We start from the raw sequence: 66450 nt of genomic DNA on the forward strand, positions 1-66450 counted from the left end.
GTTGCACATCTGTGGATGGCCCTTTTGTGTCCACAGCAGTGGCAGATTTATTTTCAATTTTGTTTATTTTTCCTCTATTCTGTAGATTGAACCAACAATCAACTTTCACATGTCCTCTTTTGTTACATAAGAAACAAGTGGACACTCTCCTCTGATTCCCTGTGTTAAAACCCTTTGAAAGATTAGGTATAGGCAAGATACCACGTCCTCCCTGCCCAAAACGTCCGCGGCCTCTGCCTCCTTGATGCCCGCCATTCCATCGTCCAAAACCTACAGAAGTGTCCATGGCCAAAACTGAATGAGGACGAGCTGATTCATTTCCTTCTGCCCTTTGCTTCATAATCATCTCATGCTGGAGAAGTTTCGCTTGGAGGTCATCAAAAGTGGGCAAGTGAGGAAGGCATGATAAAGCTGTAGTAAACATGTCAAAATCAGGACTCAATCCATTGAGGAGTTGTTGAACTTTATCTTTATCTGCAATAGCACTTCCAACGACAGCCAATTGATCAGTAATACTCTTCAAGCGGCCTATGTATTCCATGACTGTCATGGAGCCTTTCTTCAAACTTTGAAATTCATTTTTTAAGAACATAACTTCGGGATTCTGATATCTGAGAGTAAGTCTGTGACAACTTACTCCACAGATCCGCCGCAGTGCAATCATCTGAAATAGTAACCAACATTTCTTGAGAGAGTGTTGACGTAATATAAGCAACTAAAGACTGATCCCGCTTCCTCCAAACTGTATACTCTGGATTCTTAATGGAAATGGTAATTGTGTCACCTTTCTCATCCTTGGTTTCCTGCAAAATAAGCCGTGGTGGTATAGGAACTAAACCATCCAAATGTTCATCGAGATCCTGACTCCGTAGCCTTTATAAAACAAAAAGGATATACAATGATCCTTGTAATATCAGAGATATTACAAGGATGCCATTAATGAAGCAATATTTAGCATGTGTCATTTAACATGCCATGCGTATGGATCTGGATCCAGATCCATACGCAAAACTATATTTTAACACACGACTGGGTGTTAAAGGGCAACAATTGAGAATTTATCTCTAGATGTTTTAGGTTAATTGGTTGATATGTGGCATACTACGTGGCAGCTAGTTTCTGTGCTAAGCCATTTTAAATCCTGCATACTTTCACATTTAAATGCTAGCAGTGGCTAACCAATTAGAAGTCCATGCAATTTGACTGCACTGGGCAGAATAACAAGTATTGGACTCTACACTTGTTATAAAGTTCTCTTGAAGGATGCAACTTTTTTTGTTGAGACCTGATAACAAAGGGAAATTTTCTTGCACTTTGTTTATGGTTTGTGGCGTCATTGAATCATGACACATAAAGATGATAGGAAAGTTTGTTTTCTACTTTTGTCTTAAAAAAAATTTGAGTGTGTAGTGGACTTGATAGTTGTAAGGTTGAAAATTCCATCCTTTTTACCTATGTTGCATAGGTATAGGTACAGGTACAAAAGATATGACACGACAATTAGGGCTACGGTTATATATATTCAAAATTAGCATTAAAAAATACATTAGTAACAAAAGGAATTATGTCAAGTAATTCAAATAAAAAACATGCTTTTGAGTTAAAAAGGGTTATGAATATTGGGTCTGGTCTGGGTTTGACCTGATCTAGTCAGACCCACACCCTGGCATATGTGTGCCTGTACCTGTGTTGACATGAGTATGGGACCCTTCCAGGTGTACCCAGGTTGCATAGTTTTTTCCTGAATGTGGTTCTTTTCATGTCAGACTTGCATCAAACAGATTCTTGATTTTGATTCTATTGTAACCTCCTATTGGGCTTTTACTTGCAGTGCAAATGATGAGGAAGAAGTTGCTACATGTATCAAAGAATTAAACGCCCCAAATTTCTACCCCACAATGGTGTCGCTTTGGGTGACAGATTCTTTTGAAAGAAAGGACAAGGAGAGGGGTCGATTAGCAATGCTTCTTATTTTCCTTTACAGGTCAAGGAATAACTTGCTAAGTCAAGCGCAGATTATCAAAGGGTATGCAGTCTAATTTAAAACCATATGTCTAGATGAAATATTGGTTGAGCGAATATTTTGTGTCGAGTACTTTGAGATGCTTTCTTGAATCAAGACATGGTGGTTTTTGTGTGAGGTTTGGGTTATTTGATTAGTGCGGTTGTTGCTGAGTAACACTTATTCCTTCTGGAATCCAGCTTGAACTGAGTCTAATCCCTACTCTTGGTTGTCAAATTTACATATCTTTGTTGGGTAACTATTCAAGACACTGAATTGTGTTGCTCGGAAGCCCTATTCTGTCTAGGATCTCAGCAACCTGCATTATGCTGCATGCCAAGTATTGTTTACTGAAATTGTATCTTGTTTCTTTTCCAGGTTCGAGTCTGTTTTTGCTACCTTGTCCGATGCCATATATGATGCACCCAAAGCACCTGAATTCCTCGGTGGTATTCTTGCCAAAGTAATTTTGGGAAAGATCGTCACTTTAAACGATGTAGGAAGATTGATACGTGAAGGAGGTGAGGTGCCTGGTTGCCTTATGGAAACTGGAATCGCATCCGATGTTCTTGGTAGTATTTTTGAGGTAATAGAAAAAGAGAAAGGTGAGGCTGAATTGAATAAAATCCTAAAAGAATGTGATGTCCGATTGGAAGAATTTCTCCCGCCGGATCCGAGAAAGCAGACAAATCTCATTTTTGTTTAGAAGAATTTGCTGTGTACTCAGAAATCAATGCCTACTTGTTAGAGTACTACAATTTGCAGACAATCTTGTTCAGGGCTCTAATATATTAAAATCTTCGTCATGTCTTACTCATCCGTTGGCTGCTTTTTCATTTGCTTGAGAGATAATTCCGCTGATTTTGAGACCATCTAAACTCGAATTGCACTTTTTGAAGTTGGAATTACATGGATAACTAAATTGGTTACCATTTCATTAGTACATGTAAGATGGTAATTGTGTATATATACCTTTCATGCATCAATATGAAGCGACAGCATAGATGTATTGTTCATATCAAAACAAATGCAGTATTTCTGGTCGGGCTCTTACCTTTTTTTTGTTTTATTCTCGTTATTTTGGCCTTCATTTATTGCCATTTCAGTATGTTGGCGAAAATTTCCAGTTTGAGTATTGTGGGTGAATCTGATAATCTGGAGTATGCAGCTCTGAGAGACAATTCACTTGTAATAGACTTGTTATTGAGTGGCATTTTGGGTTCTCTAACGACATGTATTGGATCTAAGACCCAAATATAAGGGTATTGGACCATGGGTTTACTAGTTTGGTCATCAGGACCTACCTCAAGAAAGCAACACGGCATGCTCCTACCCAGCAGGACTCGATTCCGACCCCCTTCACGTGGTACCAGCATCTATTTACCCCAATGACTTAAATTCCATTATTAGTGTTTTATCTTAGACAAATTAAGTGTTCCGGCCCGAACACTGATCTGCTTTGTATCACAAAAGGTACTCAAATGATGTAAGACAATCCAAAATAGACCTGATGCTGGTACAAATACTTTTTTTTTTATAAAGGTTTTTGTCACCAATCAAATTTTTGCTTACTCGATCACAGACACCATAGATTTTCTCAAGCATGGGGGCGTAATACGTCTTAGAGAAACATGAGTGTGTGTTGGTTCGACACTCGTTCTTTTGATAGTCCAAAGTCTATATTCTGAAACTAACCTTCGCTTTCCCACTTCTCGACCGGACAAGGCCTTATAAATTTAAAATTTTATTCCTTCTTTTAATAACATGTAAAAGAAAAAGGTCATGCTCGAACCTGTGACGATTATTTCACGACATAAAAAAAAAAATTTATGCCTTTTTTGTAACAAGCTTGCATGTTGGTTTCATATTGTTTAATATTTATGTTCACCTGATTTTTTATGTGGCTTCAGCCATGCTTTACAGTGCTTTATATGTGTTTCCTTTTCATTTTTTCATTCACTTGTACAATCGCTTCGTAATCATATATCCCGCTTCTCGCTTCATACTACTTTTTAACACTTGCTTCCCCGATTCAGCTTCTCGTGTAACCATGGAAGAGAGTAGCATTGTGATTGAGCAATATTGTCATTCATAGAAATGCACAGTTGGTATCGTGTGCATATAGGTGTGTTACTTGGCGTGATGACAGCTAAAAGGGGGTTCAGCATAGGTGGAATGTATAGAACAGAGTGAGATTGTGATTCAGCAACCCTTGCTTGGTAAGTATTGGAATGAAGCAGTTGTATGAGTTGGTTAGTTTGCTGTGATTGGTTGTAAAAAATGGTATAAAAACAGCAATAGGTAAAACATTTACAATGATACGGACCGGGGGAGGGGGCGTGGGGGGCAACGAAGAACTCATGCTTATTTTGGCAACAGGTGATTTAGGTATTTGTATGTCCATTGATGCTTGCTTCAAACTGCCTAATAGTAGTATATAATGTATGTGATTGCTTGGTGGCAGTGACACTGGTCAAGAATATGTTTTATGATATTCTTTATTGCTCTTCTCAAATTGCAGCCAAATAAAAGATTGATTGAGAGTTCAAGGATTTCATGGGTGCAAAAAAAAAAAAAAAACAAGGTCCAAACAAAGGATTCAAAATTCACTCAATTTCAAGGTAGTACAACTGCTTCAGTATGTTGAAATCAAACGGGTTTCAAAAGAATGAAACAACTGGAGGAGGAGATTGATTCTTTCTTGATGTTTATGGTTGTTTGTGGTTCTTCTCTTGTGGGACATGCATGAGGAAGGTGCCATGCTTCTTTATGAATTATCTCCCCTTTTTTTTGTGTGTGGGGTTGTTGGTTGGCATCTCTAGACAAGATTGATGCCTTTTTTTATTTTTACATTTGTTTTCCTATGGGTTCCTGCACACCAAGAGAAGGCATTATTAGTTATCCCGGGGAAGTAAACAGGAGATGTAGTCAATATTATATCTAACTAATCAGATGTGAAACAGATTCAAATTCTGGTTCACATCTACACAATTAAAAGCTCATACCATCAACAGATTCAAATTCAGGTTCACATCTAGACAGTTAAAAGTTCATACCAAATCCGGCTTTTTACAAATAAAAGGATATTGACAACCGTCGAATTTGAATGTTCATTGGGTTCAGTAGCATAAAATGAAGACCATAACAGCATCCGATTATGGTCAGATATGGTTTTGGCTTATCAAATCTGACTAAACAGAGTCAGATTCAGTCGAATATCGGATAAAATCCAATCTATTAACATCCCTTTAAGTTATCACAAACTTGTTAGTTTTGAATACTAACAAAGATGTAGATAGGGATGCTGGAAGGGTCCAGAAACTCTGTAACTCATGTTTCAGATTTTCCTGTAGCTCATGTTCCAAATCCCAAACATGATACCAAATTCAGTTCATTGTTTGCACATGGCCTGTGTCATTGATATTGTGTGTTTGAACTGGATCTAACTTGTTTGCTTACAACTTGGTTTGAGCTTATCAGGGGCCAGAGCAGATGCATCCTAGGCTGGAACAGGTTAGCAATTCTTGAAATGAAAAATATTTGTTAAAGAATAAGTACATGAAAGTGCAATATTTTTTTCGAAAAGTTTAGAGGTTTTTCCTCCTAGCATTTTGAAGAAAACTGACATGGGCTCTGAAAGTAGTCAAGGAACCACTGATATTTCCTCTCTTGATGAATGGGATCAGTCTTAATCAATGGATCCAGCTTCCATGATAGCTTCAGAATTTAGTGAGCCTGAAACCCCAGTTGGATCCCCTCCATATTCAGATCCAGAAACCTCAAGGTTAGATGTGTTGTTCTCTGTTCTGTCTCTTCATGCAGGAAATTTTATTATAGCTCCAACAACCAGGATGATCATGGACCACTAGAAAATGAACTCGGTACTCGTACCAAAACCCTTATTTCATTGTAGAAAAGCAAAAAAGGGACTGCCTTTCTCTTAGTAAACCGATACTAGGAGTGATGGTATGTGTGTATATAGAGAAGTTGGATGGGTTGTCCAAGTCTCCGTATGCCTATGTATGCACCAGGGTCAACAACATCTATCTTATTCAATCTAACCCTATGGATGCAAAAATCATGCTCTCAAATCTTGTATATTGAAATAAAATCATATAAATCATTATATTTTAAGGTGAAATCTTAGTGCATTATGAGTCGTTGATGTTTGACACCCTTGTAAATCCTTCACATACATTGTAATGCTAAGATCCAAAACTAGATTTTTTATTAAACAAACTATTTAAATCACAAAAAAAAATAGAAAATGACTGAAGAAAATGACAGAACTATACCGGTAATTTGACCCAATTCTTTAAAAATCCTATAATTTTTTATATTCTCTCGATGTCCAAAATTGCAAATATCCGACATCGTTAGGACCTTTTTACTCTTCGCAACTACGACTTTAGGTCTTTTTGATATAAAATTGTATTAGCCGTCGGCTATGTCCAACACCCACTTAAATCCAAAATCATAGGTTTTTTATGCAAATTTAAACCCTACGAACTCGCATAAATTTATTTGTAAAATTTTGATGAAACTGAAACCACCAAAATCACAAATATCCTGCTCTTTCGCATATAATAAAATATTTTGCACAAATATATTTGTGAAACACCTCTCACAAATATCCTACAATTTCACATATACTTTTCAAAATCAGATAAATTTATGTGTGAAACACTTGCTACTAATTTTGCAAATAGCTTATTTTTTTGCATATATTACATGTTCTCGCATGAAGTTATTTGTGAATCTTCAGGTATCACAAATATCATACCTAAATATCTGCAAAACTATGATAAATATACAATATCTCTTATTTTTTGCAAATTTCTTGAATCATATATAAACCCACCGTGGTTCCCATCCTGATTATTTTCATATAATCTAGGTTTTTTTTTGTCTTTTGTCCCCCAAGCAGTGGTCCCCAACCAGCCCCACTTTCGGCAATTATTTTTGTCAAATATTTTTGGCAACTATTTCTAGCAACTACTCATCAGACATATTTCATCGTTGTTGAACCATCGATAATGTGTTTTTTTGGTAAGCATAATATTCCCTTTTGTTTAATGGTTGAATCAAACACTGTTACATTTTGTTTAACAACTGAATAAAACAATGTTCACTTTTATTTTTTTGGCTTGAATTGAAATGTTTTTATTTTTATTTTCGGTAAGCACAATGTTTCTTTTTTTTTTAATGTCTTTTGAAATGCAAATATGTTGTTTATTTTTTGAAATGCTTGTTCAATAATCCTTGTATTGCTATTGTAAAAAAAATTGAATTTGCTTATTAATACAATATGGCAAAAAAGAATAAGAAGATCACACCCACATCATCTAAAATTTCTCAAGCACAACAACAAAAGCCAACGAAGAACTATAAACTGACTGATAATTTGGAAAAACAACTTAGTGTGCATATATGGGTAGAGAGGGAGCCACATCCATTACCAAAAATGTGGGTGTCAGACATTTTCCACAAAAAATGCACTATCAATAATTACATATAGTTGCGTTCAAGCAATGAGTTGGATGCACAACATGAATTGCGTACAATGAATAATTGCAAGTTTCAATGTGTTCCATATCTAAGGCAGAATGTGCAGAAGAAGTTGAGCAGTTTGTAGATACAATCTTGTCTCTCGTTATGGAAACATCTAAGGAGGGAGAGGGTGACCAATTAGTTGGCTATGAGGTTGTTGCTAACTTCAATGCTCGGATAAATGAAACTGGAGATACGGTCACCTGTAGTGGAAGTGGTGAGAGGGCGGAGGAGGTACCTGACTAAGGGGTTGAGGTTAATGTGGATGCTTCTTAGGAAGTAGATATAAGTGAAGAACATGTAGCTAGGTTGGATGCTAACACCGCTTAGGAGTCCGATGTTACTCTCCATACACAAAAGAAAGTGCATGCTTCAACAAAGAGGACATAGCGAGAAAGAAGGTTTGGTACTCGTGGATAGGTAGAAGTTCATTTCAATTGATTGATTTCATTGATTAAATTGATATATATATATATATATATATATATATATATATATATATATATATATATATATACTACTACTACTATAAATGAATGTAATTGATTAGTTTATCATGTGTGTGCAACACGTAAAAATTTATTATAATTGATTGATTACATTAATGCAATGGATTAGTTTGTCATGTAGGTGTGCAACATGTAGAAATTCATTGCAATTGACTGATTTCATTGACTAAATATATATATATATATATATATATATATATATTACTACTATACCTAAATGAATTTGATTAGTTTATCATGTAGGTGTTTAACATGTATAAATTCATTATAATTAATTGATTTTATTGATTAAATTGATATATATATATATATATATATATATATATATATATATATATATATATATATATATATATATCGAGAGAGAGAGAACTGAACATATTAGGCCCCATTTCTCATTTTGCCCCATTCTACCCTATAGGTTTTAAGTGTTTTATTATAGATCTAAACTGCTAGATTGTTTACCATGATTGATTTAGTGAGAATTGACTCTTGGATCATTTTTTTTATAAAAATACATATTTTTATGAGCTAGAAAAAACTGGCACCTTCATAGCCATTGATTTTGTATCACTAGAAAAACATGTATACAGGCCAGATTCTGGCGATCCAAAAGCCAGTACCCACTGAACAAAACTTATAGATAACTTCTATGGTGTTAGACATGCAAAAAAATACTTAAAACTATGATTTTTGAAGGGCCCTAACAAGACCAAATGAAAAAGGGGGGCTAAGAAATGCATTACACACACACACACACACACACACACACACACACACACACACACATATATATATGCAATTGATTAATTTGTCATGTATGTATGCAACATGCAAAAATCCATTGCAACTGATAAATTTCATTGATTAAATTGATATATATATATATATGTGTGTGTGTGTGTGTGTGTGTGTGTGTGTGTGTGTGTGTGTGTGTGTGTGAATGCAATTGATTAATTTGTCATGTATGTATGCAACATGCAAAAATCCATTGCAACTGATAAATTTCATTGATTAAATTGATATATATATATATATATATATATATATATATATATTGCTACTATATATGAATTCCTTGAAATTGACTGATTTGAGTAAAATTAATTTGTATTGTAGGATTCTCAGCCAATCGATTAAGAAGAGCCAACATCTTGCATGCATCGGTTCTACTAGAACCAAGTACACCAATGGTTTTTAACACTAATGATGGAAGCGAAAGAGTTGGTGGATCGAACATATTTTTGAAAATTCTTCGAGATCGCACCATGGAACAATAGTCAATTTTTTAGTTCAACTTTTAAAAGCCATTGTGCAATTTTGGAATCTAATAACCAACACATTCCAGTTCAAAGATCTTGAGATAACCATCATGTTGGAGGACGTGACACGAATCACTAGATTAAAGTGTCATGGAGAGCTAGTTATTGGACAACTGTGGAAAAATTTTAAGCACTTATGTGACATATATTTGCAAGAAAATAATGATGCATTCGAAATAGATAAGATCAAGTTTTCATGGCTTATGAGCAATTATGACCCCAATAAGGCGAGAAGGATGAATACAAAACTACCGTGTGTTGGAGGGAAGAACAGTAATATGATAGACAAGACGATGAGAGCATTTTTGTTATACTTCTTTGGCTCAGGCTTATTCGTCGACACTGGTGAGAAGTTGATCCATGCATCGTATATCCGTAAGTGGATCGGAGGGAGAGTTGACTCTTGCACTTGAAAAAATTAGCGTGTTAAAGAATATGGTATGTACTCGAGAGGATATGATATGTACTCAAGCTTTGGCCTTCTGGAGAACACAAATAAGGTCATCGAGGAGCTACGATCACAATAATTATAATATCCTCAACTATAGAAATTCATTTGATTATTTTTTTATATATATTTGACAATCAACATTGTAACTCATTCATTTATATATAATGTCATTTGAATATTTCTATGAATGAATTATATAAAGTCCTTTGTTTGTCATTCATTTGTATATAATATCATTGATTGAACATTTAAATGATTTGAATGTAAAACTAAAATCACTATTGAATGTTTAAACAAAAACCACTTTTGAATGTTTAAATGATTTATATGTTCAAGTTGAAAGCACTGTTGAATGATTTATATACAACATCGTTGTTTATATGTTTATATGTTTATATGTTTTCAAATCATTTGAATGTTTGAATTATTTAAATATCTATTTGCCTACATTCATTGTCATTTAGATTGTTATATGCAAAAATCCACAATGGGTTTATATATGATTTAAGAAATTTGCAAAAAATAAGAGATATCACATATTTGTCATAATTTTGCAAATATTTAAGTGTGATATTTGTGATATCTAGAGATTCACAAATAACTTCATACGAGAGCATTCAATATATGTGAAAAAGTAAGCTATTTGCAAAATTAGTGATACGTGTTTCTTACATAAATTTAATCAATTTTGGGAAGTATATATAAAATAGTAGGATATTTGTGAGGTGTTTCACAAATATATTTATGTAAAATATTTTATTATATACAAAAAAGTAGGATATTTGCGATTTTGATGGTTTCAATTTCATCAAAACTTCACAAATAAATTTATGTGAGTTCATGAGGTCTAAATTCACAAAAATAAACCTGGGATTTTGGATTTAAGTGAGTTTTTTAGATAGTCGACGGGCGATACAATTTTATCACAAAAAGGCCTAAATTCTCAATCGCAAAGGGTAAACAGGTCTTAACGATGTCAACTATTTATGCTTTTGGATATCGGGATAATATAAAAAAATTATAGGGTTTTTAGAGAATCATGTCAAATTACTCATACAATACGGTCATTTTCTAAAAAAAATATTTAGATCACAATTATAAGGCTATTTTGATCATTTGATTATTTCAATGGACGATTTGGGATAGAAGCATATGGGGTTGGGCCGACCCCTACCAATTACTCAACCACTTATTTACAGTAGGTTTCAAACTTGCAATGTCTCATTACATGGTAACGTGCACAAACTGCTCCTACCATACTGAGTGAGAGCTCATATTCGAACTGATGGTATGTGTGAATATAGATAAGTTGGATGGGTTGTCCAAGTCTTTGTATGCCTATGTATGCACCAAGGTCAAGAACATCTATCTTATTCAATCCAACCCTATGGATGTAGAAATCATGCTCTCAAATAGTGTATATTGAAATAAAATAATATAAATCGTTATATTTTAAGGTGAGATCTTAGTGCATTATGAGTCATTGATGTTTGACACCCTTGTAAATCCTTCACATACATCGTAATGCTAAGATCCAAAACTAGTTTTTTTTATTAAACAAACTATTTAGATCACAAAAAAAATGCAAAATGATCGTACTGTCCGGGTAATTTGATTCAATTCTCTAAAAATCCTGTAATTTTTTATATTCTCTTGATTTCCAAAATTGTAAATGTCTAACACCGTTAGGACCTTTTTACTCTTTGCAACTACGAATTTAGGCCTTTTGAGATAAAATTGTACTGGCCGTTGGCTACGCCCAACACCCACTTAAATCCAAAATCGCAGGTTTTTTATGCAAATTTAAACCCCATGACCTCACATAAATTTATTTATAAAATTTTGATAAAACTAAAACCACCAAAATCACAAATATCTTATTCTTTCACATATAATAAAATATTTTGCATAACTATATTTGTGAAATACCTCTCACAAATATCCTACGGTTTCACATATACTTTTCAAAATCACATAAATTTATGTGTGAAACACTTGCTACTAATTTTGCAAATAGCTTACTTTTCGCATATATTGCATGCTCTCGCATAAAGTTATTTGTGAATCTCCGAGTATCATAAATATTGTACTTAAATATCTATGAAACCATGACAAATATGCAATATCTCTTAGTTTTTGTGAATTTCTTGAATCATATATAAACCCACCGTGCTCCCCAACCTGATTATTTTCATATAATCTAGGTTTTTTTTGTCCCCCAAGCAGTGGTCCCCAACCGACCCCACTTTCGGCAACTATTTTCATTAAATATTTTTGGCAACTATTTCTAGCAACTATTCATCAAAGATATTTCATCACTGTTGAACCATCGTTAACATATTTTTCGGTAAGCGTAATATTCCCTTTTGTTTAACAGCTAAATCAAACACTATTACATTTTGTTTAACAACTGAATAAAACAATGTTCACTTTTATTTTTTGGCTTGAAATGAAATGCTTTTTTATTATTTTCGATAAGTCTAATGTGTTTTTAAATGCTTTTTAAAATGAAAATATGTTGTTTGTTTTTTGAAATGCTTGTTCAATGAGCCTTGTATTGTTATTGTAGAAAAATTTGAATATGTTTATTAATACAATATGGCCAATAAGAAAAAAAGATCACACCCACATCATCTAAAATTTCTCAAACACAACAACAAAAGCCAATAAATAACTACAAACTGGGTCATTCTGGTAATTTGGAAGCACAACTTAGTGTTCATAAGTGAATAGAGAGGAAGCCACATCCATTACCAAAAATGTGGGTGTCGGACATTTTCTATAAAAAATGCACCATTAATAATTACGTGCAGTTGTGTTCAAGCAGTGAGTTGGATGCACAACATGAATTGTCGTACAATGAACAATTGCAAGTTTCAATGTGTTCCATATCTAAGGCAGAATGTTCAGGAAAAGTTAAGCAGTTTGTAGATACAATCTTGTCTCTCATTCTGGAAACATCTAAGGAGGGAGAGGGTGACCCATTAGCTGGATATGAGGTTTTTGCTAACTTCAATGCTCGGATAAATAAAGCTGAAGATACGACCACCTGTAGTGGCAATGGTGAGAGGGCGGAGGAGGTACCTGACTAAGGGGTTGAGGTTAGGGGTAGCAATCGGGTCGGGTCGGCGGGTCGGGTTGGCGGGTCAGCATACCTCAACACGAACCCGACCCGTTTATTAAATGGGTCGGCTATGGCAAACACGAACCCGACCCATTTATTAAACAGGTAACCCAGCACGACCCGCCTAGCCCATTTAATAAACGGGTCGGGTCGGGTAAACGGGTTGGGGAGAGCACTCTAAATACCTTGGGCGCGATGACGGTTCCTGTCCTCACGGAGAGTCTCCCGAAGGCCGACTTCTCCAGTGCTAGACCGTTGTGGATGAGGGATGAAACCCTAACCTGCGAGGGCCTGAGACCTTCGAATGGCGGCAGAGTGGCGGAAGAGAAGGCGAACAGAATGGTGGCCACGGCCTACGGAGAGAGGCGGTTGCTGCCCTCACAGAGAGTCTCCTGGAGGTCGGCTTTTCCAGCGCTAGACCGTCGTGGCTGAGGGACAAAACCCTAACCCATGAGGGCCTCAGGCCTTCGAACGACGCCAACGCGGCGTAAGAGGAGGCAAACGGGACGGAGGCCACTGGCCATGGCCTACAGAGAGAGGCAAGTCGTGCACACAAAGAAGAAGGAGTCAGGGGTAGAAGATTAAGGCGTGAATTAGGGCAAGAAGAAGAGCGAAGTGAAGGACTTGAATTAGGGTAAATAGGCGAACCCGACCCCGACCCGTTTATTAAACGGGCCAACCGGGTTGGAGGGTTGGCATACCCCTAACACGAACCCGACCCGTTTAATAAACGGGTTAGGCGGGTCGACCCGTTTATTAAACGGGTTAGTTTAAGCCAAACCCGAACCCGCCTAAGAGGCGGGTTGGCTGGTCGTGTCAGGTTTTGCCACCCCTAGTTGAGGTTAATGTGGACGCTCCTTAGGAAGTAGATATAAGTGAGGGTCATGTAGTTGGGTCGGATGCGAACACCGCTCAGGGGTCCGATGTTACTCTCCATACGCAAGAGAAAGTACATGCTTCAACAACGAGGTCATAGCGAGAAAGAAGGTTTGGTGCTCGTGGATAGGTAGAAATTCATTTCAATTGACTGATTTTATTGATTAAATTGATATATATATATATATATATATATATATATATATATATATATATATATATATTACTACTATACATGAATGCAATGGATTAGTTTGTCATGTAGGTGTGCAACATGTAGAAATTCATTGCAATTGACTGATTTCATTGATTGAATTGAGATATAAATTCATTGCAATTGACTGATTTAATCTCTTATTTTTTATAAATTTCTCGAATCATATATAAACTCATCGTGCTCCCCAACCTGATTATTTTCATATAATCTAGGGGTTTTTTTGTCCCCCAAGCAGTGGTCCCCAACTTGCCCCGCTTTCGGCAACTATTTTCGTTAAATATTTTTGGCAACTATTCATCAGAGATATTTCATCGCTGCTAAACCATCGTTAATATGTTTTTTCAGTAAGTGTATTATTCCCTTTTGTTTAACGGCTGAATCAAACATTGTTACATTTTGTTTAACAACTGAATAAAACAATGTTCACTTTTATTTTTTGGCTTGAAATGAAATGCTTTTTTATTATTTTCGATAAGCATAATGTTTTTTTTAAATGTTTTTTAAAGCACATATATTTAATTGACTGATTTCATTGATTAAATTGAGATATAAATTCATTGCAATTGACTGATTTAATCTCTTTTTTTTATGAATTTCTTGAATCATATATAAACTCATCGTGCTCCCCATCCTGATTATTTTCATATAATCTAGGTTTTTTTTTTGTCCCCCAAGCAGTGGTCCCCAACTTGCTCCGCTTTCGACAACTATTTTCGTTAAATATTTTTGGCAACTATTCATCAGAGATATTTCATCGCTGCTAAACCATCGTTAATATGTTTTTTCAGTAAGTGTATTATTCCCTTTTGTTCAACGGCTGAATCAAACACTGTTACATTTTGTTTAACAACTGAATAAAACAATGTTCACTTTTATTTTTTGGCTTGAAATGAAATGCTTGTTTAATAAGCCTTGTATTGTTATTGTAGAAAAATTTGAATTTGTTTATTAATACAATATGGCCAATAAGAAAAAAAGATCACATCCACATCATCTAAAATTTCTCAAATACAACAACAAAAGCCAATGAAGAACTATGAACTGGGTCATCCTGGTAATTTGGAAGCACAACTTAGTGTGCATAAGTAAATAGAGAGGGAGCCACATCCATTACCAAAAATGTGGGTGTCTGACATTTTCCATAAAAAAATGCACCATTAATAATTACATGCAGCTGTGTTCAAGCAGTTAGTTGGACGCACAACATGAATTGTCGTACAATGAACAATTGCAAGTTTCATTGTAGCCCATATCTAAGGCAGAATGTGCAAAAAAATTTGAGCAGTTTGTTGGTACAATCTTGTCGCTCATTCTAGAAACATTTAAGGAGGTAGAGGGTGACCCATTAGCTGGCTATGAGGTTGTTGCTAACCTCAATGCTCAGATAAATGAACCTGGAGATACGATCACCTATAGTGGCAGTGATGAGAGGGCAGAGGAGGTACCTGACTAAGAAACTGAGGTTAATGTGGACGCTTCTTAGGAAGCATATATAAGTGAGGGTCATGTAGCTGTTATTGTCCATACGTAGGAGAAAGTGCATGCTTCGACAAAGAGCTCGAAGCGAGAATGAAGGTTTGGTGCTCGTGGACAGGTAGAAATTCATTTTAATTGACTGGTTTCATTGATTAAATTGATATATATATATATATATATATATATATATATATATATATATATATATATATATATATATATATATATATATATATTGCTACTATAAATGAATGCAATTGATTAGTTTGTCATGTGTGTGCAATATGTAATATTCGTTGCAATTAATTGATTTTATTGATTAAATTGCTATATATATATATATATATATTGCTATTGTACTTAAATGCAATGGATTAGTTTGTCATGTAGATGTGCAACCTATAGAAATTCATTGTGATTGACTGATTACATTGATTATATTAATTAAATTGATATATATATATATATATATATATATATATATTGCTACTATACATGAATGAAATTGATTAGTTTATCATGTATGTGTGCAACATGTATAAATTCATTATAATTGATTGATTTCACAAATTCTTCGAGATCACACCATGGAACATTAGTCACACCCTCTTAAAAGCCGTTGTGCAATTTTGGAATCTAATAACCAACACATTCCAGTTCAGAGATCTTGAGATGACAATCATGTTAAAGGACGTGACGCGAATTACTAGATTGAAGTGTCATGGGGATCTAGTTGGTGGACAAATTTTAAGCACTTATGTGACATTTATTTGTAAGCAGATAATAATGTGTTCAAAATCAATAAGAACAAGTTTTCTTGACTTGTGAGCATGTATGACCCGAGTAAGGCGAGGAGGATGAAGGCAAAACTACCATATGTAGGCAGAAAAGGCAGTAGTAGGATGGGCAAGACGGTGATAGCATTCTTGTTATACTTTTTTGGCTCATGCTCATTCGTCAACACTAGTAGGAAGTCGGTTCATGCATCATACATGCATAAATGGATCAGAGGGAGAGTTGACTCTTGCACTTGTAAAAAACAGCATGTTAAAGAATTTGTCATATTGTAAGGCCCTCAAAATCCCAGACTTGTAACTTTTTACAAAAAGTTTAAAAGCTTTGTAATCGAATATTTTTCAAAGTTTAAAATAGCAGTTAAGCGGAAAATGGTGTTTGAAATAGCAAGTCAACGATCTTTGGGCGCATTATATCCCAAACTTTCCTTTACACAATGGATTTGTAACTATGTACATTCTTTGAAACCAAATAGATTCAAAACAAGATTTTAAATAATTTAAAGTTTATACGAAAAGTAGAATTTTAAAGAAACTCTTATACCAAATTACAAGAATGTCCTCAAGTGCGAGTCGTTAGAAAAAGAGTCTCATCTTGATACCATCACGTCATCGTGTCATCGCTTGTCATACTGACTTAATCATCACTTGTACCCATAAGACAAGTCGGTTTAATGAAAAACTGGTAGGTGCACAAGTATAATAATTTAGAACAAAACTAACACATGCGTAGTTGCATTCATGATATGCAGTTTAACATTGAGCATGCTAATCTTATTTCTATATCATTCCAATTTTATCAGATGTCTCTAAAGAGTGTGCAAAATGAGCATGCTAACAAAATTCAAAACTAAACTAACATATATGTTGTTCCTTTCACGGTGTGCAAGTCAAAATAAGTAAAATGAACATGATAACTTTATTTTGATATTAGTTGTCCTGAGGGTATGCGCTGGAGCGAAACGTAGAAACAACTGAGACTATCTGGGAGTTTGTTATGCTATGTATTTTTGCTACCTCAAACAACTAGCTAAGTTTGTTCCTAAGGGGACAACTAGTGACTGAAAGAGAATTCCCCAAAGGCATTTATGGCAAGGGATGCATCCAACTTCTGCAAAAGTGCATGAGAACTACCACCTAGGATAATTTTTGGTAGTCCTGTCCACTAACTCTGATGACATCGAGTCATTTGTCTGAGGGGTTATTGTTAACAACCTGTCCATTAGAGTTTTTGTATCATCCCATCCTCTCTCTTGACGGAACCAAAGTGACTAATGGGTATGTCAGGTTTTATTTAACTGAGGACCCATTCTACATGCTCTTGTCTTTCAAACCAGCATGGTCAGCTTTTTTGTAAAGGCGATCATCACCATTTATGTTATTTATATTTTATCATTGTGCATTTATACATTACGAGGTTACCATAAACCTCTCATTCAATCATCATAGTACTAATATGTCATGCATGTTTGATAGTACCGTTACGATAAGAAAGGTATCGATTTCTAAAAAAGAAACCCCAACTTTAATGTATTGTGAAAGAAATGATGTAATCATTTTAGTTTAATTTGATATGCTCTGGTCTTTCAAACCAACTCGAGCATCTTGCCTGTGAAGGCGATCATCACCATTTGTGTGATTACCACTTTTATATAAATATGCAGTTTGCACTTAATAAGATTGCCACGAATCTCTCATCCAATTATCATAGTGTCAACATGTCGTGCATGTCTCACGATACTACTTATGATAAAAAGGGTATGGGTTTTTTAGAAGAAACCTCGTCCAATCACATTTCTATGCTCCCAAATGAGGATATCTGGGTTATATCGGACATTAAACCAAAGTTTGTAAACACTTCTTCCTATTATGTCGGTTTGGAAAAAACTTAGTTGCAATTAGGCAACCCTCAAGTGTTCGAATTTGCTTTTCAAAAGTATACATATTTGAATGTTGGATTCACGCAAAGAATTCCTTTTCTTTCAAGTTTTAGCGCACATACGTAAATTTGTGTCTTTTGTAAAGAGCAAGCATGATACAAGGTAGGGAAGAATATGTGATTGCGTACCTTACGAAGTTGTATATATGTACGAATAACACATATATTACATAATGCATGCATGTGCATATTACAGCGCGACGACAATGTATAAAGCAAGACTCGATGTGTAAAACCATACATCGAGCTAAATAAATGTGTAAGAAGTGCGTGAGGTACAAAACCATACCTTGGCTAAATAAATGCGCAAGCAGTGCATGAGGTACAAAATCGTACCTCGGCTAAATAAATATGTAAGCAATGCATGAGATATGAAATTGTACCTCGACCAAATAAATACATAAGCAATGCATGAGATATGAAACCGTACCTTGGCCAAATAAATGCATAAGCAGTAGCCTGTGCACATGATAGCGCGACGGCAAAGTAAATGATATAAAGCAATGCTCGATATGTGAAACCACATATCGAACTAAATAAATGCGTAAACAGAAGCTTGTGCACATAAAAGCATTGTAGCAAAGTAAATGACATAAAAGAAAAAATGACAAGGATTACAAAACTGTGTTCTTGAGTCAAAAGTGTGTATATATATATATATATATATATATATATATATATATATATATATATATATATATATATATATATATACATAAAATTATGTTTATTTACAAGTTTTAACATTGTCCTTTCTTTGTTCATCATGCAACTTTTCCCTACCTTAGAGAATGTCAGTTTTGCTGATAGTTTTGGGTGTAGGTGATAAGTGGCTCGTGCTTCGATGCATGCATGGAGTTTGTTGCACCGATGAGGTGCGCTAAATGGTTCGTTGTACTGCAAAAAAATAGAAAAGAGGAAATCATGCTTTAGCGTTGCGTTTGGGTTGCAAAGCACAATACTCGACCCTCGCTTGGGTCGACTGACTATGTCGGGTTCCGAAATGGGGTGAGCCAAGCTAGGATTAGTGAAGATCAAGCTCACTCAGGCAAGTGAGCTGGTTAGGCCTCAATCAAGCTGAACTCGATTGGACCCCAATTGAACCAGGCTCGGTTTGGCAAAAAGGAAAGCAGGAGAAACAGTGCGGTGGGCTCAGTTTCCAAGCCGAGCCTTGCCCCAAGCTTGGATCCGACCAAGGACTCAGGCTGGGCTCGGTCTGGCTGTTGAGTTTGACCCAAACCATGGCAAGGGACTGAGACTAGGTTCAGTCCTTCCCCAATGTTGGGATGGACTCGGTTCAGACCGAGCCCAGGAACAAGAGGGCATGGGGCAGCTGGTGGGGTGGGCTCAGCTACTAGGCCGAGCCTGGCCCCAATAGGGGGGGGTGCGAGCAACACCACTCCTGTGCTGGAAAGAGGAACCAGGGAAGGGCGACACCCCACCTCTGTTAAAAAGGGGAAAATGGAGGGGGTGGCATGCCTCCCTTACAAAAAAAGGGAAAACAGAAGGAGGAGGCAGGGGCGTCGCCCCTGCCTGCCGAAAAACAAAAGGATGTAGGGGTGAAGCCCTTGCCTATCGGGAAAAAAATTAGGATGAGCCCCTGCCTGTCAGAAAACAAGAGGCAGGGAGAGAGAGTAGGGAGGGCAGGGGCTACGCCCCTACCTGCCGGCCTGACAGAGAAGGGAGGGCAGGGGTCGCGCCCCTGCCCGCCAACCGAAAAAGAGAGGGAGGACAGGGGCACACAACCCCTGCCTCCCAGTCTGATAGAGAAAAGGAGGGCAGGGGTTGTGCCCCTACCCATCTACCAAAAAGAGGAGGCGGCAGGGACGTCGCCCCTGCCTGTCGGTCGAAAAGCCCAGGTGATGGCAGGAGGGCACGCCCTCCTACCGTCTGACCTAAGAGAGAGAGCAAGAGAGGGAGAGAAAGAGAGAGGGGGGTGTATCTTCAGGGCATGTGTCTCCAGTTTGGGGAAGCCTATATGAGAGGGGATCCCGGCGGGGATCTGGTTCCAACAGAAAGGGAGAGATAAGAGAAGGGACAAAGAAGGAGGGAGCATGAGGTCGACGGGGCAGGGAGGGCTCTGACTCTAGCGGTGGTCAGAGGTCACGCAGAGGAGAGGGTATTGGGGAGAGAGAAGGAGCGCATGTGGGGTTTTGTTTTTCTGTAAAAGGAAAACCCTCGTCTACAGGGGTTTAAATAAGAACGAGGGGGGGGGGGGGGGGTCCGGATCTGGGTTGGATCCGATCGGATCCAACCTAGGTTCAAAATCATTTTTTTTCTTGAAAAAGAAAGTGTTATATATGTACTCAAGAGGATATGATACATACTCACACTCTAGTCTTCTAGAGCACACAAATAAGGTCATCGAGGAACTATGATCACGACAATTACAGTATCCTCAATTGTAGAAATTCATTTGATTATTTTTTTATATATATTCAACGATCAATATTGTAACTCATTGATTTGTATATAATGTCATTTGAATGTTTTTATGAATGAATTATTATATAAAATCCTTTGTCATTCATTTGTATATAATATCATTGATTGGACATTTAAATGATTTGAATGTAAAACTAAAACCATTGTTGAATGTTTAAATGATTTGAATGTTTAGCTATTTGCCCTTAAAAGAAAAAAAAACTAAGACCCCATTGTGGGTTTTGATCAACGTTAGTATAGGTGCATGTGGCCTGTATTGGCAAAAAATGGATAAACTTCACCTTTGAATCAGTTAGTTTTTAATAAATATAAAAATACTTAAAATTAATTTTGTAATATTATTTTAATAGCTTTAACATGTATCACGTTTTGATTGACATGTATTACTTTTTAATTATTTTTTGGCTGATTCAAAACAATTCACTTGAGTATCGGTTGATTCACCTAAATAGTTGGCCAATTGGAAATTTGTTTTGAATCATGTGATTATGACAAGTAATTAGGCTTTTAAAAGGGTAAAAAATCAAGGGCCTATAATATGCCAAAATTTCATATCCAAGGCTTGATCCTTATCAAGCAAGCCATGCAAAATACATCTATATCTTTAAATTGAGTTTATACAACTTGCACCTATGATTTCTAACTCATTAGTTCCTTACCTTCTTTACTAGCAAATATTTTCCTATATATATATATAGAGAGAGAGAGAGTAGGGTGTATCATCTTTGTGTATGATGATAATCGGATGAAAGCACACCGTTGATCGCAACGATGCATTTTTTTTTGCGCTTTCAAACTCTTTAGAGGTGGTTCTGGACCGCAGCTAAAGGAGTAAAACGCAGCAAAAAAACATGTGGATGCACTAGGCACGCTCGATTGCGATCGACGCCCAACTGTTTTCTATATATATATATATATATATATATATATATATATATATATATATATATATATATATATGAGTAGGTACATCATCAAACACCCAAAATGTCTGACACATTGTTTTTGCATGAAACACGTTTTTTAGTGGTGGTCTTGACCACCCTAAAGTATTTTTACAAAATACTTGTGTGCATCTGATTTAATTTCGACGAATTCATGTGTGATATATATATATATATATATATATATATATATATATATAACATTAAACTAGTTGTATTTAACATTATATTGATTGAACCTTATAAAAATAATTAAAACACTATTAAAGTAATGGCATTTTTTAAAATACAAGGTAACTTTGATAACTTGGCAAAGTTATTTTTTTGGAAAAAGGCATTTGATCCCTCCAAGTTCAAAAGGCTTATAATGTCTAAAAAGTAACCATATATTTTAAAAAATATCATTCTTTCAAGAGTATTTTAGGAATTCATGATTAACCCATATATATATATATATATATATATATATATATATATATATATATATATATATATATATATAATGCACTCCTACCCTGTTTTCTAGTTCTTTCCCATTAGGGCCATTCAAAAATCAAAGTTTTTGGTATTTTTTCTCACATCTAACACCATATATGATCTATAGGTTTTGTTTTTAGATCACCGAAATCTGACTTGTATACATGTTTTTTTGGTGATTCAAAATCAATGGCTACGAAGGCATCAATTTTTCCATCTCATAAAAATACATTTATTGTTGAAAAAACATGATCCAAGAGCCCATTCCCACTAAATCGATAATGCTAAACACATCTAACGGTTCAGATCTATCGTAAAAATACTTCAAACTACTTATAATTTTACTATTATATTTCTTAGTTTTATTTTTGCTATAAACAATTTTGAAAATCTATTGCGAATTTCATGGTAATTGAATTATTATTTTAGACTTATAGCCTACCCAAAAGAATTTGATAATGACTGCATTTGTACCAGAATAGTTGCAGAAAAGTTGGGACTACCGGGAAAAATTGGCAACAAAAAACAGCAGCAGCAGCAGTGAGTAGGAAAAACATGAGTTGAATCAACACTATTAATCTTCTTGAGAAAAGCTTGGTACACATACAACATAATTACTGGGTCATAGTTAACCTGGCGCCAGTATAACAGCTTCTGCTCTTTACAAGGGAGAGAAAAGGATGGAAAAGGACAAAAAGTCCCAACCTTGCACATTAATCCCGCTGTGGGTTCAGTCACTCAATTGCTTCGATTCATTCATTCTATGTACACAACAAAAGAAACTAGCGTGCCCAACACCAGAAATTGGGCTTGTTTACCAGTAGAGACTCTTGTTAGCATACTCATGAGAAGCCCGTGACGGCCCAGGCCAAACCTTGATGGCCATTTTTCCTCCACCAAGCATAGCCTCCATGAAATACCCAATTGTTTGAATGAACTGGCGATGGTGTAACCGAAAAATTCACACCATTTGCGCTGCTATATCATCAGTGTTGTGCAATCTTTTCTGGACAGCTTTGACTGCAGCCACCCTAGCAGCATTCGATGCCCTGTTGGCCATTTCAACTGCCTTGTTCACCCTTTCCTCTACTCTTGGCACCTCATATGCCTTTTCTGCTGCTCGCCGTGCTTCCTGATGAACAGAAGTCACTTAAATTCAAGTTCAGCAGTAAAAAGACGATTCTTAATTGTTCACTCGTTTCTCTTTTTCCTTTTTTTTTTTTTTGCAATTGCATATAAATCTTCTTTTCCGATTATAATAAGAGCATTGCTTCTTTACCTGGACTGCATTCAGCACTTTTGAATGATTAACAGCAATGGGGGACCCAGGATGAGTGTTCTGTGTACTTTGTGTTTCAAGGCTGCCATTCTGCCAATGCCCTGATTGTGTCTCTCCATTCCTGAATGTGTACATCCCAAGCCCCTGTTTTCTACCCTCATGCCAGGCTCCCTCATATCGGTGACCATTTGCAAAACGATATACTCCAAAACCATGCATTTTATCAGCAAAATATTCTCCTGCATATGTGTCCCCATTTCTGCATAAATGAGATAAGTTAGTGTTCAAACTTACATTCGCAATAAATGCAAGCAGGTAGGTGCAAGCACAAGCGTACAAGAACACAATCATTATTCTGTCATCTGTTACAAATAAAATCGAAGAGACAGAACAAGAAATTGCAACAGGACAAAACTGGGTAACTTCTACATCATTGCCATGTTAACTAATGAACAACAAGATAGCAAGTATGCAAGTATGACCCGAGGGAATCAAATAACATTCATAATGAATTTTCCATACTGCTGGACAATCATGTACACGAGTAAACATCTCATTTGCATTTCACAGAGTTTCTTTCAGTTAATTCATCTCAATATAGAAATGTAAGCTTTTACTAAGTCCCATCCTGGTAGGATAACAAATGCTGCATTATAAACCAACCTTGAAAGCCCTCTTAGAATTTCCATAAGCCTCAACCAAGTCTGGAGAGAGATTTTACCTCCAACAAGCTATTAATTACCAACAAAATACCATCACAGTCCGTCATTAATTATCAAAACCAAGCCATTAATTATCAATCCTAAGCTCTACATGCCCCAAAAGCATATTGTTAAAGTATAAATAGATAATTTAGACTCAAAACCTTCAGAAAGAGATCCTCTTGAAGATCCTTTTAAAATCTAGCATTATATCGAAGTGCACCCACATAGTAGCCTCAACATGTGTATTCTATACCAGAATTCCATCTCTCCCTCCACCCCACAGCTCGAATCCTTAATCAGAATCTCATTAAGAAAATCATCATCTTAGAAGCGCATTATCAGGCTTTAGGTCATAACAAATACCATCTTGCAAATAACTTTTAGACAACACCCAAATAACTCCACTTACAATCACCAGTTTTTCTTTGCCTACATGAATCTGGCAATGCCATAGGTGTTTTAAACTGCATGATGCAGCACTAGTTCAATAAAAAAGAATATCCTACAGAATCATCATTTACATAAATATTTTTATAACCTGAAGACATCTCTCTTAATTGTAGTCATGGGATGCATGCATTTCATGCTTGCCGAGAGAACTTTTGCACAATAGGCAATTCTTGCCTCTGTTAAGTTGTATATATATATATATATATATATATATATATATATATATATATATATATATATATATATAGAGAGAGAGAGAGAGAGAGAGAGAGAGATATGGGTCCGTGCTAAATGAAACATCCAAAATGGGTTTTTCTGCTCTTCCGGTGTTTTTTCACAGTTCCAACCCCATAAATGTGTTGGGCATGGTTGATTTACGAGGAATCCACACCTCGACCATGTGTTTTCGATGAAAAAGTGATATTTGGAGCCTAAAAAAATTACAAATATTTTGGACCATTGATTTTCGAACATTATAAAAACCCACCCATGTGTCGGAATCAAACACTTCAAGAGCTGATCCCTATAAATTCAAGTACATAGATCACATCTGTACGGTCAGAATTTAAAAATAAAATGAAAAAAGCCTGAAAAACGCATTTAGCACAGACCCATTACTCTCTCTCTCTCTCTATATATATATATATATACCTATTACATCATTATAAATATATATATATATATACATGCATATATATTTTTATTTATAATGATGTAATAGGTAAATACCTATTAGAGGTATTTTGATTATTTCAGTCCTTGTAATAGGTTGTGCCTATTAGGGTCACATTAGTATTTTTACTTTATTATTTTCTTTTTGTCATTTTCTGTTTTTATAAGAACTATTTGGTCAAATACCAAATAGAGCTGTTGGGTTTTTTTGACTAGTCAACATAGAGATGACTAGTCAATAGAGCTGTTGAAACATTCCAACAACTATATTTATAGCTATTGAAACAGTCCAACAGCTCTATTGAGACTATCTCTTATGTATAAATAGGGGTGAAACCCATCTTGTTCTTTTATGCTTATTCTCAAGCACTCTCTCAATAGATTTTTTATGTTGTCTCTCTTGCCCATAAATGGCATTGTGTATGTGATTGTATCTTGACCCATGAGTGGCCTCCATTTATATATGTTGTACTTGCCCATAAGAGGCATTTGTTTGTATTTGTCATATTTCATTACATGTTATTAGAGTTTTGGTGCTCTTGGGTTGTAACTTGTCCTCTTCTTTTATCTCATTGTCTCTCTATCTTTTTTTCTTCTCCGCTATGGCTGATAAAGAAATTGTAACGATTGTCCCGTCAAATTTGATGTGAAAAACTATAATACGTACGTCGCGACAGTGAAAAGAATCTTCATGGGTAAAGATATGTGGCAAATCATTGATGGTTCCGCATTGAATCCACAACCAATTCTCACAAGAATGGTTGTTGGAGCCGATGAATCTAAGGAAGAGAGCCTTAAGGGAGTTGAAAGAGAAAAAACTATGCTTAATATAAAAAAACATATAAAGAGTGGTTAGTGGGTCATGCCAAAGTTCTTTCTCTTTTTATAGGTAGTTTGCATGAGGAGCCATGCCCAAATATTTTTGAATTTGAAAGAGCGGATAGAGCTTGGGAATACGTTAGACAAACATGTACCTAAAAAGATGTTGCTCACAAGTGGGATCTTAAAGACAAAATCCATAGTTGCAAAAAAAATATGATAAAACGGTAAGAAAAAAATATAGTACCCTCAAAAGACTTTGGGATCAATTAGCTAATCTTGAGCCTATATGTGAGACACCTAGTGATGCTCAAGAATGGAGGAAATACAAGCATGTAGAACAATTGTTCTAATTTTTTAGAGATTTCTACATCTTCACCTCCTGGTAAGGTTTCTTGGCTTTTAGATTTCGGAGCCTCATTTCATATAACTCCACATATGTCTTTGCTTTCCGAATGTTGCATTAATTTAATGCAAATAATGTTTTTACTATTGATGGGTCCTCTCTTAATATAAAAGGTATTGAGAATTTTAAAAGTATTTCAAAATTTTATGTTCCAAAAATTAGATTTGTCCCAAAATTAAATTTAAACCTTCTCTATTTCTCTAATTACCAACCACGGGTGCAGTGTCTCCTCACCTAAACAATGTTTGGTACAGGATCTCAAGTCAGAGAAACTGATTGAGGAAGGACATAGAGAAGGAGACCTCTACTCAAGAGCGGCTCAAGAGAAGTTGAGGCCCTAGGCAAAGCCTCCAAATGAGGCCCTAATTTTGTTTTTCCATTATACATAAAAAGAGAAAGCTGGGGTTAGGCAGACCCCTACTAGTTATACAATCATATCATTTGGGGTTCAAACTTGCAATGTCCCAACACAAGGTGACATGCACTAAATGCTCCTGCCAGATAAGCGGAGCCCCCCGTTGGTACATTTCTTGCTTAATATTATTCAAGAAGCCATGTATCATATTTGATACATCTCCCGGTAAGCAGTCGTTTTGTCTTAACGTTCTGATTTTGTTTCATCTTTGAACTAATGCAAGCTACTAAATACATAAATAATGTTGCTATCACCTTAATGTAAAACAAAAAACCTGCTTGACAAGTTTTGCGAGAAAGCCCCACCTTCATGGGATGAGCTTTGTCAAAGGGACTTGGACAATTTACCAGTCTCTAATCATATGGTAGACAAGTCTGGTGGAAATATTGACTCCGACAGCATGGATATGAATCCATCAATCCACTTGGTCGAGCTAATCCAGAATGCAGTAAATGTGGTTATTCGTGGTGGAAGACGAACTGAAGTTGAACATTTTCCTGATCCCATAAGTATGGCATATCATGATGCTGATGACAATAAGTCTTTTATTGATGTGTTTGCTGATCTTAACCATAATCCATTTTGGGGCAATACTTCTGACAATACAATGGAGCCAAGACATTTATGGGAGGGAGATCAAAATTTTTTTATTTCACATTGAGAAGAAGGTACTGCAGTTGGTTGGGATGCAGATTTGGCTTTGTTAAGAGATTATGTGCAGTCAGTGTCACGATGGATTTCTGATATCCATCAAGCTGGTGGTTATGGTTCTGAAGCAAACGGAGATGCCACATCAAAATTTGGTGGATTTGGTCATTTAGGTTGTGATGGGATTCATGTTTCTTCATGTGAGCATGCTATTCATCAGGAGTGTCGGAACCGTTGTGTCGGAACCGTTATTTGCTTTCTCTAAAGAAGAGGTATATTCTTAGCTGATATTAATACATGATATTAAAAGATTCGAGGCCCCTCCAACATAGGAGGTCCTAGGCGGTGGCCTCAAATCTCAAAGAGGTCCGCCATCCCTCTGCCTCTACTACATAGATAGTCTTTTGCTTCTAAAAAATAATTTTTGTTATAATATTCAAAATACAGACATAGTTTTGTGGCATCAAAGACTAAGAGATCCTAGTTTATCAAAGTTATCTCATGTACCACATTTGAACAAATTTTGTAATGAAAAGTTTCATTGTGAGGATTGTCTTCTTGGCAAAATGAAAGCCCTTTCTTTCCTAAAGAGACCTTTTCTTTTAAACCGTTTGAATTAGTGCACTCGACGTATGGGGACCTTCCCCTATCCTATCTAAAGGTGGTTACTTGTATTATGTGATTTTTGTTGATGATTATATTAAATTTTCTTGGATATACTTTCTTAGGTACAAGAGTAAAGTTTTTAAAAAGTTTAAAAAATATCATAATCTTGTCAAAAATCAATTTAAAACTGAAATTTTTATCTTCTGCTCTGACTTTGATGAAGAGTTTATGTCAAGTGATTTCAAAACTTAATTTGAAAATAATGGGATATTATACCAAAGATCATGTGCTTATACACCTCAACAAAATGAATTACCTGAAAGAAAACATAGGCACATAATTGAGACTACTAGAACCCTTTTAATTTCAAAAAATGTTTTAAACCATTTTTGGGTTGAAGCTTGTTTGACTGTTGTGAATCTTATTAACAAATCTTTCATAATTATCTTTAGATTAAGACCTTTTGGATGCAAGTGCTTTGTTCTCACAAACAAAAATGATAAACTCTCTCCTAAAGCTATAACATGTGCATTCTTTGGATATGGGGAAACCCAAAAAATATTTAGATTTTTAATTCAAAAAATGACAAACTTTATATCGCAAGGAATGCTTATTTTTTTGGAGAATGAAAGTTTATTTCAAAATGTGCCTAAGAAGAACTCTAAGTATTCCTTTTTATTTGAGATATTACCTCAAAATATTAATGAGATTTTATTTAAGAATGTTAGTAATGAAGAGCCTTAATTCAAACTCCAGGATGGTGAGAATATTGAATCAAAAGAACCTAATGTAATTCAATATAAAAGCTGTGCAAATGATAGACAACCAAGTGCTCTAGAAAATTATTCCACCTTATAAACCCAACAACCAGAATAAGTTAGAATATCATATCGGACCTCTATACTCCCGATAGATTTTTTCATATGAATCTTTTTTCCCATAATACAAAGCTTGTCTAGCTAAGATTTTGTCCTACTTTGAACCTGCCACATATAATCAAGCAAAGGAATGCCCCGAATGGATAAAAGCTATGAATGAAGAATTAGGAGCACTTGAAAAATCTAAGACTTGAAAAATATCTGATTTGCCTAAAAGTAAGAAAACCATACATTGCAGACCAGTTTATAAAGTTAAAAGTGATGGGACCCTGGAAAGAAACAAGGTCAGGTTAGTTGTCAAGAGTTACACACAAGAATACAGAATAGAATATGATAAAACATTTGCACTTATAGCTAGGATGACTTCAATTAGAACCCCCATAGTTGTTGTTGCTGATAAAGGTTGGGTTATCTACCAAATGGATGTAAAAAAAAATTAAATGGAGATCTAAAAGAAGAAGTTTGTATGAATACACCTTTTGGATATGAAGCTCCTCCTTGTAAGGTACTTCGATTGAGAAAAGGATCTTTATGGTTTAAAACAAGCACTCAAAGCTTGGTATGATCGTTTTAGCTCTGTTATGCTCAAACTTGGGTTTAAATCTTGCTATACTGATATTGTCATGTTTACTAAGAAATCTGATGCAGGGATTATTGTTCTCTTTCTTTATATTGATGACATGATCATCATAGGTGAAGACAAACAAGGCGTAAAATATATTAAGTGTATTCTTAAAAAATATTTTGAAATGACTGATCTTGGATTTCTTAGATATTTTCTAGGAATTGAAGTTACTTATTCTCTTTGGGGATATTTACTTTCTCAAACCAAGTTTGCTAATGATATTATTAACAGGTCAGGAATTACTGACGAAAAAATGTGAATACCCCTGAAGTTATTAATGCCAAAATGAAGATTGATGATGAAACACCTCTAAATGATCCTACTCTGTATCGCCAAATGATTGGTGCCTTAACTTATTTAACTATTACTATGCATGATATTGCGCATACAGTTCATATTGCTAGCCAATTCTAACATTCTTCCACAGCAGTTCACATGAATGTTGTGATGAGGATTATTAGATATTTACAAACCTCTACCTCTAGAGGTCTTTTATTTTCTTCCTCCTATTTTCTTGAGCTAGTTGCTTATTTTGTCTCATATTGGGGAGAAAATTCAGATGATCACCGCTCAACAAATGATTTTTGTGTGTTTTTAGGTGATTCTTTGGTTTCATGAAAATGCAAAAAACAATAGACATATCATTATCATTCACTGAAGCTAAGTATCGTGCAATGACTACTACAACATTAAAGATTGTTTGGTTGCAAAGATTACTTGAAGATATGAGCATGCATATTCAATCACCCACAAGGTTATAATACGACAATAAAAGTGACATCTACATAGCCGGCAATCACACGTTTCATGAGCGCACCAAACATATTGAAATGGATTGTCACTATATTCGTGAAGAGTACCTAAAGAAGACCATCATCCAGACCTATGTAGCATCGAAATTTCAGTTGGCCAACTTCTTTACGAAAGCTCTCCTTTCTCCTCAGTTTCATTTTTTTCTTGACAAATTTTTGGTAATTATATCGTACGTTTGAGGAGTGTTAAGTTGTACATATATATTTATAATGATGTAATAGGTAAATACCTATTAGGGGTATTTCAGTTATTTTAGTTATTGTAATAGGTTGTGTCCATTAAGGGCACATTAGTACTTTTATTTTATTCTTTTTTTTTGTCATTTTATGTTTTTATAGGGACTATTTGGTCAAATTCTAAATAGAGTTGTTTGGTTCTTTTTTTATTAGTCAACATAGAGTTGACTAGTCAATAGAATTGTTAGAACAGTCCAACAACTATATTTATAGTTGTTGGAACAGTCCACCAGCTCTATTGAAACTGTCTTTGTCTCTTGTGTATAAATATGGGTAAACCCCCTCTTGTTCTTTTATGCATGTTCTCAAGCATTCTCAGTAGATTCTTTATATTTTTTATATTGTCTTTCTTGCCCATAAGTGGCATTGTGTACGTGATTGTATCTTGACCCATAAGTGGTTTCCATTTGTGTATGCTGTACTTGCCCATAAGAGGTATTTGTTTGTATTTGTCATATTTCATTACAGCCTCTTGATACTGATTGCATCATCGAAATTTAAAGCAATAAGCAGACAGGAGAACAAAAGCTCAAGCTTTCACTTGTGCAAGCAATGACCATTATGGTTATCGCTTCCACGAGCTATCAATATGACCAAATTACACCACAACAAAAGCACTTCCATCAACCACTAACTTTTCAACCTTTTTACCAAATTTGAGTTGAACAATTTCCAAAGCCTTCTGAAATGATCAGCGTAAAATCAACAAACTAGCCCATACTCATGTAAACTTACCTATATCTACAAATCAGAATACATTATACAAGCTCACAATCTTTTGCATATTTTGATGGGACTGCGTTTCTTTTTTTCTTTTGTTTCATTGAGGCTGCACATTTTGGAACACATCCAAGTCCTGATCAACCATGGAGTGGCTTAAATACTATCTAAAATTCAAACTAAAGTTCAACCTATGTACACCAAATATTCACTCCAAAATCTGCCATAAATGTTCAACGGTTTACAATGGCCAAAGTACAAACCCCACCCCATTTCTCCTTGTGTTTGTGAGTTTTTTTTTTCTCAAGGAATTTGGCGTAGTTCAAGAAAAAAAATCCATGATATATCAGTTTTAGATGCACATAACCTATAACAAGGTATATGACTTATTACTTGAAAGTAACATTTTCATTAATGAACATTATAATCATGTATAAATTCCAATGAAAGCATCAAATCACTACCGTCTAAATCAAGGTTGCTAGTTGAGGAAGCGAGAGCGGGAAGCGGAAGCGAAAAGCAAGATACTTTTAAAAATTTAGGAAGCGGGAAGGGCGGAACGACTTAGAAGTGAACCAGGAATCGTCTCGAAAGCGACAAGAGAATCGGACCGAAAGCGAAAAAGGATTCGAAGGGGAAACAAAGAGAATTGAGTTAGAAGCAAATAGAAATCGAACAAGAATTAAAATGTAATTATATTTTTCCTAATTTACCAAAATATAAAATTTATGTTATCATGGACAAAATAAAACATTAGTAGATAGCATTAAAGTTGATCTATTAATCTCAAAACAGAATCGTATATGCAAGTGCAACCCAAGGGTAACAGACTAAGAAGAAAAAGCGAGAAACAAAACGAGAAGCGAAAGTGAGATATTTTAAAATTTATAAGTGAGAAGTGAGGAATTAATTTAAAAGCGAGATAGGAATAAAATAGAAAGTGATACGGGATCAAATGGGAAGCAAAATACAAATCAAAGGAGAAAAAATAAAAACTAAGATAAATGATTATTCTTAAAATTTGTGATTTAGTAGTGTAAAAATTCAATTCTTCCAAAAATTTAAAAATGATGGTTGCCAGTTTAAAGAAAGTACATGAGAAGTGAGCCGGAAGCATGAAAGCACATGAAAAACATAAAAAGAAACGTGAGAGAAGCATATAGGAATCATGTAGGGAAGCAAGGAAGAAACATGTGGTAAACACAAGAGAAATGTGAGAAAAGAGAGATTGCTAGTTTTGTGCTTCTGAAACGAGTTTCGAGAAAGCACGCTTCCCAACTATTTATAAGCTTCCAATAACTGTGGTCTAAATTAAGTCACAACCCTAAATGTAACACTCGTAATTTTCAAAAAAAAATATAAATATAGTTTTGGATCCAGCCGGATCTGGGTCCAGCCCCCCCCCCCCCCGTGTTTCTATTTAAACCCCCGAGGGGGGGGGGGGCTTCTCTTTACAAAAAGAGGAAACCCCTCCCTTCACCCTCCCGACGTCTCATGCACCTTTGAGACCCCCGACCTCCTGCCCCTACATGCTCTCTCTCTCCTCCCTTCCCTTTTCTCTCTGATTGACGTCGGCAGGAGGGCGCCAGTCCTCCTGTCCCCTCTTTGCTTCCCCGCTCTCTCTCTCCCTTCCCTTTTCTCTCTATTTGACGCTGGCAAGATGGCACCAACCCTCCTGCCCCCTCTCTGTTTCCCTGTAAATCAAGGCAGAGGAGGGGCTCGCCCCTCCTGCCTTCTTTTCCCAACAGGAGGGCAACGCCCTACTGCCCTCTCTCTCTCTCTTTTGAGAGACAGCAGGAGGGTAGCGCCCTCTTGTGAAAATATCTCAAAAAGAGATAATGTGCATTACAAAAACCAACTCCACAAAAGGATATGTGCACAAAGGCACAAGAACACTTGAATGAAAGTACACAAAGGTACAATAAGAATAGCCAAATGCAAAATATATTGAACAATTGGAGAAAACAAGCTCCCAGCTTGAATACATAATAAGGGGGGTTCCACCCCTATTTATAATACAAGGTAGAAGCCTTGGAGGGGCTCCTACTACGTTGGAGCCCCTCCAACAGTTAGAAATCTAATCGTTTGAGAGGCCCAACGTTTATTGTTGGCCCCCCTCCAAAGTTGACTTAGTCAACTAAAGGAAATAAAAAGAAAGAAAGAAAGAAAAAGGAAAAAGAAAAGAAAAAGAATTACAAGCATATTCATAATTATGAATATGCGTAAAAGCTGAAAAAGACAAAAAAAACCTTGGGGGTATATATATATATATATATATATATATATATATATATATATATATATATATATATATATATATATATATACACACACACACAAAAGTGATACAATTTAACACCCTCCCTCAAACTTAGAACGCAATGACCGAAAGTTTGCCAAGGAGAAAGTTGAATCTGGAAGAGCAGAGCGCCTTAGTGAAGAAATCTACCAACTAATATTCTGAAGTCATATAAGGAAGGTCTATGACTTTTGCAAGTATGTTTCTCAAACATAATGGCAGTCCATCTCAATATGCTTTGTGCACTCATGAAATAGTAATTTCAAGCAATATAGATTGCATTCTTATTATCACAACATAACTTTGTGGGTCCTTTAACCTAAATTCCCATGTCTTGTAGTAATTGATGAATCCAAACAATTTTCATGGTTGTTGAGGTCATGGCTCGATATTCTACTTTTGTAGATGATAGAGACACCCTCTGTTGTTTCTTGCATCTCCATGTGACCAGGGATTCTCATAAAAAGATACAAAAAGCCTACGGTGGAATGACAGTTATTTGGGTCACCTCCCCAATCAGAGTCAGTATAATCAATCAGATTTAATTCAGAAGATGAGGAAAGAAATACTCTCTTATTTATGGTCTCCTTCATGTATTTGACAACTCGGAGAACGGCGCCCATATGGACGGATGTAGGGGCATGCTAAAATTGGCTTGCAGTGTGCACAACATGCGAGATGTCTGGCCTTGTGATGCTAAGGTACATTAGTGACCCCACAAGTTGCCGGTAGGGAGTAGGATCTTCCAAAGGTATCCCATCATCAATCTTCAATTTTGATCCTACAGCTTCAGGAGTCTTACAGATTTTTTCGTTCGTAATGCATGATTTGTCAATAATCTCACATGCAAGTTTAGTTTGTGACAAGAAATAACCCTTGTGAGAGTAGGCAACCTCAATGCCTAGAAAATATGTCAGATACCCTAAGTCTGGCACTTCAAATCTTTCTTTTAGTGTGGTTTTGATACTTTTGATTCCCGTGATATCACTACCTGTGATCAACATATCGTCAACATAAAGCAACAAAATTACAATTCCTGCATTAGACCTTTTGACAAACAAAGCAGTGTCGGTATAGCATGAGATAAATTCATTTTGAACCATTACTTCGTTAAATCGATCGTACCAAGCCTTGAGAGCTTGTTTCAAACCGTAGAGTGCTTTTTATAAACGAAAGACTTTTCCCTTCGGAATATCCATGCCCGGAGGAGCATCCATGTATACTTCATTTAGATCTCCATTTAAGAATGCATTTTTAACATCCATTTGGTATATGTTCAATTTTTTAATAGATGCAATAGTGATCAAACCCCTGAGAGTGACCATTCTCGCAACATGAGCAAAAGTTTCTTCGTAATTTATACCGTATTCTTGACTATATCCTTTTGTGACAAGACAGACTTTGTATCTTTCAAGAGTCCCATCACTCTTGGTTTTAACCTCAAAAACCCATTTACACCCTATTGTTTTCTTTCCTTTTGGTAGATATTGAAAATCCCAAGTCTTGACTTTGTTAAGTGCTCTAAGTTCGTTATCCATTGCATCCCTCCATTCTATCATTTTCTTAGTTTCTTCAAAATTTCTAGGTTCTTCATACGAATGAATGACACTAAGACAAACCCTATGTTTTGGTGAAAAAGACTCATAGGATATGAATCTAGAAGGATTTCTTCTAGATCTTTCGGTTCTACGTGAGTGGTTGATTTGAGAAGGTTCATTAAGTTCACTATATTTTTCTATTGCACTTCTAAAGGTATTTCTATCTCTATGTGTATATGTAATTAGTTCATTAGTTATCTCTTCTTCATGTTGGATGGGTGGTGAAATACTTTCACTTATCTGCCCATCATTATCCATTTCATCATCACTAGAAAGATCCTCATTTCTAGATAATAATTCAAATGAGGAGTAATCAGCATTATCTTTATAAGATCTATGTTCGTCAAAACCACTTGTATTTTCCAAAAAAGTCACATGAAACATATAATTTATCATTTTGAATATCATAGCACCTAAATCCCTTTTGTGTTTACGAATATCCAAGAAAAGCACAAAGAATGGCTTTGAAAGACAGTTTATCATTTTTGTCGGTGACAACAAAACATTTACAACAAAAAACTCTTAGTCTATTGTAATCAAGTTCATTTTTATGTAAAGTTTCAAAAGAAGATATTTGATTCAAAGTTTTAGATGAAAGACGATTTATGAGATAAACTGATGCAAGGGTCGCTTCAGCCCAAAATCTTTTTGAAATTTTTTGAGAAATAGGTAAGGTCCTAGTAGTTTCAATTATATGCCTATGTTTTCGTTTGGCTAAACCATTTTGTTGTTGTGTTTTAGGACACGATCTTTGATGAATAATCTCATTGTTCTCAATATAACTTTTAAATTCATTTGAAAGGTATTCTCCTCCGGAATCGGTTCTAAGAATTTGTAGTTTACATTGAATTGATTTTGTATCATCATATGATAATTCTTAAAGGTAGAAAAAACTTCATGTTTATGTTTGAGGAAATATATTCAACAATATCTTAAATAATCATCAACATAAATAACATAATAGGAGAAACCTCCCTTAGATACTACAGGTGTTGGTAATCATACATCCGAGTGCACAATTTCAAAAGGTTTGGTTGAAAACATGGTTCTTTGTCCAAAAGGTAAGCTTCTCATTTTTTCAAGAATACAATCATTACAATTGAAGTTGTCTTTACATAGATTTTTAGCAAAGTGTAAATACGAGAGCTTGAAAATATTTAGATGCCCAAGACGTTTATGCCAAACATTTATATCTTTATATTGGGCAACATTAAAAAAGAGTGTTTTGGAATTTGAAGAAACTCCATAAAATATAGATCTTTTTTCCTAGAGCCTTCCCCAATCAACTTCCCGGACCGACGATCCTGTATCCAACATTTATTTGATGAGAATTTGATATCATACCCATGATCCGATAGTTGAGAGACTAAAAGCAAGTTTAGATTTAATTTTGGAATAAATCTAACTTTGGGAATAATAAAACCTTGTTTTTCAAAATCTCCAATTTCTTTTAATTTAAGAGATACACCATCCGCGGTAGAGACAAAAGAAGATAAGTTTTTTGTGTATTTAGAAAGTGCAAAAACATTTGGAGTCATATGAAGGATACACAGAGTCTAAAAGCCCAAAAAGTCTTATCGGGAAGAGAGAAAGTTGACATGGCGGCTCCCGAAACGGATCCCTTGAGGAGAGGTTGAAGGGCTTCCATGATTTTATTTAGGGACAATGTAGCATTGTTGGATGTTGATGGTCCTTCTTCTTTGGTCAATTGGAAAGTTGTAGACATAGCCAGCCTTTTTTCCCATTTGGGACATACCGGTTTAATGTGTCCCGGTTCTTTGCAAAAGTCACATGATTTTGCTATAGTATTTTCTTCCATATTGCCCACCATTTTCTTTTCCTCCTTGATTCTTGTTAAAATGAGGGGGTTTATATGTTTTTACATTATTCTCCGGTCTAGAGACGACATAAGCTACCTCATCCTCATCTTTAGAGGGAACGACCAACACACTTTGATTGGCTTTATTCATTCCCAATCTAGTTTCCTCTCTACTTAATTTAGTAAGCACATATTCTAGAGGAGGAGATGAAAAAAAAGACAATAGAGAGGATCTAGTTTGTTCAAGCTCGGGTCTAAGCTCATTTAAAAAGTTAAAGAAGTGATCCTCTTCTAATTGCTTTTGTCTCATCTCAATTGCCTCTCCGATCCATTTGAGTTCTTGGAGAGCAAGTTTATCCCAAATGGTGGACAATTCGGCAAAATATTCTCTAACGGACATTTCCCCTTGTTGAAGAGTTAATGCCTTCTTTTAGAGATAATATTTATGAAACAAGTCTCTTGAAGTGTACATTCTTTCAAGATATTCTCATACTTGAAAAGCTTTCTTGAACTTCAATATATTTGCATTTATTCTCGTTTCAACGGAAGAAAAAACCCATGAAAGAATTTTATAGTTTTTCATCTCTCGTTCTTCATGTTTTTTGTTGTATTCTTCAAAGGCTTTTTCTCTCTCTTTACCATCAAGAACCTTAAATTCACCTTCCTCAAAAATGGTGATTTTAGGTTCGGGTTCGGGAATAGTTCCTTTGACATATCCCCAAAGGCCTTTTCCTTTTGATGTGAGCCTCCGTATTACCAGCCTAAACATGGTAGTTGGATCCATTTAATTTAAAACCAAGGGAGAAATGATAGTCATTTTCCCCCTAGAAGCAACTTGAGAGAGGAAAATACTTCAAAAAGAGGAGAATCTTACCACCAAGAATCTTCTTTGAGCTTTTTCTCACAAATCGATCAAGGAATGGGCACGTTCTTCGAGGCAACCTTCAAGAATAGCGAGAAAACCGAGTTCTTCTATAAACCTTGCTCTGATACCATGTGAAAATATCTCAAAAAGAGATAATGTGCATTACAAACACCAACTCCACAAAGGGATATGTGCACAAAGGCACAAGAACACTTGAATGAAAGTACACAAAGGTACAATAAGAATAGCCAAATGCAAAATATATTGAATCTATATTGAACAATTGGAGAAAACAAGCTCCAAGCTTGAATACATAATGAGAGGGGTTCCACCCCTATTTATAATACAAGGTAGAAGCCTTGGAGGGGCTCCATGGAGGGGCCCAACGTCTAGTGTTGGGCCCCCTCCAAAGTTGACTTAGTCAACTAAAGGAAACAAAAAGAAAGAAAGAAAGAAAGAAAAAGAAAAAGGAAAAAGAAAAGAAAAAGAATTACAAGCATATTAATAATTATGAATATGCGTAAAAGCTGAAAAAAGACAAAAATACTCCTAGGGGTTTTACAATAGAGAAGTGAAAGAATATATATATATATATATATATATATATATATATATATATATATATATATATATATATATATATATATATATACAAAAGTGATACAATTTAACACCTCTTGCCCTCCATCTTCTCTTGACGGCAACAGGAGGGCAGTGCCCTATTGTCCTCTCTTTTTGACCAGCAAGAGGGCAGCGCCCTCCTGCCCTCTATCTCGGTTGTGGCATGCCCAGCCATGCCGGGTGGGCCCGACAGAGTTGAGCTCGATCGTTACCGAGCCTAGCTTGGTCCCCGCCTTCTGCTGGACGAACGCAGCCGAGCTAAGCCCGACTAGCACCGAGCCTAGCTCGGTTCACCCTTGGCATGAGCCTAGCTCAGTCGGTCAGCTTGAACTAGGTTTGGGTTTGGCCCCTGCGACACAAGCATTGCTTATTTCAATGATTTAAAAAGGGTTTCATCATTTCTTTTGCAGCACGATAAAATACCCTTTAGCGCACCCCATCGACGCAACAGACACAACACACACCAAGACACAAGCCCTTGAAAACCTACGCTCGGAATCGTCTGCAAGTCTGATAATCTCTGAGGTAGGGGAAAATGGAATACGAAGACAAATGATAGAATACTTCTAACTTATGTGTATAACATATATATATATATATATATATATGCTTTTAAACTCAATGACGCAGTTTTGCGTATTCTTGTACATTTAAAATTTATGTCATTTACTTTGCCGCCGCACTGTTACGTGCACAGGCTACTACTTACACAATTTACTTAGCCGATGTACGGTTTCGTATATCGTGCACTGCTTATACAATTTATTTAGCCAATGTATGGTTTCGTACATCATGCATCGCTTAAGTAGTTTATTTAGCTTGTGGTTTCGCACATCGAGTTTGTTTTATGTCATTTACTTGTCATTGTGTTGTTACGTGCATAGGCTATTGCTTACGAAATTTATTTGGCCAATGTACGATTTCGTACATTGTGTACTGCTTACACAATTTATTTAGCCAATGTATAGTTTTGTACATTGTGCATGGCTTACGCAGTTTATTTAGCTCGATGTGTGGTTTAACACATCGAGTCTGGCTTTATGTCATTTACATTATCGTCGCGTTGTATTGTGCACAGGCTTATGCTTTGATATATATATATAACTTGATAAGGTATGCAGTTTTGCATACTCCTACCTACTTTAACTTATGCTTGCATTTAAAGATGCAGATTTGCGCATACTCGCCAAGTCTTCAAAGAAAAAGAGGATTTCACATGCAAAATTCCAAAGCTCGTAATATTCGTTGTTTCGAAAAGCAAAAATGAATATTTGGCATTTGCATATTCGCAACCAAGTCTTTCTCTCAACCCTGGGTAATGAAAGAGTTTCGACTGTGTAGCCCTAAGTGGTACGTACAATCCTTTTTGATATTTGAAATGACTCAGATACTCTCGATCTAAAACACGAGACTTTGAGATTTCTAAATAGTGTTGGGGTTTCTTTCTGAGAAACTGATACCCTTCTCATCGTAATGGCACTATCAGGCATGCACGACATGTTAGTACTACGATGATTAGATGAGAGGTTTATAGTAACCTCGTAGCGTGCAAATACAAAATGATAAAAAAGAAAATCATATAAATAGTGATAATCGAAAACTTGAGATTTCTAAATAGTGTTGGGGTTTCTTTCTGAGAAACCGATACCCTTCTCATCGTAATGGTACTATCAGGCATGCACGACATGTTAGTACTACGATGATTAGATGAGAGGTTTATAGTAACCTCGTAGCGTGCAAATACAAAATGATAAAAAAGAAAATCATATAAATAGTGATAATCGAAACCTTGAGATTTCTAAATAATGTTGGGGTTTCTTTCTGAGAAACCGATATCCCTCTCATCATAACAGCACTATCAGACATACACGGCATGTTAGTACTACGGTGGTTGGATGAGAGGTTTATAGTAACCTCGTAGCGTGCAAATACAAAATGATAAAAAAGAAAATCATATAAATAGTGATAATCGAAACCTTGAGATTTCTAAATAATGTTGGGGTTTCTTTCTGAGAAACCGATACCCCTCTCATCATAAGAGCTCTCTCTCTCTCTCTCTCTCTCTCTCTCTCTCTCTCTATGACAGGCCTGTACAGAAGAACAAGGGCTCCTTTTTCACAGGCATGTTAGTACTACGGTGGTTGGATAAGAGGTTATTCTAATGCCCCCAAAATCCTGGACTTGTAACTTTTTAGGAAACTTTTGAAGGCTTTGTAATCATTCATTTTTTTTAGAGTTTAAGATAGCAATTCAGCGGAAAATGGTGTTTGAAATGGCAAGTCAACGAACCTTAGGCGCATTACAAGCGAACCTTCCTTTACACAATGGATTTATAACTTCGTATATTCATTAAAAAAAAGATTCAAAACGAGGTTTTAAAGTTTATACGAAAAAAGAAAATTTCAAAGAAACCCTTATACCAAATTACAAAGAAATGTTCTCAAGAGTGAAACGTCAGGGAAAAAGTCTCATCTTGATATCATTACGTCATCGCCTACCATTCTGACCTAATCATCACCTGTAGTCATGAAACAGGTCAGATTGATGAAAAACTGGTAGGTGCATAGATATAACACTTCAGAACAAGACTAACATATATGTGGTTTCTTTCGTGATGTGCAGTTCAAAATAAGTAAAAATTAGTATGATAATCTTGTTTCGATATTAACTGTCCTGAGGGTACACACAAGAAAAATGTAGAAACAACTGAGATTGCCTGGGGGTTTGTTATGCTATGTTTTTTTATACCTCAGACAACTAGCTGAGTTTGCTCCTAAGGGGACGGCCAATGACCGAGAGTGAATTCCCCAGAGGCCACTCGTTCAAGGGAATGCATCCATATTTCTGCAGAAGTCATTGGGACCTACTACCTAGGATAATTTTTGGTCGCTCAGTCCTCTAACTCTGATGATTGGGGACACCGAGTCATTTGTTCGAGGAATATAGTTGTTAACAACCTGAACATCAGAGTTTTTGTACCATCCCACATCCTCTCTTTTGACGGAATCATAACGACGAATGGGTATGTCAAGTTCTATTTTAACTGGCGACTCATTCTACATCTATGTCACATGGGTGCGGGTGCGGCACAATTTTAAAATTTTTGGACACGGGGACTCGGCAAAATATATATATATATATATATATATAATTTTATTTTATTTTTAAAATGCCACAGCACAGTCTGTGTGACTGTGCACAGTCACATGACTGTGCACAGACTATGCACAGTCACACAGTCACAGACTGTGCACTGTGCACACTGCACAGACTGTGCACAGTCTGTGACTGCAGCACAATCACAGTCTGTGACTGCAGCACTGTCACTCTTTTATATATATTTTTTTAAATAAAAAATATAAAAATTTGGTTTTTTAGGGACATTTTTGGACTCGGTCAAAGTTGACCGAGTCCAAAATGTGGACGAACTCGGCCTGGACTCGTTGATCGAGTCTGACTCGGCGTTGACCGAGTCCGGGCCGAGTCTGAAGCCGCACCCGAGTCCGCACCCGTGTCGGGGCGTGTCGACTCGGGTGCGGCACCTCCTTAGCCGAGTCCGTGTGACATAGTTCTACATGCTATAATCTTTCAAAACAACTCGAGCATCTTGCCTGTGAAGGCGATGATCATCATTTATGTGATTTCCTTTTCATCATTATGCATTTGGACGCTACGAGGTTACCATAAACCTCTCATCTAATCATTGTAGTACTAATATGTCGCGCATATGTGATAGTATCGTTACAATGATAGGGTATCAGTTTCTCATAAAGAAACACCAACATTATTTAAAAATCTCCAAGTCTAGCATTTTAGGCCGGGAGTATCCAAGTCATTTTTAGATATCAAAACAAAAGACCGTATATACCTCTTAGGGCTACGAGGGTTGAAGAAAAGACTTGGTTGCGAATAAGCAACCGCCAGATATTTGTTTTCACTTTTCGAAACAACGAATATTACAAACATTGGAATCTCGTATGAAATTCCATTTTTCTTTAAAGACTTGACAAGCATGCACAAATCTACATCTTTAAAAGCAAGTGTAATGCAAGGTAGGCAGGAGTACACAAAACCAGAGTTACTGAAAGCTTTTTAGATAGGCGGGAAGCTCGCTTCCCAGAAACTCACTTCCGAAGTGTGATACTCCCTGCTTCCAAAACTTGATGAGAACCTCGATTCCCCCACGCTTCTCCTATGCTTTCCACACACATCATTTATTCATCTTATATGTTCTCTTACTCAACTTTTCATGTTTTTTATGTGTTTTCTTTCACACTTCTCACACACTTCCATGTGCTTTCTCTAAATTTGTAATCATCATTTTTAGATTTTGTTAAAATTTTAATTCTTACACTAAAAAATCGTGAAATTTAATATTAGTCGCTTTTATTTTAGTTTTTATTTGTGTTTTATTTTGATTCACATTCAATTATTATATATATATATATATATATTTTTTCCTCGCTTTCCGCTTCCTATACATTAAATACATCGCTTCCCGTATCGTTTCCCGCTTTCACTTCTTAGTCTGGCAACCTTGCGCAAAACTGCATACCTTACAAAGTTATTTATATATATATATATATATATATATATATATATATATATACAATACATATATATTAAAACATAAGCCTGTGCACATTACAACGTAACGATAATATAAACGACATAAAGCAAGACTCGATGTGTGAAACCACACCTCGAGCTAAATAAATTACATAAGTGGTGCACGATGTATGCAACCGTACATCGGCTAAATAAATTGCATAAACAGTGCATAGTGTACGAAATCGTATATCGGCCAAATAAATTGCGTAAGCGATGCACGATGTACGAAACCATACATCGACTAAATAAATTGCGTAAGCAGTGCACGATGTACGAAATTATATATCGACTAAGTAAATTACATAAGCAGTAGCCTGTGCACGTAACAACGCAACGATAAAGTAAATGACATAATTTTAAATGGACAAAAATACGCATAAGTTTAGAAGTATGTTGTCATTTATCCTCATATGCAAACTTTCTCCTACCTCAGAGATGATCGAACTTGCGAAAGATAACGAGTGTAGGTCTTCAAATGCTCGTGCCCTTGTGCGCGTGTCATGTCCGTTGCGCCAATGGGGTGCGCTAAAAGATATTTTATTGCGTTGAGAAAGAGAACAATGCAATCACTTAAAATAAATAAAATAAGCAACGCTTGCATCGCGAGGGTCGAACCCGAACCTGGTTTAAGCCGACCAGGCTCAGCCGAGCAGAGGCGGTTAGCAAAGCTCGACTGAGCCAGGCACAACTTGCTAACTGAGTCGGCTCAGTCTGAAAGCGGAGACCGAGCTGAGCTCGGTTCTAGCCAAGCTTAGCTCAACAGGCAATGCGACAAACAGGAGGGGGTGGACTCGGTTGTCAGGTCGAGCCTAGTCTGGTCCCCATGCTGCGACAGGAAAGAGGCTGATAGGGTTGCATTCCCAAACAACCTGACTCGTTGACAGCGCCCCACAGTGCGACAAGGGCTAGCCCTGCTAAGGCCCAGCTCGGTTGAGGGGGGTGGGCTCGACGGTTCGGCAGAGCCCGAACTGCCTGCCTCTGGCTTGCCGAAAAAAGCACAGAGATGGAAGAGGGAGCAGAGGGCTCAGCCTGGTAGCCAAGCCAGGCTGGCCCCTACCCCAAACAGGACCGAGCCTAAGCTTGGCCCTCTAGTTTGAGAGCACCAGGCAGGGCTCAGTTCAAACCGAGCCCAGCTCGGTATCATGCCTCAGCTGCAGCAGGATGCTGCAGCTGTCTCGAGGCAAGGGAGACTGAGCAGAGAGGGTGCTCGGCACCCTCCCTCATGGCAACCCAGAGCCACCAACAGTGGTAGCTCTGGTCTACCAACCACAGAAAGGGAAGAGAGGGAGAGGAGATAGACCTAACGGGAGTCGAGGAACTCCGACGGGGGTTCGCCGAGCAAGGAGAGGGGGCTTTTGGGTTCGAGAGAGAGAGAGAGAGAGCAGGGAGGGGCGGTGCCCCTCCTCTGCTAAAAGACGGAGCAAAGAGGGGTGGCGCCCCTCCTCTGGTAAAAAAAGGAGAAAGAGAGAGAGAGAGAGCAGGGAGAGGCGGCACCCCTCCTCTACTAAAAGAGAGAGCAGGGAGGAGAAGAGAAAGAGAGCGGGGAGAGGCAGTGCGTACCTGTGGGTTCAGGTGTCATTGGCATCGAGCAGGGCCGCCAGCGAAGGAGGCTCCGACAAGAAGGTCGGGGGTCGGAGGTTGCACAGAAAGATGGAGGAGATGGGGGAGGGGTTCCCATTTGTAAAAAGAAACCCCCCCGAGGGTTTAAATAGAAACACTGGGGGAGGGTCTGTGTGAACCCGGATCCGGGTTGGATCCGATCTGGATCCATTTTTTTAAAAATTTATGAGTGTTACATTTATGGTAACCTCGTAGCGTGCAAATGCACAATGATGAAAAGAAAATCACATAAATGGTGATCATCACCTTCACAGGTAAGATGCTCGAATTGGTTTGAAAGACCAAAGAATGTAGAATGGGTCATCAGTTAAAATAGCACCTGACAAAATGCACAATGATGAAAAAAAAATCACATAAATGGTGATCATCACCTTCACAGGTAAGATGCTCGATTTGGTTTGAAAGACCAGAGAATGTAGAATGGGTCATAAGTTAAAATAGCATCTGACATACCTATTCGTCTCTTGGTTCCGTCAAGGGAGAGGATGAGATGATATAAAAACTCTGATGGACAGGTTGTTAACAACTACACTCCTCGAGTAGCAATTGACTCGGTGTCTCCGGTCATCGGAGCTAGGAGATGAGGCTACCAAAAATTATCCTAGGTAGTAGATCACATGGACTTCTGCAGAAGTTGGATGCATCCCTTGCCACGAATGCCTCTGGGGAATTCTCTCTCGATCACTGACCGTCCTCTTAAGAACGGACTTAGCTAGTTGTTCGGAGTATCAAAATACATAGCATAACAATTTCCTGAGCAGTCTCAGTTGTTTCTACGTTCTCTCCTGTGTGTACCCTCAAGACAGTTAATATCGAAACAAAATTATCATGCTCATTTTGCTTATTCTGAACAGCATATCACGAAAGGGACAACGTATATGTTAGTTTTGTTCTTAATTTTGATATTTATGCACCTACCAGATTTTCATCAATCTGATCCATTTCATGGGTACAGGTGATGATTAGGTCAGAACGACAAACGATGACACGATGACGTAATGATATCAAAATGAGACTCTTTCCCTGACGTTTCGCTCCTGAGGACATTTTTTTGTAATTTGGTATAAGGGTTTCTTTGAAATTCCACTTTTCGTATAAACTTCAAAACATCGTTTTGAATCTATTTGGTTTCAATGAATGTACGAAGTTACAAATCCGTTGTGTAAAGGAAAAGTTTGCCTATAATGTGCTCAAGGTCCGTTTACTTGTTATTTCAAACACCATTTTCTGCTAAACTGCTATTTTAAACTAAAAAAAAATGATTACAAAGCTTTCAAATTTTCCTAAAAAGTTACAAGTCCGAGATTTGGGGGCGTTACACTCAACGTTCTTTTGAATAATTTCCTTTTCTTCACTTAAAATATGCACACAGAGTGTTCAAACAAAACCCTATTAACCAGAATTGGCAAAGGTGCATGAAATTTTTGTCTTGAAAAGGCTTCAGATAACAGGGAAAACCTAGAGTATGTATAAAATTCTCGGTCTTAGTAAGGGTGCAGATTGGGAAAAGCAAGTGAACATTGAGAAATACTTGCCCTGCTAAAAGGGAGCAGTATGAGAAATTGATGCCCACTTTATCAAGAACTATAGAGGATGAGAGGTCTAAAGAGTTTGGAAGGAATGGTTGATAAAGTAAGAAGGAAGCCAAGTAATGGTAAAGATCTAGAGTTAAATCACAAAGGTGAGTGACAAAATATAAATTGGTTCCACCAATTTGGATGACAGCTAGTTCAACAATTAAAGGTCATTGGATGACAGGTTACAGCAACAACAAACCACAACAACAAATCTACATCCAGATCCATTCCAGGTAAGCTCACTTGCAAGCTAATATACGTTCATCACCAACATGTGCTATTTGTTGAATGGCAACCTACTTCACTAGCTTATCACCATAATGCATGTGGCTCATCTAGTATCTTCGTATGGAAATTCATTTGATCAATGACTAATGTAGGCCGGAATAGAAAGGTTTTAGACACAAATCACTCTCCTACTACCAACATATTCTATAGGTGATTCCTACTTAAAGATCATATGAAGCTCAAACATGCTATTGCTATCCTAGTTAGGCTTTCATCAGTAAGGGTGTAGATTGTAGAGTGTTTCTTCCGTAAGGGCATGGATGTTGTAGTAAACACCTTTTGAACCACAGGTTTGTCTTGATGCTAAATAAAGTTGTGGGATTTCCTGGATAAAGAACTCTCTTCTTCCTTTATTTTATTCTTTCTCCTGTGAAATGCATCAACAAGGTTGGTGTAGCCTATGTAATAAAAAAAGTGTTAGGTGCTGCTACTTATGCTAAGCCCCTGAAGCTTAGTCGACTAAGGCCCACGATTTTTTGGCTAAAGAAATAACAAAAAACTAGAAATATAAAAAGTAGAAGGAAGAGGGGAAATAAAAAGAAGTTGATGACTGGTCAACCCACAAAGTCTAGTCATTGAAACTCTCTTACGGCTGGAGTCTGAATATTTATATTAAACATGTATATGGTGAATTACAGAACTGTCCTTAATGGGTTACAAATACAACTCGTCTCATAAGGGACTGATTTGAATATGATTGGATCTGGATCTCTGGTCCATGATCTGATACATGGATCCTTAACAGTAACACCAGGAAAAGGTGTATGGGATGTCTCATTGAGGAGAACTTGTGGAAGATGAATTGAACCAATAACTGAGTTTAATGCAGGCCCTCTCAAGTTTAACAACCTCAAAGGAGGATGGCACATTTTGGAGAAGCTCCCAATCTGGTATAGAATTATCTTATGAATCGTTTTAAGAACATCTGAATGCACTATTCCCTAGAAAGACCATTTGATGGCAAGTTCCTAATCCAAGAGAACCACATTTGCATGGTTGGAGTTAATAGATCAAGAGCCTACACAGCTAAACCTGAAACAAAGGATTTATCATGGCATGTTAACATGAAATGCTCTATAAAGAGGAACAATTTACAAGTCATCTCTTATGGTGTAATTCCTTTCTCAAACGGTGGAATTTCAATCTTGACCAGATAATATAAAGACTTTTGAGAGACATCTCGCTCTTTGTTCAGTTATACTTGCTATTTGGAGATGATGGGATTACTTGCTTGGTGGATTAGCTGGTTGGAGAGGAACAATAAAGTTTTTGAAGGATTACCATGTGCCCCACAAGCTATTTTACCAAGAACTCAAACACTAGGGGTGGGCAATGGGCTGGCTTGGTCAAGCATGCCCACCAAAAAACCAAGTTGGAAGTCCGTCCCATGGCTTGCCTGTGTGGTCCATGAGCCTAGATCGAGCTGAGTGGGCTTGGGAGCCACTAGCTTGCTTTAAATGCCCTTTCCCTATTTTTCTCTTTTTTTCCAAGAAAAGGAAAAAAGGGAATAAATTAAATAAATGAGAAAGATAAAAGTTCTTTTTGCAGAAGAGTAGCTTCTTAAACCTTTGTGAAAACTAGAAGATTGCAGCCGCCCCATCTCATTTTTCATGATACCACTTGATACAAACCTTTCAAAGGGGGAAAGAAAGGTTTCATTTTCAGTGCCTTATCTTTTTTAAAATTGGCATGGGAATAATTATGACAAAGAAGATGAAGCTAATACGAAAATATAATAAATGGAACAGAGAGTCCTGTGAATATACTCAAAGCTCGAAAGGGATTGGCTGGACAACAATGGATTACCATCTGCACTCTTTATGCATCGAAGAAGCTTGCAACCATCTGAATCCTGAGCAATGGCAACAGAGAGTTGAAAGGCTTGGTGACCATATAGGTGTTGGTCTATCTGAAGCAATGTTTAATTAAAAAATTGCTGAGTCAACTCGGTGACTCGGTGACTCGGTTGACTTGACTCAATTCAGCCATTTGCCTGGTCAAAATTTTGAATCAGCAGGTTTTCCACAAGACTCGGCCGTGTGAGCGGAGTTTTCATATGACAGCTATGACTCGGTGGGTCAACTTATGACTCAGCAAAGTCATATGTATATGTACATTATGTATGTATTTATTTATACATTGTATGGGTTTATAATGTATATATTTTGTAAAATTTATAGGTACATATACTTATGTAACTGTATATCATATATTTATATATGTAATTGCGTATATATCTATTTGATTCAAAACATTTAAGAGTTAGCATGACCCGGCCGAGTCACCAAGTTGACTCGCCAAATCAAGAGTAAGGCACTACCGAGTGGGGTCCTAAGTCACTGGGTTTTAGAACATTGATATGAAGTCATGGATTTGAGCACACTTATGTGATTTGGATGCTCGAATAGCCAACTTCAACTGCTTTGTCATTGTGGTCGAGATAAGGATCACTGTGATCTTCACAATCACAGCACCCATCGTGGCAGGAGACAGTAGCAGCTGACTGTCGTAGGTGACGGATAATGGGTAGAGGATGTTGAAGTGGGGCATTTTAGGCAGGGGTTATTGACCCAAAGCCTAACCACTTTATTTTCTTAATTGAAAAAAAAGATACATGCCTCAGCCCACCTGACTTGAGTTGCAGAAGACTTGTATTTTGCCCACAAAAAGACAGAGAAGGACTAGCCATGACTTTAAGTAACAAATGGCCTAAACAGAACTTAGTTTGGATTGGGTCATCAAAGCTTGGCCAGGAACATATTACTAGGTCTATTTTAGTGTATTTTACATTTTAGGTGCCTGCTTCCCACCTATGAAAAATAAATTCCATGGGAAACTTTCTTGAAATCCTGAAGAAAAGGAAGACCAAACATTGAGAGAACAATAATTTGATTGAGCCTTGGAAAAATCCCTCAAACTAAATCCAAACCTTTATAACATATTCTACAAAATTATATGATTCGCCTGCTACTTTAATTCGTGATGAACATAAAAACTGCCAAGCCACTTCACAACCACTCAGACGCCCATATGTAGAGCACATGCTCCCTGATAAGTACAAGTCATACAACAATTCAGTCAAACATATCATGAGTAGGTATTAAAACTATAATAACCACTTGCCAATGCTTGTTTACCAGTTCAATGCATATCCATATTTTCTCCAACTCAATTCATGTGATTAAGTGATATAGGTTATATTAATGGATTCTAACACAAACTGCAAAAATTTTATATGATTAAGTCTACCTAGACATAAGTTATATCATCTTCCAGTTAATACAAAGGGTGATTGAGAGTTGGAGCTAGGATTCGTTGTCCAACTCAAAGCCTCTTATCGAAAAACTGGAGAAAAGAATTCCAGGTTGCTGACAATCTCCTTTTCAACATCTTGTAGAGTTTGTGATAGTTTCATGTTTGTAAAGGATATCTTATTTATCTTAGATCTTTCTTGACAACAAAAAAGAATAATCTTACTGGATGTTTTCCTTTCATATCTCCTAACCTCACTAGAAAGGGCATGTAAACGAGATCTGGACAACACACATGAACAAGCATGTTCACTAAAAGTTGTATTCCTATCTTCTTCACTAAAAAATGATTGTTCAATAGCAGATCAATCATAAGATCCAAGATGAGCAAGTGTAGGACTTCAAGGAGTCAATCTAGGCTGTCAACCTAATCAGCATATTTATATCACATCCATCCACATTACTAAACAAGAGGAAATTAGAGCATCATTCTATGCTTGACCCTCTTTTTGAAGAAAGATTCATATACCAAAAGATCGAGAGATGGTACATATCTAGACAAGATCCTATATCCATGGAAGCTTACAAGCATCCCAATTTCGTAGAGCCACATTCAACTCTGCATCATATGATAATCAACAACGATATTGGTCCTTATTTAATCAATTTATGTTGTATCCTATTGAATTCATTAATTCACATAAACAATTCAATATGCAAATTTCAAACTGGACAAGATTTAAGCATTTCAAGAAGACCTCTTGCAGAAGATCAAGAAAAATAACAGATACGAATGAAGATATCAGAAAGAACAATCCAAAATTCAATTAATCGATTCTGCATCAAAGAATTGCGAATAACCACTGGTAAAATGGGAGAGTTTCAACTTTCAACCAGAAAAAAAAAAGAACTTCTCGTTCTACCTGAAATGGTAATGGCCGAGGCCATGTTTGACGCCCCACTTGAACTCCCCCACATATCGGCTGCCATCCTCGCATGTGTGAACGCCGCACCCATGGCTCTGCCCATTGGACCATTCCCCTGCATATACATCGCCCGTATAGAACCGATAAACTCCATATCCGTGCCTCAATCCCTGCCTGTACTGCCCTCTATATCGGCTTCCCCTTGCCCAAGTCTCCACCCCATACCCATCATACTTCTCATCGACCCAGTCACCCTCGTAGCGACCACTCATACAGTAGTAATAGACGCCGCTCCCCGAGCACTTCCCCTTGTGGAATTCCCCTTCGTAGACGTCCCCATTGCTGTAAACGATCACCCCTTCCCTCGCGGTAATCGTTGCCGTGTTCTCCGATTTGGGTTTGGAGCCGATAGTCCACTGGACGTGGTGGGAGTGAGAGGAGGATTTGGGTTTGGGGCGTTCGTAAGAGGGGAGGAGGGAGGAGACGGGTTTGATGAGGCGGATGAGGGAGAGGCGGGGGAATGACAAGCGGAAGGAGAGGAGAAGGACGGCCGCGAAGGCGAGGGCGAACAAGAAATCTAACCAGAGGCCGAGGTCCGATGGGGAGGTCTTGAAGAACCACCAGAAGGCGGGGACAGCGATGATGAGGGAAGGGGGCAGGAGCAAGCGGGGATTGAGGCGGTGGTGGTAGTAGTAGTGGTGGGAGGACAAGCGGCGGAGGAAACGCAACAAGGACGCGGACGGGGCCGTGAACGGAGGCGAACGGAGGGGGGAGGAGGTGGCGGTGGGGGTATTGGTGGTGGCGGTGGAAGCGGCTGAGGAGGTGGCGGTGGTGGGGAGGGAGGAGAGGGTGGGGGATCGAGAGAGGGAGGAAGGGGTGGGGGTCATGGCCCTCTTGTGGGGGGTTGAGATTAGGGCATCACTGGGTTGTTGTTGGTGGTGATGGTGGTGGAGAGGCGGTGCTCGGCTGAAACCGGAGGAGACACCTCTGCTTTCCGTTCCGATCTGCAATTCCGACTTCTTCTGATGCATTCCAGGCCCCAAATCTCACATTGTTCCCTCTCTCTCTCTCTCCAGGTTCTCTTTCTCTCTCTGGTTTTAACTCTCTCTCTCTCTCTCTCCAAGCTCTCTTTCTCTCTCTAGTTTATCACACGACCTCCTGTATCTGAACCTGCATTTCTTCCTGCTTTCTAATTTCTTGACAGAAATTTCTCTCTCACTCTCACATGAGCGTTTTCAATAATTTTTTCTTGGGGTCGTTTTTTTGTTTATACTGCCCAAAGTAAAGAAATGAAAGGATGCAAAAGGGCCAAGCAGACCCATTCAAAAGGAGCCCTACCCCCTCTCATCTCACTACCCTCTTCCCTCCACCTGGTCCCACTTTCACCTGCCACCTCAGCCTTAACGCCTTTCCCCACAGGGCACTTCCCTTGAATTTTCATTTCCCCCATATCCTCAAAATTACCCTTGCCTTTTACCATAATTGACATTGCAACTAAGAAGACTAAGAATGTAATGGAAAGGGTAAATTAGTAATATTGTCTGATGATCTTATTCTTATCTTTTGTTTTTTGGTCATGACATGACATGTGCCTATCTTGTAATTTTAGCTTCGATGTAGGGTATTCACTCAAATTTTTAGAATGAAACTTCTATTTCCTAAATAATAAATCAGACAGAGCCATGACATCAGCCTTTATCTTGAACTATTAAATGACAAAATTACCTACCACCGAGTTCGTATCCCATGTGGTAAGCGGGTCCGATGTCAAGGCCCGGGATCGAATCCCTGAGCCACATGTGTCCGCTGTTGTTCTACAAGGTCTGTCTTACTCTTACTCTTACCCCAGCTTGCCTTTAAAGAATAAATAAAAAATATATATATATATATATATATATAATAATCCCAAACTCTCTTCCACCACCGTTTTTCTTGAAAAAGGTTTCGTGCCACAAGAGGCGTCCATTAAAGGCCAGTCCCATTAATGCCCTTATATTTTACAGGCCTGCCCTACCATTTTTTTTTCTTTTTTAGCTAATTTTCAGTTTCGCCCTTTTGAAGTCTGAACTTTTGGACATTTGTTTAAGGCTGTATTAAAAAAGTCACCATCACAGAGTACTGGAGAATTTTTTACGAAATCCCTAGAGCACTAATGTAAGTTGAAAAGCTGCCACTTTTTTATTCGTTTCAAACAACAGAAAAATATTTTTAAAAGATATTTTTTATTTTGCCCTGATTTTTGAAGAAAAAATTTAGTCCATCTTAGACATAAGAGAAACTTTTCCTATAAAAAAATTTCACTATGATTTTTTCAGCTCGATTTTTTCTATGTGATGAAAACAACAGAATATTTATCATAAAGGTAAGTTTTAATACGAGAACTTCTCGCGGACAATTTTTTTTTCTCGAGTTTATGATGCAGGAGTAGAGCGATACATAATCGAGTCCACGTCCTTCATTGGATCATTTAAAATCTATATTATTTAGTTTGAGTATTGTTTTGTTTTAGGTCATTATAATAGATATTGGATCTTATTAATTGATTCATTTCTCATTTCAGTAGTTTAGTAGAATTGGGAGTTGCTTTTTTTAATTGATGTTTATCTTATGATTCTTTTCTTACAAATATAGAGGAGGCTTAAGAGGTTAGACAACTCATTAATTCAAAATTTAGAGTTCATAATTTTAGGAATTTTTATTTTTAGTTTAATTATTTCATGTTTTAATTAATTTTTGGCAATTTATTATTATTTTTCAATAATTTTCTTGAATTATATATATATATAGATATAGATATAGATATTTCATAGAGTTTTTTTCTCATAAATTGGGCTCTTTCAATTTACATCAATTTGGTATCCAACCTCTTATATAAAAAGATAAGAGCCCGATGTAGAAGGCAGATTAGAGTTAGATGATTTATTATTCTTGTTTTTAGTTAAATTAATCATAGCCTAATTTTTTCAACTAAAGAAAAATGATGCAGGTGTGAGTGAGTGCAAGACCACTTAGGAGACCTCTATATATGACACTCTTTGGAGGTCAGTGCGAAGCACGGGAGGCGCACACACCTATAGTCTTGTCACCCTAGCTTATGTTTCTTGGGACCAAGATAATGGTTCAATTGGATCATATTTATAGGCTTACATGGAGATCCATGTCAGATCCTAATCTAGATCCATTAGTTTAAGAATTCTTTATAAATAGATGGTTTCAGAGAGAAAGACATTCTTCATGGAACCTATTTGTGATTTCTTTTTGGGTTTTTTCTTGGTATTTTTTTCTCAATTATTTAGATTATTGAATTTCAAATTGTTTCCCTATTCCTTTGCTTGCAAGTAGCACAATTTACTCGTAGTTTCTTATAAATTAAGCCTCCTCAATTTACATTAGCTTTTTTTCTTGCTTCCAAACATGCCCTTAACGTCCAATCTTTTTTTAATATGAGAAAAATAAGAAAAAGGTGAGTTTGGCGTAGCTGGTGTCAATGCTAATTCTTTAAATCTGCATAAAGCTCTATTTATATATATATATATATATTTTACTCAAAGAAACCACCTCAGGTGAAGAGACCTAGTCCTGCTGACTCAACATAAGGCTCTATTTGAAGATTGACTTTTGAAGATGCAATTGTGAAATGCACATGGGGACTTGGTTGGTAGGGACTATCAGTGCATGTCTCTTTATGGTGGGACGTTGCAGGTTCAAAACCCAGTAGTACGACGAATAATAACTCGTGGAGTCTGACTAAACCCCAGCTTGCCTTTCGAAAAACAGTTCGAGTAACCGGAGAGGCCCCAGTCCGCGTCAATGTGTAAAGTGCACCAGTTACCAATTACCACCTCCTCGTGATGGCAGTTACCAACTATCTTCGCGATGGCAGTTGACTCGAGGAACTAGTGCTGGTTCTTATTTTTCCTATATTTTCTTGACTTCTAAATAAAAATTAAAGCTAGGGATTTTGCAAAAAACTCTTTGAAGCCTTATGACAAAGAGTTTCCAAGCAAAACCTATGCCTCCTTATTCATGTTGCAATAGTTTTGCATCAAAGATTGCATATTGGTAAGCCTCCAGTCCAGTTGGTAAAACCCTTGAGGTCTTCAGTGGAGTATTCTCAGCTTCTTGTGCTGAGTGATACACCCATTGGTTTTGATCTCATCTCATCAATTTGGTGACTTTCACAAGTTGCTCCTACCAGATGAGGGGAGCATCTTGTAATAGTTTTTTTTTTTGTCGTGGGGCAAAATTATCGAAATACCCTTGAGATTGCGTGAGAAAAAAATTTGTTGGCCATACAATGTGGCTACAACCGTATCGACTTCTGCAACCCCACAAAATAACAAAGTAGAAAATATTATATTTTGAAATTCAAGTATTTGGTGAGAGCTTGTGACATCTTTTTCTTTCTTTTTCGATTAGGAAGTCAAGATGGGCTATTGCGTCATTAATGATGTCAACCATGTCAAGAGGTCGGTTTTGAGGGTAATTTGGGAATATGAAAATGCCGTCTCCAATACCATGCTTGACCGTTGCCAATTTTGTATCAAACGGCTCATCGATATCAAATATGAGATTGTAGTAAACTATGTTTGATCATGTCGTTAGTACCGTACTTACTAGTGAAAAATCATAGGTACTCAATCAGTCAGACACACGGGGTTGAGGATGTGTAGGGGTGGCAACAGCCCGGCTTTGACTCAGACGCGACCTGTACCAAACCCTATAGAGTCAGGGTTTGGTGATAAATAAGAAGAGCCTATTATAATCCGGGTCCGACCTGAAGGGTCCGATTAATGCATGGAGCCGGGTATGGTTTGTGAAATTTTATACCAGACCTAGGCCCGACCTCAGTTTTGATTAAGATCCATAAATTTTCAATGTAAAAATGATAAAAAATATTATTTTATTGGATATGGTCTGGGTCATGTAGTCTTTATAGGATTCAGGTATGATTTCTCTTATGGTGGGTCCGATTAGACCCGGGTCTTGGTATGATTATCTCAAATCTGGTTTGAGTCTGATTCTGCCTCCCCACCCGTATTGCATTTGGTCATGGGTCTAATTTTTATTTTTATTTCATTTTTTTTTTATGAAAGACTTTGCGGATATGATGCTTATAGTTTTTTATGAAACTATGGTTTCTTAAGCAAGCATGTAATTTGTTCTTTTAGGGCTTGATCTTCAAAATTGAAAAACAAGTGAACTCTAAGATGGCAGTCTACTACCAATACGATTGGATATTATTCTTGTTATAAAATAGTACTAATTAGCACTAAACTTGGAGCTTTTGACATAGTACACTTATACTTATGAACGATGTAACAGTTGCAGCTTGCATGGCCTGTGACAAACAACTGTCGACAGTACATTTTTGTAAGGACCTCAAGGCTAGAACCAATATTTCAAATTTCAAATGGGGTCCTAATAAATTTGGCATTAAGGAACATTTTGGATGGTTCACAAATGACCCGCAAAAGGCTTGATCTTCAAAAAGGATCTAGGCAGTGTTGTTAGTATCAGTGTGTATCGGTCTGAATAGGCTGATACATATAATATCGCCAGAAAATTGATACGACACAGACCTGAATCTGCTATTTTTTAATAAATATAAAAATAAAAATGGCTTTAACACGTGTCATGTTCTGATTGACAGGTAATATTTTTTAATTATTTTTGGCCCGATTCAGAACTATTCACATGAGAATCGGTATCGGCCGATTCACCTGAATTGTTGGCCAAACTATACAAGTCGGATTCCCATGCTGACAACATTGGATCTAGGCAGCTAGCTCTTTTTTTGTGCTATTTTCTGTCAATCTGGTACTAAAATTATCTAAAAGAAAAAAATATTTGAAATGTTTTTTTTTATTTAACAGGCAAGCTGAGGATGACCCTCGTGAGATTTGAAGTGAGACCCCCCTGGTTATGACAGTGCGACCTTACCATCCAGCTATACCATTTGACATCTAAGAATCATGATAAGTCGCTTCTACCCTATGAGTGGAGTCCTTGTGAGCCTTGAGGCTTTTATCAACTAAAAACCTATCAATATGTGACTAGCGAATAGGGTTTCCTTTAGGGCACGTTTGGAAGCGGGAAACATGTAAGAAAAGTGAGCTAAGGTTGAAAAAATTGTACGGTTTTTTTGACCCTCCAGAGAAAATGAGAAATATTTTGAAAAAGGTAGGGAAGATGGAGTCTTTCTTATCAAAAACTTTCCTATCAAAAAAGAGGTTCCCTCTCTCGCCTCTTTGGTTTGTGAACACACACAGAGAGAGAGAGAGAGAGAGACTATAACCATCAACATTACGAAAAGGTTCAACCAACATTGAACCCTCAGGAAACACAAAAAAAGCCTCAGACATGCCTAGAAGCCCAGAAAAACAAACATTAAAAACACAAACACAAAAACACAGAAAACCAACGAAATTCAGCCTAGATCAGGGGGGCATGGTGGCAGATTGCGCTGAAGATCTGGGAGGCTAATGCACAGAATGGCGTACACGTTCACCAAAATACAGTTCACTAATTTATTGAAAACTGCTGGAACTTGCCGAAAAATGGCATTGTTGCGGGTCATCCAAACTGCCCACCAGGCCGAGAGTAGCCACGTTCGCCAAATAATCCACCATTTCTTGCAACTACGAACTAGCTAAGGGTCCCACAACAGGTCGATAGCGAACAACTCCAGGCGTACGCTGACAACCAGCTTAAACTAGGTAACCTTAAAGATGTTTTAAACAATAGGGCACTTCTATAAAAGGTGAAACACAGATTCTTCAACCGCCTCGCACAACACACATTTACCCAAAAGATGGAAGCCAGTGGATTTGAGGAAGTTGTCTGTCTGCACCCGTTCGTGTAAGATAAGCCATGCTAGGAAGCGTGAGCGAGGAGTCGGTCCCTTGCCCCAGAAAAGGCGCGCAGAGAACCAGTCCACCCCCGAAGAAAGGAGAGAGAGGTAGCAGGCTTTTGTGGGGAAAGAGCCGTTAGGCACAAAGGCGCGGCCAAAAAACTATGACTGTGGGCCATCGTTGTCATCATTTGAAAGAACAACAAACCAAGCTTGGATCCACTAACGACGCAACTGCGACACTATTTTCTGAATCACGCGGTGGCCACCAAACAACAATTCAAGAGGCCTGTATTTAGCGAGAAAAACTCTTGCACACGGGGACCTTGGCTGGTGCGCAAGCCAGCTTTTCTTCACGACGAGCATCATACTCCTTAACCTGGGATCTGAAACCCCCAAACCCGCCCTATACAGAGGAAGCCTTATAGTTTCCCACCCCACCAAATGGTGCTTGGTCCTGGTACTGCGCTCAGACCACAAGAAGTTTGCCAACACCCTAGAGAGCTTATTACTGACTCCCATAGGCATCAAGAACATAGACATAAAGCATTCTGGCATAGCATTTAAGACGTGCTTGATGAGAGTAAGTCTACCGGCGATGGAAAGGTAGGAAGCTTGCCAGGTCGATATTCTGTTCTGAACCCTTTAAAGAGTTACGTTCCAAGCTGCCATTGGGATACGCGTGATTTGGAGCGACAGGCCCAAGTAAGAAAAGGTATTTTCTAAGACAACGCATTCGAAGATCCGCTGACCCATGGCCAGCATAGACGTAGGGGCATTGACCATGGACAGACAACACTTATCATTATTCATAGAAAAACCTGATATCGATAAGAAATATAGAAGGATAAGCTTGAATCTTAACATTTGTTGGATGGAAGCCCTGCCGAAAATAATTATGTCATCGACGTAGGTAAGGATATGACTCGGGAACTCCTTGATACTGAGGAAATCAATTAGACCAGACTCTTCTGCCCTCTTAAACAAAACCACAAGTCCTTCAGACATGACGTTAAAGAGTAAAGGAGACAGGGCATCCTTGCTGAAGACTACGACCAAGTTTGAACTGTTATCCATGAACCCCATTGATCTAAATTTGGGACTGAGAATTGGTAACCAGCTCACACACTTAGCTAGAAAAGCGTCTATCAAAGCCGAATTTCACCAGCATGTAGAAAAGGAAAAGCCAATGAACCGAGTCATAGGCTTTATAAAAGTCAAGCTTAAGAGTGAAGAAAGGCCGTCTGCTGCTCTTGAGAGAGTGCAACACTTCTATGGCCAGAATAAAAGAATGTTGCAGTCGTCTATGAGGAATGAAGGCGAACTGTGCATCTAAAAAAATCTGAGGAGCAACTGACCGCATCCTATTTGCTATGACCTTTGCGATAATGTGATATAAACCCCCTAACACAGATATAGGGCAGAACCGCGAGATTTCTGATGCGGCTGCATCCTTAGGAATAAGAGAAACAATGGCTATATGAGAGTGAATCGAAAATTGACTGTTGCGATGAAACTCAGCAAAGACACTAAGAATGCCATTCTTAATGTAGTGCCAGAATAAGCGAAAGAAATCCACAGGATACCCATCAAATCCTAGAGCTTTCCAACCAGAAGACTCTCGCATGGCCGAGAAGATTTCGTCTTCAGTGAAAAACACTTGCATCGACTTGGATAGAGCATGGTCCATGGACAAGAATAATGCAAGACCCATATAACCACCTGCCGAGTGGCTGCAGGAATACAAGTTAGTGAAATAATTGGTCACAACTGGGAGGACCTGGTCACCCAAGTAGGAAACACCTTCGATGGACATAGATTGAATGGCTCGTCTCATATGCCTATGAGAGGTGAAGGAATGGAAGAACCTGGTGTTCCTGTCACCCGCTTTAAGTCATATCACTCGAGACCGCTGCTTCCAACGAATTTCATCCTTCAGTCGCCAAGATTGCAATAGCAGAGTCAACTCGACCGATCTAACATTGAGGCTTTCAATATCGGATGCAGACAAAGAGAACATAGCTAAGAGAGACTGATGGATAAAAGACAGTTTACGCTTCCACTCCCTCAGATTTTGGAATTTACTTATTTTATTGAAAATAAGCCAAGATTTGATATCACAAGATAAACAAAATAGTTTAACCAGGCACCAGAATGTCGCTCGGGTCGCATTGCAAGGTCTACTCTAAGACTTGAGGACGATCAACTTGAAACTCGCCTCCTTAAGCTACTATTGCTCAAATCTGAAGGTTTTGTAGCCGGAGAAGCCATGCCCCCATCGAATAACAACCTAATAATGTTCCGAGACGAATGAGGGAAGGAGACAACACGAGATATCATTAAGAGAGTGCAACAGATCCAGGGACATGAGCACCCAATCGAGCATACGATAGCATGGACGAGATCGCCGATTGGTCCAAGAGAAAGCTTCACCGATATGGGAGACCGGGTATAGCCGGTGCATCTGAATAAAGTTTTGGAAGCCAATCATGGAAGTCGAGTAAGAATCTGGAATGCTTGAGTCATTTGACGACAACAGTCAGTTAAAATCTCCCATGATAAGATGTTGCTCCCTGAAGGATTCAATGACCCTATTCAGGTCTGACCAAAACTCCTCCCGATGGATCTGGCAGTGGAGACCATACACTATGGTGGCCACGACTGACACAGGCTTGGCCGGAAAAGGAAGGGCGATGAAGATGGAAAATGCGCCTTCGTCCAGTTGGTGTAAGCCTAGAGAAAACTTCCCGAGGATGAGGATACCTCCCGCATAATGGAGTGCGGGCTTGAAGAAAAAATTTGCACCACGCCAGATTTCAGAAATGACTGAGCGCGAGACGTCAGCCATCTTTGTCTCACATAGAGCGATGATATCGGGTTGTTCTTCTGGATCCAGCTCATAAGGAATAGACGCTTAGAGGGACAATTCAAACCTTGAATATTTTAGCACAGAATCTTCATAACTGGTAATTCAGAAAACCCTAAGGAGTATGGTTCCACTCCAAACGCTTAGGAGATACCCCAAACTGGCAGGAGGGAGAATGTGTTGGCCGTCAGTGTCCCTTGATGGAGAGGCCACCCCGCCCAGGAGGTGAATAGCCCCCGACCGAAGGAGGAGGCGTGGTGATGTTTGGGATATGCGGATCAACAACGACCACAACCAACAAATCATCTGCGATAGCAGTGAAGGACTCACACATAAGAGCATAAATACTTTGGATCTGCGGTTGGGGTAGTGATAGATCGAGACGTTGAACTGCTTTGGCCACAGATAGACCCATTGAGGATGAGAGAGGACTGCGCGGAGAAGGCAGAGCGACGATCAAAGGAGAGGGCAAGATGGGAGAGCCCCCTGGCCATCGAAGTCGTACTCCCTGGTGAATGAGGTAACGATAGAGGAAGACAGATTCCAGCAAGCCACGATGAATGAAGGGGGACGAACAAGACTGTTGGAAATCAGGCATAACGAAAAGACATTGCATGGATCTTTGAGAGATGATACCAACACCGAGAGGCCATCAACGAGCATGCAGATGAATTGGGGCCGAACCGAGACTCCAATAAGATGTTGTTGATTGACACACACAGAAACCAAAGCATCCAAAACCTGAACTGTCGGCTGCGGGAAAGGCCCAAGATCTGAACCACCATTGATCAACGCAGACATAAATGATGATGCATTCTTAACAGAGCGGTAGAGAGCAAACTGTGACGCCTGGATGACCACTGAAGGATCCCTAGGCCAATCATTCTCGAGCAAGGGGTCTACCATAGGGAGCGACTGCAGCAAGGCCCACTTCTCGAGCCTCCACAAATCCCACGAAAGACTGCATGGGCAAAATCAAGGAAAAGATGACTCAAAACTCCCACCTGCTCACTCTTCAGTCGACCCATCGCCTCTGGGTGGAGAGGTAGGGGGGAGGAAGGACCGAGATACGTGCTACATGAATAGCCACACATACCAATCTCAGACTCTAATGCACAAAGTGGTGATCCCCCAGGATGAATGAGAACTCCGGAAAAAGAGCCAAGAGAAGAGAGGACGCCATTTAAGGAAGGCGACGAGCTCCCAAACCGAGGCGTATGATTGCCACATGCAGACCCATTGGCAGATAAAACGATAAACATTGGCTTTTGTGAATATGCTTGAGATGAGCAACCGCCTTGGACCCGAGTTGCCCCAGACGCCAAGGCCTCGATAGGCGGGGAAAGGGCCGACTGAGAACCTTGGAAAACCTTGCACGGGCACGAGGACCCAGTGATGACGGTCAACGGAACCAACCTAGCCAATGGTTGTCGTTGGTCTCGAATATCGAGGAGCCAACGCGGCCACCAAGGGATAGAATGCTGGAGGCTAGGCATAGCTAACACAAAGGACCCGTCTGCCTTACCTTTTGCCTTGAAAGCACCTCGGGAAGCGAAAAAGGGAAAAGAGATATAGGACTTGAGCCGATTAGAAGAAATCATACTAATCGCAACAATCGCAAAGCACGTGCCCGGCCTCCCAGAGCAGCAATCATCACCGAAAGAGGAACCCTCTGAGACGGCGGCAACACTAGAATGATGGGGAACTGACAATGAGGTGTAGGACCCGAGTCGGCCATTGAGGGCTATCGGTCCACCTAGACGAACGTGACCGAGATGGTTGAGCTAAAAACGCTTCCCTGTGAACGACATAGGCGCGGACGGCGATGGGAGAGTCGGCACCCAAATAGAGCCGATCTTGAAAGCCATGAACGAAGACCAAGGATCCTGCAGTTGGTCGATCTTTATCCAAGGCGAGAATGAAGTTTTGCGTAGGGGACGTTTAACTCGCGAAGAAGCTCGTCAGCAGGCGCTCTTCCATGGGCACTGCTATCACCTCCTTGCTGGTGGCGACGATGACGAGGTTGAGGGCATCACCAATGGCAGCTACCTTTTTTGATCTTGAGGTGGAGGGCATCGTGGAGGCAGGCCGTCGGTGGCGACGAGGATGCAGATTTTCCTCTACTTTGTTTTTCTCGTATGGTTTTAATTAGGGGATTGATGCAGACTTTTTTTCTGTTGTGATTGGGATCTTGAAATCGTTCTCTTTTTTCTGTTTATGGTGTTTGGGGGTCTTGAAACCGTTAAAATTTCCTAATTTTTTTGTTTCTATATGGTGTCATTTTTTTCCATTGGTCTTCTATTTAGATAGTAACTCTTGCCTCCATAGTATAAAATGGGTCCAATTTGGGGATTCATGGCCACATGTTTTTTCTGTTTGTCAATTAGGTGCAGACTTTTTTTTTTTTGATGTTTGTTGTGTTTGGGGGTCTTCAAACCGTTAAATATTTCCTAATTTTTTGTTCTCAGACTTTTTTTTTTTGCTGTTTATTGTGTTTGGAGGCCTTCAAAACGTTAAATATTTCCTGATCTTTTGTTCTCGTGTGGTATCATTTTTTTTAATCCAATTCTTTAATTTTAATTTTCCAGCTTTTTATTTTTGCATCATTTGATGTTAATTGCCGTTTCTTTGATGAGTGTTTAGTTCATTTTGAAGTGTCGGCCTAGAATTGGTGTTCCGTGATTGCTTTTCACGTTTAATTGGAGAAGTTGGGATTCTTTTCATGATAATGAGAAAATCTTTTCATGCACAAACAAACAAACAAGCAAACAAGCAAACATTTTTCTCTTTTTTTCTCATGCTATACAAACAATCGAAACATTTTCTTTTGAAAAACTTCTCATAGTAAAAACTTTCTTTTCCTATAAGAGTTTTTCTCACTTTCAAATGTGCCCTTAGACTGTGGCCAAAAGCAATGTTGTCAGTATTGGTGTGAATCCGCCAATTTATTCACCACATCCCGAACTCGAATCCTTGGGTATAGGCAAAAAAAATTCGAGTCCAATATTATTCATGTTGACCCGAACCAAAGAAAGTCCACAAAATAAAAGAGTATGACATTAATGCTCATATGCATATATTAAGACTTGAATTTTTAATAATTATAATTCTATTCATTAATATAACAATTAAGCAAATTTAAACATGTACCATCTAATCGACTGTGCAATACCATTATGGTTTTTTAATAAAACAGATGGGTACTTTGCAATAAATTATTATTTTTTTTCAAATATCTTCAAGACAACCATAACGATGATTTATAAACCAAAACACATTTAATGGTCATCAATGTTTTTTTTTTTGAAAGGAATAATCATCAATGATGATTATTTCAAATTTTCATCTACTGTTCTAATACGGCAATAAATGTCTAATATAAATGAGATGAAAAATATTAGAATAATTTTAAAAATGTTCTTTCTGCTTGTCAAACACATGAACATGATACCTTAATTAGCCTATGACCAAAGTAGGCAAGACATGGGTCCGCTGACCAAGCAGATATGGCATCTAAATATAACAAAATTACAACTGTTAATGGGTCGGGCTAAGTAATCTGACAATGACCCGGGGATAGGTCAGATCAATATTAATCAAGCCTGATAAACTTAGACTTAACCTGGCCCATCTAGATTCGTGCCATCTTGATTAACGGCGGCTCGGGTCCAGTCCGGTTGTACCGATCCATCAGGTCTTCAGTTCTTAATTTTGTTTGAATAATTAGATAAAACCACTTTACTCACAAGCTCATTGGTGTAAAAACTCCATATCCCCTCGCATGCTTATCAGGAGTACACCCCGCTTCGACCATGGGACTAGGGTGTCAATGGGTCGGGTTTGGTTCAGACCTAGGTGGAACCAGACTTGGACCAGATTTTTGGATATGGTATGGGGTCTGGACCAGGGTCTAATCGGGTCTACTATAAGAGAAACCATACCAGTGGGTAAATTAATATTTTTTTATCATTTTTACATTGAAAAATTATAGGTCTTAATTGGAACTGGGGTCGGGCCCAGATCTGGTATAAAATTCCACAAATTAACTATATCCGAGTCCATGTATTAATCGGTCTGGACTTAGGTCTTAATCGGGTCTTCTTATTTGTCGCCATACCTAGACCCTACAGGGTTTGGTCCTGGTAAACCCGACCCGTTGACTCCCCTACTTGCAATATGGGATGCACGCCCACACTTGTGCCATCCCTTCAGCTTGGTGACATTCACTAGTTGCCCTACCAGATGGGCGGATCCCTCGTGACATCTCTTTAAGTCTTGGGTCGTCACACTATTGTGTTAAAAATAATTAATAGTTGAAAATATTTATATTTTATAATAAACCTATACATTATATTATATTATATTATATTATATTTATTAAGCATATTAATATTTAAGAAATCATTTTCACAATAGTCATACACAAACAAAATCAAAGACATAGGAGGAAAAAAATCAGTTCTAGGGCAATTATGGATTGGGTTAAGTTCAGGTCAGTTCTAGGTTAAGACCACCTACACTTGGACCAAACCCAGAGCTTTAATGATCTAGCTCTTGAACTTACTCAACCCTATAAGTGTGCGTTTGGTCAATATTGATTTTAGTCCAGTCAACGCATCGAGTCGTGGGTTCAGTTGAAAAATCTGGAAATAACAAGCTTTCATTGATATACAAGTGTGTGTTTTTCCGTGGTTCTTTACTTTATAAAATATAAACACATTAATTAATTTGTCCCCTCTCTTAGTTCACCATTAATTATTGTTATAGGTTGAAGGTAATGGCTAGAGTTGAAAAAGATGACTCCCTTCAGTTTTTATTAAAAAAATAGGTTCCACAATGAAGAAAGAAAAAGCATGTTCTTATGCTGAAGACACTTCACCTAGAGTATGATTCTTAATGAATAAGCGCTAGCGATTATCATACAATCAAGTGCACCAAATATAGATCCACAAGGACGGTGATAATTAACGATCATCATCATCATTATCAATAAAAAAAAACACGATCAAATTCACCACGGTGATTACTAGTGATTCCAGCTCCATGCAAATAGGGATGACAATGGACCCGGGGAAAATAGAGCCCCGCCTCGCCCCATTGGGACCGGGGATGGAGGACATGAAACGAGGATGAAGGCGGGGATGGAGGTTAAATTCAAAACCCGTTACAGAATGGAGGCGGTGATGTATTTACTCTTTTCCCTGCCCCGCTGTGCCTCATCCCTGATCCCCGTTAGTAAAATGCTAAAATACTCTTTAGGAATAACAGTGGATCAACGAAAAATGAGGCCCCGCACTGTCTCGCCCCGTTTGAACCAGGGATGGAGGTTAAAATCAAAACCCATGTGAGAATGGAGGGGGGGATTTTGAGACAGGGCAGGGGTGGAGACCTTGTCCCCCCCACCTCCGCCCCCTCCCACTGCCATCCCTACATGCAAACGAAAATGTTTTTTATGATTTCGATTTTACATGCCACCTGACCAAATAAACCAAACAACAATTTAAATACATCTTTGTTAATCAATGCTTTTAAAAAGATGTTACGGCTTGCACTTTAAACTAATCCAACAAAAAGAGATAATTCAAATCTTATTGCCGTAACCCAATAAATAGATCCAAAGGAAAGCAGGTGCACTAAAAGGTGCTGACTAGGGATGGCAGTGGGGGGGGGGGGGGGGGGGGGGGGGGGACAAGGTCTCCACCCCCGCCCCGCCTCAAGATTAAAACCTTCATCCCCGCCTCCATCCCCGACCGGGGTGGATTTTAACCTCCACCCCCACCTTCATCCCTGTTTCATGTCCTCCATCCCCGGTTCAAACGGGGGGATGAGGCGGGGCGGGGATATTGTGGGAAAAGTGAT

General features: G+C 37.9%; 2 protein-coding genes across 3 annotated transcripts in view; one reads left to right on the forward strand and one right to left on the reverse strand.

The window, feature by feature from the left end:
• Positions 1-2816, forward strand: part of LOC149822178 (eukaryotic translation initiation factor 4G-like) — a 22300-nt gene extending 19484 nt beyond the window's left edge. For both annotated transcript variants that reach the window (XM_089981005.1, XM_089981006.1), the window contains 2 exons: positions 1832-2026; positions 2381-2816. In XM_089981005.1, the coding sequence (XP_089837131.1) occupies positions 1832-2026; positions 2381-2708 (523 nt within the window). In that variant the 3' untranslated portion in view covers positions 2709-2816. The remainder of the gene's footprint in view (positions 1-1831; positions 2027-2380) is intronic.
• Positions 2817-22685: 19869 nt separating this feature from the next.
• On the reverse strand, positions 22686-52112 carry LOC149822179 (uncharacterized). The gene is made up of 3 exons (XM_089981043.1): positions 50870-52112; positions 23406-23664; positions 22686-23258 (listed from the first exon to the last, which is right to left on the reverse strand). The coding sequence occupies exons 1-3, from the start codon at positions 51901-51903 to the stop codon at positions 23088-23090; spliced, it is 1464 nt and encodes a 487-aa protein (XP_089837169.1). The 5' UTR covers positions 51904-52112; the 3' UTR covers positions 22686-23087.
• Between the last annotated feature and the right edge of the window lie 14338 nt (positions 52113-66450).

This window comes from Nuphar pumila, chromosome 11 (assembly GCF_984573655.1).
Source record: "Nuphar pumila chromosome 11, dmNupPumi1.hap1.1, whole genome shotgun sequence".
NCBI classification, from domain to species: domain Eukaryota; kingdom Viridiplantae; phylum Streptophyta; class Magnoliopsida; order Nymphaeales; family Nymphaeaceae; genus Nuphar; species Nuphar pumila.

What these genes read in the sequence shown, in the direction of transcription:
- LOC149822179 (XM_089981043.1), bottom strand. Translation starts at nt 51,903, where the DNA reads ATGCATCAGAAGAAGTCGGAATTGCAGATCGGAACGGAAAGCAGAGGT. An exon ending in CTCGGCCATTACCATTTCAG is followed by an intron (nt 23,665 to 50,869) that starts GTAGAACGAGAA and finishes TCATTTATGCAG; the next exon opens with AAATGGGGACACATATGCAG. An exon ending in AAGTGCTGAATGCAGTCCAG is followed by an intron (nt 23,259 to 23,405) that starts GTAAAGAAGCAA and finishes TCTGTTCATCAG; the next exon opens with GAAGCACGGCGAGCAGCAGA.